The sequence below is a fragment of the Vigna unguiculata genome, chromosome 6 (genome assembly GCF_037176805.1).
Source record: "Vigna unguiculata cultivar grain cowpea cultivar isolate G323 ecotype 2 chromosome 6, ASM3717680v1, whole genome shotgun sequence".
NCBI classification, from domain to species: domain Eukaryota; kingdom Viridiplantae; phylum Streptophyta; class Magnoliopsida; order Fabales; family Fabaceae; genus Vigna; species Vigna unguiculata.
Window position 1 is genome coordinate 9,616,640 of NC_140797.1, and position 72,089 is coordinate 9,688,728.

Below are 72,089 nucleotides of genomic sequence, written 5' to 3' on the forward strand. Positions count from 1 at the left end.
TAATCTATTGCTTGGTGAAGAGTTTGTTACAATTGAAGGAAGCAAAAAAGAGGTATATGATGGAAAAGAAAATAAAGAACAATATGAAATTCAAATAGATCATAATTTTCTTGAATTTTTAGAAGATTTTGATTTATTAAATTTAAGTAATATCTTCATTTGGGACTCCTATTTTGATTCATTCATGTGTAAGGCATGTGCTGATATAGATGAGTACATATCATCTTGTGACTATAATTGGATACAAGTGTTAGTGTTGATGCAAAAGTGTAGCAAATTAAGTTAGATGACTTAATTATAGCATTTACTAGTGCATTATAATTGCTTGATTCACATTTAACATCTATATCATTCTCATCGTAGTCTAAACTAATAGTAGAGTCCACTTTTCCATCAAAATCGTCTTTTCTTTGCAGTATAGTGCAAATCCTCTTCCAACTGTTCGTACTCTTGCTAACACACTTATTGATACTCGAGATGATGGAGTGATAGTTATTGTTGTACCTGTTGACCTGTTGAGGATATTCATGATAAGATTTGTGATGCTCCCTGATAAGTCATGATTATATGAAAAGTTTTGCTTTGTTTTTGCTAGATTTAAGTTGTTAATTCTTAGTTCTTAGCTTAGATTTAAGTTGTCAATTCTTAGTTCTTAGCTTAGATTTTAGCTCATTTTTAGTGCAAGTTATTATTAGATCTAGTTTGTAGAAGTCTAATTGATGACTGATTAGTTTTTCTCCAATTTTAGTATAGGATTATAATAGAAATCATACTTAGATAGATAGATACATCATAGTCGTAAAGTTAAAATACCACAATCTATAGTAGACTAGTGTAGTCTAGTGTAGGATATAGTCTTTATTAATTTCAGCTTCTTAGTTTACAATCATTTTGAGTAGCTGGTAAATTTTAGTTGTTGTTTTCTTTTTAGTTAGTTCTCTAACTCAACAAACATTACTATTTTTGCAATCATATAGTTTTGTTGATTCATAAATTTTATTATAGTAGGTAAAGTTTAGGTGTAGTCTTGGTTTGTAGTTTTAAGTAATTTTAGGTTAGTTAATGACTTAACTTAGTCTAGTTTAGGTAGTTTTGAATACATAATAGTACTAACTTGTGTTTTATGATTCTAGTGCAACAATATAAAGCAAGGTCAGTAAAGAAATGGTGATTAAAATCAGCTTGCACATACAAATCAAAATCATCTTTGGCAATTATGCAGAGTTAACCAACAATTATGCAGAGTTGACCAGAAGTTAACCCCTAGTTGACTTTTTGAATTTGATATCCAATCCTTGATTAAATTGATGGAAGCTTAAAAGAACATAGTTAGTTTAGTGTGTAGATAACGAGGACAGTGGTAGTTGTCTATAATAACCAGTAAATAAGTAAATTTCCTGTGTAAAAGCATGACCACGGAACTTGTTGAACACACCAAAAACACTACACATAGCAAAAACACACGAGAGTTCAGATTTTCGTTTTCCATTTTTTCTTTCTTTGAAGCTGCTCCAAAAGATCAGATTCTACCGAGGAAGCTTGGTGCCTTGGGCATTCTTCGATCCTCATTGTAAATAATGCATTTCTTAGGTTCAATTTTTTTATTTTAATTCTTCTCTTTATCTTTATTCATGATTCATTACTTCTCCATTGATCAATTCTTCTTTCTTTGTTTTTCTCATCTAAATTGACTTTGATTCACTTGATTTGATTGATTATAAAATTTTCTTGCATTCCAACACTGGATTTGATGTGGAAACATGCTAAATTCAGAAGATACACAACTTATCTTCCTAAATTCAAATGTCTTTCGATTAGTAAGAGCAAATTTCAACCATATCAATTTATAGTGTGTTAAAATCTGATTTAGTGAGTTGTTTTCACTATTCAGTTGCGTTTTCCAATTCGTTAATGTTTTAATGCTACTGTTTAAATTATTGGTTTATTTTCTCTGTTTCAGACATCTTAATTTTGGTTCTCCCTGCAATTAGTTAACAACAATTTGATTTGATTAAATTATCTTTGTTCTTGCTTCTCAAATACTAGATTGAGTGTGCAACCGTGCTCAACTCTAGAGAGTGCACAATAACCACCTTAGATCAATACATAGTCAACCAAACCATTATTTCTAGTTTTTGTGAGCTATTAATACTATATTTTATGATTTCTTTTCCCTCACTTGTTTTTTTTATGTTAATATGTGTTGTTTTCGCCTCTCATATGTTTCTTTAACTTACACTTTCAATTTGAGACTTAACCACAAAAATATAAAATTTGAAGTTTGACAGTTAAATTCGTTCATGATAGTTTTTCTTGTTAATTTTAGGTTTTAAATTTTCGATTTCAGAGTTTTACTCAATTCTTTTCTTCATTTCAGCTTCTATACTCAATTTATGTTAATAAAAACTATTTTACATCACCAATTCATTCATTGAGCCATTCCATAGCAAAATACGAAGCATGCCTTGCCTTGCACATTCACACATAACACTTCACTATCAAATACCAATTCTGTGATTTCTTGCTTTATTTTGTGATTTTTGGTTTCAATAACTTTAATTTAGTTTTAAAGGCATATTAGAGTTAGTTTAAATGTCTAGGCCAGGTTTAGAACTTTTGCATTGTAAATTATGTGTGCACAACTCACCTTGATATTTCATCAAGCACTTTCTGCATCTTAGTTTTTCTTGTAGGTAATTCATTAAACAGTTTGCATTTAAGCATTTGCACATTATTTTAGTTAGTTTTGAAGTTCATTACATGTTTCATACCCTTTGTTAGTACAATTCATACCTTAATATTCCATGCCCAGGCATTGTAGATCAGTTTAGCATGATAAATCATAGATTTTACATTCGTATAGCTTATTCTACATATAGATTTAGGATTACCTACATTCAACATATTAGTTGCATTGTTAGTATATTTTTAGTTAGTTTAAAGTTAGTATATTTGATTTCCTCCGCTTAGATCAAATTAGCAAATATGCATTCACTCATATTTCTTATCTCTCCTTGGATTGATACCTTCGTTTGTCCTTATACTATATTGTTGGAAGTCCCACATCGACTAAAGATAAGACCTTACAAGCCGGTTTTGTGAGGTTGAGTTAGGCTTAAAGCCCACCCACATCGATTAGAGATAAGGCCAATTCACAATATATAAGTGGGGTGCAAACCTCACCTTACAAGTCGGTTTTGTAGGGTTGAGTTAGGCTTAAAGCGCACTTCTAACATATATCAAGTTATACCTGAAGCAAGTATTGCAAGAGATAAAGGAGCATCATAGATCAGATGGATGGACCTTGTCTAGCATCCCAGGTATTAATCCATCTTTGTATATGAATAATATTTTATTAGATGAGGGAAAAGCTTGAAAAATAGTCTCAAAACAAGATTAATCGTTGACTACTTTTAATGTTATTCACAAAGAGGAGGAGGTGTTGCAATAGAAGATGAGGTTATTTATAAATACATTTGAAAACATTCTTGAATAAAAACTAAATATTCATGCATGATTAATTTCAGTATTTTTGGAAATAAGAGTAGTTGGATTTTAATAAAAAATTTAAAAATATATCTTTTAATTAACGAAAGCAAAAATATAAAAATCACAAAAGTGTGCAAGGTGGCTTGTATGTTATGAAATTAAAGAAAATAAATTTTGTCAAATGGAAGATTGAGTTAGATGTCATATATTTTTAAGATTCTCCCTAAAATAAATATGTCCATTGTTACATTGAGTACAATGTGTGAAATAAGTGTTGGGAGACATATTGTAGTTTAGGCATTTTAAGTACAGTTTTTAGAGAAATGATACATTGACACCCAAATATGACCACTTTTGTTACCACCTGACGTGGCATCAGCTATTTCATTTAATTTTTTTTTTATAACTGAAAAATGAAATGACAGTGGTGAAGCGTTTGGGGACGCACTCGCGCGTGTAGCCACTTCCGCACTCATCACACACCAGTCCGCTCAAATTATTTTCGTTTTCGAAAACGCCTCTCCTCCACCGCTCCAGATTCTCGAAAGGTGCCCACAAACCCTCCCTTGCCACTCGCCACTCATCACAAAACACTCAACCTCTTCTGCACAGAACCCGTCCCACACACACACACACCTCTGGTCGACCTTTTCTCGCAACCGCCGCCCCACAAAACCCTTCCCGCACACACACACACACCTCTGCTCTACGTGTTCTTGAAAGCGCGCCACAAAACCCTTCCCGCTCACACAAACCTCTGCTCCACCGTCAAATCCCATGACAGAACCCCTTCTGGCCTGATTGTTGAAACCCCAAAACCCCTCTTCGAGAAACCCTAACCCGAATCCCTCTCCCTCTCCACCAATAGTTCCCCGCACCTTTCTTCTTTCATTGCTCAATCCCCGAACCCGTATCAGTTGTCATAAACCCGAACCCGAACCCGAAATCCCTTTTCCCCTCCCCCTGAACAACACTATCTCGTTTTTCGACACAGTCATTGCCAAACCGTCGGACGTGGAGGCGAATGTGAGGTGCAAGAAGAGGGATTTTTGGAACGTACTTGTCGTCCAGATTTTGCAGTCGTTGGTTTCGTTGGTGAGAACGTTCGATGTTTATCTTTTTTGAACTACTTATTTTTGCACTCTTAGTTTGTGTTGATGTCTATTGTTTTGTGCAATTGGTTATTGATTTGTGCAATTGATTTGTCCAATTGATTTGTGCAATTATTTTGTGCAATCGGTGCAATGATTAGAGCAATTTGTTAGGGGCTACATACATAGTACTGTTCTGTGGATTCAGTTAACAGTTGGTCAATATTTGATTACTAGTTTTGTTTGTTATATTTGATAAATGCACTTGAATACATGTGTGCATTTATGTTGTGAAAATGATTTATGAATACATTATGAATGATTTGATTTATATTTATTTTTGTGAACTGAAGATCTGAATTGGGAATCATGACTGATGCTAGTGAAGACGATGGTTGTACAACTGAGACGAAGGTATGAGTTTGGAAATAGTCATATAAGGTTGTTCAATATATCTATTAAATAATGACTTGATGTATTTTTTTTATGGTGGATGCAGATTTATTTTAGACATTCATATCGGACGCAATATCTTGGTTCTCTAAATAAGAACTTAACACAAGAACAAATTATTTGTCTAGAAAAAACATCATTTTCTTGGATGCCGAAGTTGAAAGAGTCTATGAAGATAAGTAGAAATCTTCTGAATTAGTTGGTTAATGTTTGGGTTGAGAGGAGAGGAGGTTTTCGCCTTACTAAAGAAATTGTTAGATTTTCTTTATTAGATGTATGCTTAGGTTTAGGGTTGATGGTTGTTGGAACTAAAATTGATTTGGATGAGGGTTTTGTTCATAGTGAGTGTAGGAAACACTTTGATGATGAAAACGTTGATGTCAAAATGGTTTATGAATTCTTAATGCAACATCATGGAGATTTAAGTGTAGTTGATTTTTGTAGATTGTATGTTTTGATAGGCATATGTGAGTTTCTATTGTCTAGTCGCAGTGATAGAATTTTTCCGATATTGTTCAACATTGTGGATGACTTTGGAAGTCTAGGAAAATATAATTGGGGTAGTCTTGTGTATGAGTACTTGGTTAGGAGTCTATGTACTGCTTCATTGTTGTTGAGCGACGAAGGAAATGCGAAATACTTTCATGTGGATGGTTGTGTTTATTTGTTACAGGTATAATAAATTATTCGTTAATTGGTTGTTTTATTAATTATGATCTCGAATTATTAGTTAAGGCTGTTAAAATTTTGTTAAAATTTTGTTACAGTTATGGGCTTTTGAGCATTTGTTGATTTGGAAGAGAAAGGGAGGAACTCCCACCAGCCAATTTCCACGAATATTGCATTGGATGGATGTTAAAGTTGGGGATTCCGTAGTTAGTCGTAGTTTGAAGAAGAAGGCGGTTAGTTTGATCTTTGTTTATAATTTTTAACTTTATTGTGTTTATTATTGAATCAATTTATTGAATGATTTAGTTTTGCTTGTTGGTTTATGTTCTTCATGAGGGTAGGTTTTGCATGATGTTGCCGTGTCAGAAGAAGAGCTTAAACATTTAGTTGTCCAAAAAGGTTTTCATGAATATAGGTGTGGATTTGGCAAAGTTCAAAGGACAAATGAAGGAGGGTGTTCTTTACAAGAGAAGGAAGACCTTATGCGTGAAATTTTAGAACAAGAAGCGATTATTGAGGAACTTAAGCAATCAATTGATATTCTAAAAACAAAGATGAAGGAGAGAAGGAAACAACCGCCTAAGGAATATGATCCATGTTATGACAAAAATGGTTCTGCTTCTTAGACAAATGATCATAGTTTTGATTTGGGAGGCAAATCTGTTGAGGAAGATGATGAAGTTCATAAAAGCAATGACATGTGTGACGAAATGGAGGAAAGCAATATGTATGCGCGAATGAAGCATCAACCACGCACACATTACAAAAGTCGTTCTATTCGAACTCCGTATGCGAGTTATGGGATAAAGAGGTTGATGAAATAGTTTGAAATTATTATTATGTGTCAAATATTTTGAATTAGAAGTTGTTTATGACCTTATATATGAAGAATGTTCTTTAAAAAATGATATTTTTTGTTATTGGTAATGACAGGTTCGTACTGTATGACAATTTCATTTGTTTGTGTTCATTTCAATATAGATATGTGTGGGACAAATGCTACTCCACTAAAACTATAGAAATCTGTTAGAATGTTTTTGTCCAAAATTTCTTTGATGGGTTACACTTTACATGGTCATGAGTGTCTAGTTCATTTTGAATATTGTCCACCAATCTTTGTTGTCAATTATTTTACATTACATTTTTGAAAACAAAAAAAATATTGTGGAGTCCAACAAGGCCCTTGGATAATAAATTTATTAAATACCTTACAAGTAAATTCTCCAAAAACTATGTCCTGGGTTACATATTACTTGTGTTTGGGTTGCACATTAGTTCTGAAGAAGGTCCACCAATATTTGTTGTCAATTATCAACAACACATTTATTAAAAGAAATGAAATTATTGTGTGTCTTCCTAGGGAGGAACAAACTGGGGTCCACCAAGGCCCTTGGATAATAAGTTTATTAAAATACCTTAGAAGTAATTTGTCCAAAAACTATGTCCTGGGTTACATATTACTTGTGTTTGGGTTGCACGTTAGTTCTGAAGAAGGTCCACCAATATTTGTTGTCAATTATCAACTACACATTTATTAAAAGAAATGAAATATTGTGTGTCTTCCTAGGGAGGAACAAACTGGGGTCCACCAAGGCCCTTGGATAATAAGTTTATTAAAATACCTTACAAGTAATTTGTCCAAAAACTATGTCATGGGTTACATATTACTTGTGTTTGGGTTGCACATTAGTTCTGAAGAAGGTCCACCAATATTTGTTGTCAATTATCAACAACACATTTATTAAAAGAAATGAAATTATTGTGTGTCTTCCTAGAGGGGAACAAACTGGGGTCCACCAAGGCCCTTGGATAATAAATTTATTAAAATACCTTAGAAGTAATTTGTCCAAAAACTATGTCCTGGGTTACATATTACTTGTGTTTGGGTTGCACGTTAGTTCTGAAGAAGGTCCACCAATATTTTTTGCAATTATCAACTACACATTTATTAAAAGAAATGAAATATTGTGTGTCTTCCTAGGGGGGAACAAACTGGGGTCCACCAAGGCCCTTGGATAATAAATTTATTAAAATACCTTACAACCTATTAGTCCAAAAACTATGTCCTGGGTTTCATATTATTTGTGTTTGGATTGCACGTTAGTTCTGAAGAAGGTCCACCAATATTTGTTGTCAATTATCAACTACACATTTATTAAAAAAATGAAATATTGTGTGTCTTCAAAGGAGGGAACAAACTGGGGCCCAGCAATGCCCTGGGATAATTATTTTATTAAAATATGTTATAAGTAATTTGTCCAAAAATTCTATCCTGGGTTACAGCTTACATTTGATTGGATCGCATGATAAATTTCAACAAGGTCCACACATGTTTTTTGTCACTTATAACCTATGCATTTATTAGAACAAATTAAATATTGTCTGTCTTCAAAGGGGGGAGCATAGTGGGATCCAGCAATGCCCTGAGATAATTATTTTATTAACAAATGTTACAACATATTTATCCAAAAACTATATGCTGGATTACAGTTTATATGTGCTTGGGTAGCATGTTAGATGTCAATATGGGTTAGCCAACAATTCTGACAATTAAAATTAATACTTGGTTTGAATAGAAATTAATCTGGTGTGTTTTAATGGTGTCCAAAGCATGGGGTCCAACAATCATTACTAAAATAGTATCCTTCTCCATTGACAAAACACATTCACTCATGGAATGATATCCAATACTACAAACAATTAACAAAAAGTTTTTCCAAAACGTAGAGAAGGTGTTCAGCAGACACATGAACACAATACACCAATAATACTTAATAATGGAGGGATGACAAAATGATTACTGAAATCCATAGCTTAAGCATCAAGGCATTCAACATCAAATATGGTAGCCCCATCGGGATGTGCATCATAAGTTCCATGTAGTGAGTCCGCACCAAGAGAAATAGCAGCATTAGGACATCGACCACATTATGATCCAGCAACAGAAGTGTCTTCATGGTAACCAGTTATAACAACTTTAGGTGGAGGGGCCAACTTCTTCAATATGTCGTCAACATCAAGATATTCTCCTGGGTAGTTTTGCACAACGGGCATAGAAGCTTCAACTTCATGGTCAGTTGGTGGACTAATGTCATTCTTAAATATCTATTAATTATGAATTCAATATGACTTTCTAATTTAAATATAAAAATCATTAAAAAGTATTAATATAAATGTAATATACAATATTAACCTTCACAATGTTGCAAACGGTGATGTTCAGGTAAGGAGGCAACCATGGCTTGTGACCGAAACAAGAAACCTGATGAATCATATTTAAGATTTTAGATTTATATTTCATAACAATTATGAAAACCCAAATTCAGTGCAAACGCATGAGGCAGATAATACATTTTTCAAAATCATGGATGCTCCAACAACAATATGGGAACCAAACTCAGGATCCATGATAGCTTTTCTGTGGACGCTTGCCTTTGCTGTAATTGAAGGGTCCTGATCAAATTAAAGAACAAAATTTAGATGCATTTCAAATTAATTTCACACAACCCTTAATGGCATTTTACCTTAATAACTATGGACATGTCACCCAACCCGTTGGGGTGACATTCTTTGACCATACAGACAACTAAAGGTATCTTTTCCATTGATTTCCTAGAAAAGAGTAAAATCAAATTTTTGATGTCCCCTTCAGCAACTAAACCTGAAAGCATGGATGATTGTTATCTTTAAACATAATGATGTGTTTAACGTAAGCCTATTTTTAGTGGTACACCTGCTTACCATGGCATTCAACAAACCTACAAGCCCATTTCCAAGCATTTGGGTTGAAGTCTTGTGCATCACCTGCAGCAGCAATTTCCCTCATCAATTGTTGCGTATTTTCAGGTTCCTCCGATTCTCTGTTTAGTATAAGTGCTTGTGCATTTCCTGTAGGGCCGGAAATGAATTCTGTGTTGGAATTGCATCTCCGGATGAATGACATGACATCTGACTCATCAATGTCAAGGCCCTCCCATGCATCCATATCTTCAACCTACATATTTGTTGTAGCCGGAAAAAATTTCATTACATTGAAAAAAATGTAAGAGAAAATGAATAAAGTAATCGATAAAAATTTTCAATAACGTCGTAGTCACCAAAAAACAGGACCGGGGATGACCACAATGCACAACGTTAGTAGCGGAACAGAGAGGAAAGTTGATGTCGTTGAGGTAATGGTTTTAAGTAAGGGTGGCAAACGGGCCAGCCCGACCCGTTTTGGCCCGGCCCGTATGTGGCCCATCAAAAAACGGGCCGGGACGGGTTGGCCCGTCAAATAGAAATGGGCCAATAATCACAACCCGTCCCGTATAGGACGGGCTAACGGGCCGGGCCGGGCTGGCCCGTCTAGTTTTTTTTTTAATTTTTTTAATTTTTTTAATTAGTTTTCAAATTTTTTAATTTGTTTTATTTTTTAAATTTGTTTATATATACATATAAATTATTATTAAAGTCATACTTAATCAAATAAAATATTATTTTAACTTTTAATTGATTAGTTAATGTTTTTAATTAGATAAGTTAAAATAATTATTAAATTTACATATTCAATTATTCAATTAACTAATAATTCAAACTTAATTTGTAAGTGTTAATGATTTAAATTACAATACTATTATATATTTCTACATTTAAAATATATAATCTAAAAAATTAATCTTTTTAATTAATTTTATTTTATTTTATTTTTTTAAAACGGGCCAACGGGCCAGGACGGGCCAGCCTGTACTTTGACCCGTCAAGTTGACGGGCTGGACGGGACGGGCCATAACGGGCTGACGGGTTGAAATCTTCAACCCAGCCCGTTCCTTTTAGCACGGGCTGACGGGCTGGCCCGTTGGGCCCAGCCCGTTTTGCCACCCCTAGTTTTAAGCTTCCTATTTAATTTATAATTCAAAAGTGATGGATAATTGTACCAAAATGCCATTGGATAGCTTATTCACTACGTTTCTTCTTAACCATGTAATTAATACCTTGTTATATTGGACAGTCCCGCCTACTTTTTCAACGTCATCTCTTTCTTCACCAACCTACTTTGATTCATTTAATGCATTTGGGAAGGCTCACAAAACCCATTGTCCATGGCCATTGTTTCTTTTTTCTCCACGCACAAAGGCATTGATGGTTACTATTTAGGAATCGGCCTTTGGTTGGTGGGGCCTTGATCAAGTAAGTTCGCTCTTAAATGCTTTCATTCATTATCCATTCTACTTAACTACCGCATTAATGGTTTCCTCCGGCATTTTTTTGGTCGTAGTTTAAGTTTTAGGGTTCCTTTACTTTGCCATAAATTTTCGAAAGTACATTGTCTTGGCTTCTTCTCGTGATTCACACCACATGATTAATTGCACCTTCATTTTGTTAACAAAATAGTTCACGTTCTTTGCCATATAAATGTTTAATACGCATTTTTTACTTTGGTAGAATAGTGTATTGAAAGTAACACTAATGAACTTCATTGATTCTTTATTCAAGAAAATAACATGGAAGAAACACAAACTCTGGGTCTGGACAGCATTAATCTACTGGAAGATGATATCCCTGAAACAATTGTAACAACATTGACTATGTTTCAACCAACAACAACTGTGGTGAAACCCGCTTGGGTTTGCTTCCTAAAGTGGGGATGACTTTCGAAAGTGTGGATGAACTAAAGAAATTTTATAAACAACATCCAATCAGAAGTGGTTTCGATGTCCGAATCAGAACATCAAAGAAAGATGATGACAATGAGCTCTACTACGTCAAACTAGTTTGTTCTCAAGAAGGAACCTATGTTTCCAACATCCCCCCGAAAAAAAAAAAAAAACCATTCCAACACAAAGAAAGGGATGCCCTACACGTGTTACGGCTGTTAAAAAGGAAGGGGAATGGTTGATTACAAGTGTGGTGGAGGAACATAATCACCATTTAAGTCCACACAAATCAAGGCTTGTGCGCGGTAATAGGAAGATAAATATGCAGGCAAAAATAGTAATCGATATCAATGATCAAGCGGGAGTGTGTTTGAACAAAAGTTTTCGGTCCTTGGTATTTAAGGCTGGAGGTTATGAGAACTTGGATTTTGTGGAAAGGGATGTCAGGAACTATATTGGTCAGCAGAGACGAGCGCTGGTTAAGGATGGTGATGGGCAAGCATTGTTTAATCATTTCTCGAGGATGAGGGAATTAAATAAGGATTTCTTCTTTGAAATCGACGTCGATCACGACAACAGAATTACTAATGTGTTTTGGGTGGACGGTAGGAGTCGAACGGCATGTGTCGATTTTGGGGATATTGTGTCATTTGACACCACATACTTGACTAATAAGTATGACATGCCTTTTGCCCCATTTGTAGGTGTAAATCATCACGGTGAATCCATTTTATTAGGTTGTGGGTTGTTATCATCAGAGGACACTAGAACATTTGTATGGTTATTTACATGTTGGTTGCGTAGCATGTCAAATAAGGAACCACTTGAAATTGTGACCGACCAATGCAAGGCCATGAAAAATGCTATTGAAATTGTGTTTCCCAATGCAAGACACAGGTGGTGCCTTTGGCACATCATGAAAAAAGTGCCTGAGAAGTTGCAAGGGTACTCAAGTTACAAGCAAATTAAGCATGACATGAAGCAGTTGGTGTACGAGTCAGTGAGTGTTGATGCTTTTGAGTGTGGTTGGGATAAGTTCATCACAGAAAATGGATTAGATGAAAATGCATGGCTTTTAACACTTTATGAAGATAGACATCATTGGGTGCCATGTTATTTGAAGAATAACTTTTGGGCAGGTATGTTGACTACGTAACGAAGTGAGAGCATGAACGCATTCTTCGATGGTTTCATCAATTCGACAACGACATTGCAACAATTCGTGGTTCAATATGAGAATGCGATTAGGCAAAAGGCCGAGAAGGAGTGTGAGACCGACTTTGCATCCTTGAATACCACAATTCTATGTGGCTCACACTCCATTATTGAGAGACAATTCTAGGCTGAATAAACTCATGCTAAGTTTGCTGAGGTTCAACACGAATTTAGGTGTAAAATGAATTTTATGATTAAAAAAGTTTCAGTGGAAGCGGGAACCTCAAAATACCATGTTCAAGAAGAATTTATGTGGAAAGGTCAATGCGCAGACAAGTATCATGATGTTTTGTTTGATCATCACACGCTTCACATACAATGCACTTGCCTTTTGTTTGAGTTTAGAGGAATACTTTGTAGGCATTACTTAGTCGTGTATGGGCAAGAGGGCGTTAAAAGTGTGCCAGATAAATATGTTTTAAAAAGATGGAGCAAGCTGCAGCGTAGAAGGCACACATACATAAGGGTTGCAAGCAATTCTGATAAGGAAGAAGCGAATGTCAGAAGGTATGATGCACTTTGTAAGCGTTTCTATGAGATTGCGGAGGTGGCATGCGAGTCAGACAACGGAACACGATGTTTGTTTAAGAAATTGGACTCCATTGCATATGATCATGGATTGTCATCTTTTGATAATCCGGATAAGGGGGTTCAATTGGAGACTGGAAATGATTGTCCTATACAAACCGTGTCATCCAACCAATGTGTCCGCAGTCGTATTTCTGTTAAAAGAAAGGGAAGACCCCGATCGACGAGATTGAAATCCATTGTGGAGAAGGTTGGTAAAAGAAGAAAGTCTACGGGTGCAAAAAATAAAGACTGTGGGGCTGAAATGGTATGTGCAATTAATGAAATCCAATTAATCAATCTGAATTGAAGTAATTTTTTTATAATATCATCACATATTTTTTTTTTATTGTTTGGTTATTCTTTATAGGGATGGACTTTGGATACAGATTTAATGCCATGCAGTAACCAATCAGAAGTCCTTACGCATACTCATCCGACACAGGTAATTCAGAGTTAACAACGTCATCTTCTACTAACCATTTAACTTTTTCGTTATTGACATCATTTGGGGTGCAATAATTGAACTTAAATTTCTTTTGCCAGGTTGAAGAAGTCTAATGCAGTGGATTTGTTTCCCTACTGACTTCAATTCAAAATAGCACACATGAAACACTAATTGTGTCATAGGGAACCAATTATTAGGTATATTCAAATACATTATGCATGCGCTTCTTGTTCTAGGTATTAATGGATAATTATGTATCCATATTCATCCAATAGTGATAAAATATTTTTTTGCAGGAATGAAGTTGGTTTGGTATTTTATTTTTGACCACATGGCCACTTGCAAATGAAATGGCATCAACAAACATAGTTACAACAACCATGTATTTGTAAATGACATCTCTGAATTGTCCACAAATATTATTTTTGGTATAATTATTGATTTGGTACCCCAACTTTTTTGTTAAGTTCAATTTGATACCCAAACTTTTGGTTTGTTCAATTTAGTACCCCAATTTTCTAAAGAGATTCAATTTGGTCCTTTTCGTTAAGTTGGAGTTAACATCGTGTCCGTACAGGACAAGTGTCAAGCCATACAATTTTTAATTTTTTTAATTTTTTTTAAAAAAATATTTTCTTTTTCAAAAAAATTTATTTATTTTTTAAAATTTAAAAACTGCCACGTGTCAGTTTATCATCGTGCCACGTGGCAGCTTACAATCATGACACACAGTAGTGTAATAGTTGTTTTCAATTTAGTACCCCAATTTAAATTTTTGGTTCAATTTAGTACCCCAATTTTTTAAAATGATTCAATTTCGTTCTCTCCCATTTGAGACCAAATTAGTAAATAAGCTTAATTACAACATGTTACAATAACTTTTTCTAATATATACATCAAATCATTTCACCTAAATACTTAAATTATTTTATTTTTTACATTTTAACTTTTGTATTTTTTTACACATGAAACTTTTTTACACTTGTAAAAAATAAAATAATTCGAATATTTAGGTGTAGTGATTTGATGTATAAATTCAAAACAATTATTTTAACATGTATATATAAGTTATAATTAAACTTAGTTACTAATTTGGCCTCAAATTGGAAAGGACGAAATTGAATCATTTTAAAAAAATTAGGGTACTAAATTGAACCAAAAATTTAAATTGGGGTACTAAATTGAAAACAACTATTACTACTATCATGTGTCATGATTGTAAGCTGCCACGTGGCATGATGATAAACTGACACGTGGCAGTTTTAAATTTTTTTGAAAAAAAAAATATTTTATTAAAAAAATGAAAAAAAAAATAAAAATTCCATGGCTTGACACATGTCCTGTACGGACACGGTGTTAACTCCAACTTAACGGAGAGGACCAAATTGAATCTCTTTAGAAAATTGGGGTACTAAATTGAACAAACCAAAAGTTTGGGTACCAAATTGAACTTAACGAAAAAGTTGGGGTACCAAATAAGTAATTATACCTAAATTTTTTGGTAATCAATATTGACCACACGTTGATGAAGGATTATCTTGTTTCTTTTTAAGATTATTGAATATGGTGTGAGTTGATTAAGAAAGCTAAGTGAAATCCCCACTGGACATTAAGATAGTAAGCTATCTAGATGTGAAGGTTCCTTTCACAAAGCTCAAGAGAAGAAGATGATGGATTGATTCAAAACAAAAAGGAAATGGAAAACACATAAACCATAGAAAACCAAGAACAATTGAAGGAAGAAGAAAACATAAAATGGAAAGGAAAGAAATGGTAAAAATGTGAGAAGCACGCCACTACAAGGCTAGGCTAGAAGCCATGGCAACCTTGAAGATGAGTGGATGTGTGCCGCCACTTGCTATGTAAGATAAGGCTTAAAAGTATTCACTCCCAAGGGAGGAAACTCTCACAAATGGTTGAGACACAAGAGTGTTTTTACTTCAAAATGTTCAACCCTTTTACATGTCTAGGAGCACCCCTTATATAGAAGAGTTTAGGGGCCTCTAAGCAAATAAAATATACCTAAGGATGTCTCTACAAAAACCTAACCATAGCTTCTAGAAACTAGGTCAAATAAGGTTACAAAAAATGAGAGACAAAAGAGCTAACTATGGTGTGTGCAAGGCTAATTTCGTTCTAGCACAAAAGGAGACAAAGAATGTGTCTCATATGTCTCCAAAATGTGGCCAAAGTGTGCTAAAAACAAAGGAGACCGAAGGTACATAGGTACACTTGCTTTATGCCTTTTTCTTTATGCTTTATGCCTTTGCTTTACTCTCTCCTCCACATCATTTATGCTCCCCAATCACCATGCGCCACCTAGCATTGCTTTTTTACTCCTAATTAACCTACAAAGCAAATAAACATAGATTAGCATGTTGGCTTAAATCAAGTCAACTATAGTCAATAAGTCAAACCTAGTCAAAGGTCAACAAGTCAACTAAAGTTTATTCAACTAAATCAACTTATGGAATCAAAAATAACAAACACAAATGAAAGGGATGAAGGATTAGTGAACTTCCTTTCTAAACATGCTTAGTCTTCTTAAGCATGTGCCTCCATCCTTGGTTGGGGTCAATCCTTCATCACACGTGGCCATGGGTTGTTCCTTCTTTTGGATTTAACATGATTGTAATTTTGGTGGTCTCAGGGGAATGGTGGATTGGACAAGCTGATCATGTAATTAAGGATATCTTTAATTTGTGCTTTGTAGATTGACAATGTGATTATGTATTGAATGCATGATCCACTGGAGGATATCTTTAATTGAATGCATTTGATTAAAAATTTGTCATGATGGATGTCATTGAAAAGGCATCATACCAACATGCGTAGGAACTTCATTGGACGTCGGAAAATGTTGTATATAATCTTTTAACCATTACATTATTTTTGGAATTAAATTGCACACATTTATTAACCTGCATCAATCTTAAAAGTACTATGTAATTGGAAGGGAATTAAGTTGTAACCCACGTATCAGTTAATGCACGACATAACAATTTAAATTTTGCACAAATAATGGACCAATTAACCACCCTTCCATAAAAGGGCAAACGACACATGTGCAGAACAGGGACATCCACATTCCAATTATATTTGACCTTATTTTTGGCCATTCTTGGGAAAACAACCCTGCTAAATTTTTTAAGTGAATTTCCATTTACAAAACAACTAGTATGAAACCCACATATATTCCAATTACCATAAAAAGGTGACAAAATTACTTGTAATTGAGTCTGGCATATAATCTGCAATCTAAGGTTAAAGTTTGTATAGTTTAACTTGTAACCCACAACTGAAATTTTGCGCCAAAATATTGTCCACAACTATCAAAAGTAGCAGAGGATAAGTATTTCCCTCCATCATACATATGTAATCTAAAGTCAAATATTGCAATGAGAACTGTCATATTCCTATCAGAGTATACAATTGATGCCAACAAAAACTATTTACTTTTAAATACATCTAAGATTTGAAGCAAGTAATTGTAGTGAATATTTTCGGGGTCCATAAACCAATCACATATGTAATGTTCTCTGAGTTCTTGAAGTTCCTCCTGCAACATGGAGTACATTAATTAAAAATTATTACCACTAAATACCATGACAGCATAACGAAATCCAATAAATGCCACTTACAGAAGTGTATGCGGGGAAGTTTTTGTCACCAAATTTGGTTTCACCATCCCACAACTCAATATATCTCAACACCAACATGCCACAATCATATCTCGAAATATGTAAACATATATTAAGTCAGATTATCAGTTAACTATACTAATATTCGATCAAATGTAAGACAAAAATTGGTACTTACAAATTTGGTTGTAGGGGAAGATCTTGGGTAAGGACCTCAAATTTAGGTTTATCAGCATCAGAACGATTTAAAAGGAAACCAAATAAAATCTCCATGTTACGGGCCTTAAAAAATCCCAACACAAAATATCAACATACATTTTAGAAATGAATACCTAAATTTTGAAACAGGACCATTTATTTTAAGAAGTGAATTACTATCGCATTGTCTATTCTTTTACGTCCTTGTCGTTTACTCCCAAGAGAGTCAAGTACAAAAAAATGGCGTGTGCGACAGTTGATTGCATAACACCACCAATGTTGCTCATGGATTATAGGAGCAAAGACCTTCCAAGAATAAAACAGAAAAGTCATACAACATCCACAATTTGTACTTAATAAATGAAATTACAAATATTCATACTTACAAAATCTGCTGTCAATATATCGTGTATTGAAACTAGTCCACGTGTAAGGAAATTGCTGTAGTCCCTAAAACCCATTGACGTCTCTTTGCCTTGAGCTTTTACGGTCTTCATTCAAAATATCACAACAACATTTTCATAAACCATCATGAGCAACATACATCAAATTTAAAAACTTAAAAAACAATTACAATTATAATACCATATACAGAGTACCAAACACAACTCTCTTGATCACCCCATTCAATTTTCTTTGTCTATACATGAAGTTGTTGCAAGCAAACAAAATGGCCTGACAACATTTCAAAGCAACAATGTCATTTCATTAGACAAAATAACAAGTTTATAATATTAAATCAACTAAGGGCATTACCATGTTGCAAAGTTTTCCTTGAGGACGAAATCCACAACACTCAATTGTGGTTAATATCTGGTGATTTATGTCAACCACCACTTGCCTGAAAAGGGAAAATTTACAGTTAACTATATAACCGTTGAAATAAAATAATGAAATCTATATCAGCAACAATAACCAACCTGCCATTTTGTGAGACAAGAATGCGATATAATTGACTTAAGTCAACATCCAAAGAAAATTTTGCTGGTTCGACATAGGGAATAATTTTCATTCCATGAGGATTGTATTCAGGAGTACCTTGCTCATGCTGCTCAAAATGACGTGATTGTATGATGAAGGATTATCTTGTTTTCTTTTAGAGTTATGAATATGGTGAAGTTGTTTAAGAAAGCTTTTTGAAAATTTCCACTGGACATTAAGATAGCAAGCTATCTAAATGTGAAGGTTCATTTCTCAAGCTCATGAAAGGAAGAAGAGAGTTGGATTCAAGCTTAAACTCACACGGCATTAACAACACTTAAAGAACTAAAATGAAAGAAGAAACATTAAAAATGGAAAGCATAGAAGATGAAGCATGGAAGAAGCACGCCACTCGTAGGGGGGATCTAAGCCAACCAAGCCCTAGAGATGAGTGATGGTGCCGCCACTTGCAAGCAAGATAAGGCAAAAGTGAGTTCACTTCTAGGAAGGAGAGCTCACGAAAATTTAATGGTTGATACACAATAATTTAGAAACAAAATGATCAACCCTTTTACAAGACAAGGAGCACCCTTTAAATATGAGTTCATAGGGGTCCTTTAGCAAATACAAAAACATGAAAAAGGATTAACTAGCAAACCCTAAACCTAATGTGAGAGTAAGTCTTGGCCAAGTGAAGGGAGATGATTGGTGGAGGCATTCCCATGAGGATTCTATGCCAAAAGAGGAAGGAGACCAAGTGACCTTCTAAGGCATAAACCACAAAGGCAAAAGGAGACAAGGTACATGTCTACTTTTGCTTTTGCTTTATGCTTTTTGCTTTCCTCTCTCTTCCACTTCATCCAAGTGCTCCAATCACCAAGTGCCACCTAGCCATGCTCTATTTTCTCTTAATTACCTATAAAACAAGACAAACAAGGATTAGCATGTTGGTTTAAGTTAATCTAATCTTGGTCAAAGGTCAACTTTGGATCAAAGTCAACAAGTCAACCAAAATAAATCAACTAGAAACCAACTTAGGGAATTCAAACTAAAGTAATGCAAAACAAAGATAAAGGTGATGGAATAGAAGACTCCCCTCTAGACATGCTTCTAGTGATCCTTCTTGAGGGAGCTTCTAAGGAGGTGGTCACGCCTTCATCATCCTCCCCTTCTTGGAGAGAATTCGACCACGAATTCTTAAACCCTACATCAAAAGGAGAAAGGTCACAAACATTAAATTAGTTACTTATGTTGTAGCTTGGGGGTAAGTCTAACTCATAAGCATTGTTGTTAATTCTCCTAATGACTTGAAAGGGGCCATCCCCTCTAGGGAGGAGCTTAGACTTCCTTTGAGTAAGGAATCTCTCCTTTCTCAAGTGAAGCCAAACCCAATCTCCCTCTTGGAAGATGACTTCCTTTCTTTCCTTTCCTTTCCAAGTTCTAGAGTAGTATTCATTGTATGAAGTATTCCTCTTGGCCTCTTGTTTCTTTTTCAATTGACTTTCAACTTTTAAGGCCAAGTGTAAAATTTTGTCAAGAGTGGAATACTCATACAACTCAACTACATCTTGAACTTCTCTTCTAAGACCACTCACAAATCTAGCTACCTTTTCTTCTTTACTTTCAAATTGGAGTCCTACTTTGAGAAGCACGGACTCCATCATTTTAAAATATTCATTCACACACACAGACCCTTGTTGAAGCTTTTGGAGCTTCAAAGGAGTCTCCCTTCTATAGTAGGAAGGAACAAATCTAGCGCGCATCAAAGTTTTAATGTCCATCCAAGAGGCCGCGGATGGCTCTTGGTTAATATTGTCCATACACAATTGATGCCACCATGTCATAGCATAATCTTCAAATTCTAAAACTACTAAATCTACTTGTTCTTGATCACTAACTAAATGAATATTGAAGATTTGGTCCACTTTTTGCTCCCACTCTATGTAGAGGTTTGGATCATTCTCCCCCTTGAACTTTGGAATCTTGATTGGTGGAGGTTGTCTTTGTGGGAGTTGATTGCGCCTTCCACCACTATCATAGCCGTGTCTTCTTCTTCTTCCACCATGGCTAGAGTCCTCGGAAGAGGACCTCTTCCATCTCCTCTCATCTTCCCTAAGCTCAAGTCTTTGGATGTGCTCTTGTAGGAAGATCTCACTTTGCCTCAAAGGGAGAGGGTTCAGGTTCATGAAAGGAAGATGGGTCAGGTTCCTGACCTCTACGAGCGTACTCTTCTTCCATATTGCTCAGCTGATCTTTTAATTGTCGAACAACCCTATAATTTCTTTTCAACTTCCTTTTGCATCATTGCTTAAATTGAGTAAAGGACATGTCATCTATTCCTTTTTTTGGGATGCCATGTTCACCGATATTTAAGGCATCACGAACAACATCAATGTTTTTTTCCTCTTCAGTTAATTCCCAGTCAAGAACAACCTGCATAATGGTGTCCAAACTTTATACCTTATTGCTACACATAATACAACTTAATCAACTAAAATAAAACGAATGCAATACAATACCTTGTTATATTCAAATGCGGATTTGATTCTGTGAGTCCTAATCACCAAGGACGGCCAACTCAAAATTCTCGGGAAAATAACGTCACCTTCATAAGACCCTAACGAAAGTAGTCGACAAACCAAAAGCTGAAAAAATATTCAAGAACTAATTAATCATTAATTTCACAAACACAAGCCAAACAAAATCAAAATTGGCAGACGTGTTTTGATCTTGCCTTAAAGTGTGGTAAGCACGATTGAAACCTTCAACCAAAAAACTATGGACAGACCTTGACCAGTTGTATTGATTCAAGTTGTCAAGGTTATCCAACAATCTAAATGGCATGTTTGTGACAATCCTAGAAGTCCTAGGGAAATACAAAAGAGCAAAACATAGCAACAAGTACAAACGACAAACATTGTCTACATTGTCAATGTCATTGTCATCGTCACTTTGTAAATAAAAGTATATTTTATTAATAATGTCATCTATTGTTATTGGTTCATGTTCAAATAATGACTTCATCACCCCGCACACAATACTATTGAATTCTACATCAACCACAACAGCATTGAGACCCAAACAAACACAAACATCTAAAATAGACAACCGTACCAAATGTTGCCTGATACATATGCTTTCATGTTCAGGGACCCACTGACTAAGTGTATGTTTTAACAAAACTCCATTGATATCCAACGGTTTCACCATGTCAACACACCACCTAAATGGAGTGCCTCCAATTCGAGAGTGATGTCTTGGTCTCAATAATCCATTGACTTTAACAATGTAGTCTGTTTTACAACGGTTGCGAACCACAAGCTAAAAAACAAATGAAATTGTTAAAAAAACATGTCAGAAAACATCAATAAATGAACTTAATCAACTATAATAAAAAAATGGAAAATGAATAGTTCACTACTTCTCCTTACAACTTCTCTTGCCACCGAAGAAAGGTACTAACCTGCAACTTTTTTAAACTTATCTTGCAACCCAAGCACAATTATGATGTAACCCACAAAACAGTTTTTGGATAAAAGAAGTTGACAGATATTGGAAGTGCATAACACACAAATGTCTCCCCTCCTAGAAGGGTGGACCCCAAGTGTGCATACCAATAGTAGAGCCCATTCCACTTCTTGTAAACCTAGTGTGAGTTAATATAAGGAATAACTAGTCTGCAGCATTTTCCAACTTATCTTGCAACCAAAGAACAATTAAGGTATAACCCAAAAAAGAGTTTTTGCACGAACTAAAATTGACAGATTTTGGAAGTGCAAGAGAACACACAATTTTATCCCTTACTAAAAGGGTGGATCCAAGGTATGCAGACAAATACCATACCCCATCCCATTTCTTAAAAACTGGGTGTAAGTTCATTTGGGGAAAACAAACTCTCCAACATTTTATAATTTATCTTGCAACCAAACAATAATTAAGGTGTAACCCACGACACATATTCTGCACATTAAAATTTACAGATTTTGGAATTGCAAAACCAACACAATTCTACCACTTGCAAAAAGGTTAGACCCCAACAATGCACACCAAGAGCATACCCCATCCCACTTCTTCTAAACCAGATCTAAGTTCATTTGGGGAAAGACTAGCCTGCAACAATTTTAAATTTATCTTGCAACCCAAGAGCAATTAAGATGTAACCCACCAAAGAGCTTTTGCTCAAATTATAATTCGCAAATTTTGGAACTACATAACAACACACAATTTTCCCAGTTACTAAAAGGTTGGACCCCAACAGTGCACACCAAGACTAGACCCCATCCCACTTCTTCTAAACCAGGTGTAACTTCATTTGGGGAAAGACTAGCCTGCAACATTTTAAATTTATCTTGCAACCCAAGAGCAATTAAGATGTAACCCACCAAAGAGCTTTTGCACAAATTATAATTCGCAAATTTTGGAACTATATAACAACACACACTTTTCCCACTTACTAAAAGGTTGGACCCCAACTGGGCACACCAAGACCAGACCCCATCCCACTTCTTCTAAACCAGGTGTAAGTTCATTTGGGGAAAGACTACCATGCAACAATTTTAAATTTATCTTGTAACCAAACAACAATTAAGGTGTAACACACCAAAGAGCATTTGCACAAAATACAATTCGCAGATTTTGGAATTACATAACAACAAACAATTTTCCCACTTACTAAAAGGTTGGACCCCAACAGTGCACAACAACACCAGACCCCATCCCACTTCTTGTAAACAAGTTGTAAGTTCATTTTGGGAAAAACTAGCCTACAACAATTTTATATTTATCTTGCAACCCAAGAGCAATTAAGGTGTAACCCACCAAACACCTTTTGCACAAATGATAATTGACAGATTTTGGAATTACATAACAACACACAATTCTACCCCTAACTAAAAGGTTCGACCCCAACAATGCACACAAATACCAGAAAGATTTGGGATTTTCTAGAAAGCCAAATACAATTGGGCTTTTCTCTCCAAAAGATCACCCACTTGCAGAATGGACTTTTTTTATTTCATCTGACACTTATACAGCTTAAAAGTATATGAAAAATTAATATTTAAATGCACAACGTAAATCCACTTTAGGTGGTAAGAAAAGTGTAAAGAAAAATTAGTTAACTAATCATTTTTGTAAATGAATAAACCATAATCACAAACATTTACCTTCCTTGACACACCCTCTTCTTCTTCTGCCATAGGTATCCAAAATCTCCTACTCTGGTAAACAGTTTATATAGGTAAGGAATTCCAATAAAAAAACAACAAACACGACACCCAAAGAATAATTCGCGATTAAACAAAAATACTAAAATTTAAAAGCTATGATAAAAGTTTTATACATGTTAATAACTACACCATACAATAATTTATTACAATTGTGAATAACAATATTATTGGTTAAATATTATTGCAAATTATGAAATCATTAATGAAATTTATTACCTGCAACTTGGTGTGATGAAATACTGTCATTTGCAATCAATTTCAAGTAATATGAGTGTGTTAGATCATTAGATCATTTCCCTTTTTCTTTTTAATCATACTCCATACACAACAATTGCATCTCAAAGTTCCACTCAATCCATACTTAATCAACACTAAGGCTAGCAACATGAACTACATAATGAATCAACAAAGATCATAAAACAGGGGTATCTTTGGCACCTCACAAAACAAGACTCAACAAAACCAGCCAAAGTTAGCACAAACCGAACCACTACCACTGAATAGAAACCAAAATCAGGACCCTAACAGAATACCATTGGCTAACAACACTGTAGTAACACAAAATTATGGTCTAAAATTTGAGCAGCCAACACATATTCACAAAACAGGGCATGATAAACATGGTAACTAAGTCGCAGAAACCAAGACTAATCCTAAAACATAATTTTAACAAAACAAAACAGCACAAATTGCAGCACAGAGACAATAACATGGCATGAAAAAAAATGGTCCCAGCAATATCCACACAACTCATAAAATCCACAAAGCCAAAAGTAAAATGCAGCACATGAACAATTACTTGGATTAATGCAAGAGAGGGTAATGCAAAGGCTCGTGAAGTTGCAAGAAAATGGAGCTTGCTCCTGGAACGTGCTCAGCCCGCGAGAGAGAGAGAGAGAGAGGATGGCTCGAAAAAGCGTGGTTGAGTGTGGTGGTTAGAGAGTAGGGTGGAAGGATGAGGTTCAGTGGTGGACTACGGCTTGAGTGGTTGGCAATGGGCTCCAGTTCGTGTAGTGATTGAAAGTGAGGGAAAGATAGAGGGGAGGTTGAGGTGTTGATGAAGATGAGTGCGTGAGTGAGGGAATACAAAAATGGCAGGTGAGGCTAAGCGGTGGGAGCAGCGGTGGTGAATTGTGAACGTGAATGGAGTGTGCAAGTGAGGCTGAGCAATGGTGAGCGTTGAAATTGGGGCAAAATCTAGGTTAGGTTATGAAATTGGGGAATTGGGAGTGTCGAACAATTTTGGGGTTTCAACATTCACGGGAGAAGGGGGTTCTCTCATGGGATTTCACGGTGTCGCAGAGGTGTGTGTATGTGTGCGGGAACGGTTTTGTGGGGCGGTTTCAGGAAGAGGTGGAGTAGAGGTGTGTGTGTGCGGGAAGGGTTTTGTGGTGCGGTTTCAAGAACACGTAGAGCAGAGGTGTGTGTGTGTGTGTCTGCGGGAAGGGTCTTGTGGGGCGGTTTCGGGAAGAGGAGGAGCAGCGGTGTGTGTGGGGGGGGAAGGGTAGCGGAGGAGGAGACTGGTTTTGAAAGACCAATATCAAAACAGTGAGTGTTCTGTGATGAGTGGCGAGTGGCGAGGGAGGGTTTCTAGGCAGCTTTGGGGAAGCGGTGGAGCGGTGGAGGAGAGGCATTTTCGAAAACGAAAATAATTTGAGCAGACTGGTGTGTGATGAGTGGGGAAGTGGCTACATGCGCGAGTGCGTCCCCAAACGCTTCACCACTGTCATTTCATTTTTCAGTTATAAAAAAAAATTAAATGAAATAGCTAATGTCACGTCAGGTGGTAACAAAAGTGGTCATATTTGGGTGTCAATATATCATTTCTCCAGTTTTTAATAGGAATTTTAATGTTTTGTTGTTTTTAATGTTTTTGTTCTTGTTTTGAGATCATCTTTTAGATCTAAAAAATTAAAACAAATTACAATAAATTTTGACTTTTAGCATATTTTTATTGGGTTTGTAAGATATGTTTTCGTGATTAGGACTGTCAAAGTCCATGAAAATTTGGAATCTTGATTAATGATGCATGAATTATTTCTGTACTGTTAATTTAGATTGGTTACTCAAAATTATTAGGTTGAATATTTTATGATAGAGTTATCCTTTGTGAGATTTTGAGCCAGTTGATGGATGAACCATTATGTATCGTACCTTACTTTTCTAGTATGAATTCGTTCATGTTTTGGTTATACTTTAATAGTTAGCTGGATTATCTATTTTAAAACTTTGTTTACATCTATAAAATTATATGAATTAGACATTTCTTGTTTTTGAGGCATTGGATAATATTTGCCTACAGCGGTGATGATAATCCACTTGTTAGCCCTTTTAAGTCTTTGAATATTTTTTCTTATTTTTAAGCTCATAGCATACCTTAAAAGAGAAAGACCATAATTATCGATGTGAGGCCCAATTATTTGTTTTGTTTCAGCCCTAATGTCAGTGGGCCGCCCTTGTAGTTGGGCCTAAGGCCGGCCCAACATATATGCCCTTAGGTCTGCCCTAAAACCTAGGGTACCCTACATTTTCAGGGATCTTGCCCTTGCCTTGAACCCAGCAGCCGCCACCCCTCTGCTAGGGTTTCGTTTCTTCGTCTCGAACCAGTCCATCCCAAGAGCTCGACTAGTGATTCCTGCTCCACGTAAGTAACTCTAACCTACTGTACTTACCTTATGAGGTTTACATTCGTTTTCCACCGATTAAAGTACGAAATAATCGTGTCCTCCGCTGTTTTTGCCAGTTTTGCAAGTCCGCCTTTCAAGTTGTTGTGCTCCGAGGTCCCGCGTCGAGGTTCTGTTAACCCTTTTCCAGGTACGGGAAGTTAGGGTTTTAGCTTCAAGTCATTATTCTGAACTGTGTTGAGTTATTTGTTGATTTTACGGTTGGATCTGTCATTTGGATGTATAAGAGTGCTTTGCATGTGTGTTTTGGCCGGAAAACATGGCTGTTTCAGCGAAGAACAGTGGTGAGACCTGTTAATCTCGCCCAAGCGAGTCAATCTCGCCTAGGCGAGATGAAACAGGGAGGCCCCTACGCGAAATCTCGCCCAGGCGGCTCGCTCACCTTTTGAGCGAGCAGGCAACTCGCCCAGGCGAGAGGGATCTCGCTTAAGCGAGATCCCGTGATGCCCACACACCTGCCTTTGTGCTCTCGCTTAGGCGAGAGGGAGGCTCGCCTGAGCGAGCACGCCTCGCCTGAGCGAGACCCCTCAGCCTGAGCGAGATGCTGGGCGAGACTGTGCTGTGTTTTGGATATTTGAACTTTCCCGAGTGATCTGTTTTGGTTGAGTATGATCGTGTGATGATTGACATGTATATAATGGAGCATGAGGTATGATTGGCATGATGCATGAGTTGAGTATGACGGGTTGAGTATGATATTGTCATGTGAAATGAATGAATGGGTTGGAACCAAAGGAACACGTGATTAATATGAGATGAGACCCCAGACTCATTGGGGTGGTGATGATCAGAGATGTGATTGATAAGAGGATTAAACTTCAAGAGTTGATAAGGAATTAATAATGTTATATGTATCTGGATGAGTCGAGTCGAGTCGTAGTGTATTGAATGAAGAGTCATAACATGTTTGGTTGCTATGTGGATATGAGATGATGGAAATATGCTTGAATGCATGATTTATGTTGTTGGCTCTAGCTTACCCGTTTTGTTGTATGTTGGTGTTGTATGTGGCCGTTTTTCCTTGCGATGATCATCAACTTGGTTGATGGGAGCAGTTGGGCGAGGTTCTCAGGGTCAACAAGCGAATGGTGATTCCGCTGCTTAGCCATCCGGGCTGGAGTCTTCCTTGTGTTTATTTAGGGCCAAGGCCCATGTATTTCTTTCCGTATTTCTACGCTACATTCTACGTTGTATTCGTATTCAACTATCCTTCTTTTGTTGGCATCGTGGTGTGCCTAGTTTTGTAGGGGTTGTGTTAGGGACCCCAAGACTACTCTGCAGTACTATTATCGCGTGACGTTTCCTTTAATTCCGATTAATAATTAAATGGGACGTTACATTTATGGTATAAGAGCGGTCATTCCTTAGGTCTGTGGACTTGGATATCCGCTTAGCTTTCCCTGTGTCTTCTGAGTATTCTTAGTTAAATTCTTGCCTTTATCGGGTCTAACCAAGTGATTTTTCTGTGTGTCAGTGGATTATGGCACCTCCTCGCCGAGCTTCTCAGTCATCCCAGGGGGACACATCAGATATCGCCAGAGCTATAGAGGCGATGGTAGCAGCTATGACGCAGCAGAGTGCTGCGATGATGCAGCAGCACGAGGCATCTATGCAGCGACAGGTAGCGTCGCTTGAGCAGCAGCAGGCAGTGATGCAGCAGATGGAGGCTGCGAGGGTAGCTGCTGAGGATGCTCATCGGCAGCATATGGAGGCCCTCCGCCAGATGGAGGAGAGCAGGACGGCGACACCTGTGGTTGGTCCTGAGCCACGACCTGCGGTTAGGGAGTGGAGCTTGGAGGACTTTTTGAAGCACCACCCAGCAAAGTTTGATGGGAAGACTAGTCCTGACGCCGCAGACCAATGGCTGAAGGACTTGGAGCGCATCTACGACGCCAAGATGTGCCCTGCAGAGGACAGATTGGCGTTCTCGGTCTATATGCTCACGGGAGAGGCAGAGCATTGGTGGAGCAGCACCAGATCCATCCTAGAGGAGAGGGATGAGCTTGTGACATGGGAAACCTTCAGGGAGAAATTTCTCTCCGAGTACTTCCCAGACAGCATCAGATATGCTAAGGAGGTGGAGTTCCTCCAGTTGACCCAGGGAGGGAAGACTGTTACAGAGTATGCTGAGAGGTTCAAACACCTCAGCCGTTTCTACACACTGCCGCTTGACGAGGAGTGGAGATGCCGTAAGTTTGAGAACGGCCTCAGAGGAGACATTCGCTTGATGGTGGCACCCTTGTCCATCAAGAATTTTGCTGCTCTGGTAGAGAAGGCCAGAGTAATGGAGAAGATGAAGCGCGAGGTGGAAGGCCAGCGCCCACCGCAGTCACAGCCACCCCAGAGGATTGGTGGACCATCTGGGTCCAGGCCCAGACATGAGGAGAGGAGGAGACCGTATGATAGACCACACCATCAGCCTCAGGAGTCCAGGAGCTTTCCTCCGCAGCAGGGTCGAGTTCGGTGTTACTCATGTGGAGGACCCCACCCGAGGTACGCGTGTCCACGTAGAGAGGGTTATCGTCGGTGCAACAACTGTGGCAAGGAAGGCCACTTTGGGAGAGATTGTCCCAACCTTGCCAGGGCAGCGACACGCCCTCCAGTTCAGGCACCCCATCAGCATCAGGGGAGAGACAGAGGCAACAGGCCTCAGGCGACGAGCAGAGTGCACGCCATGTCAGGAGCGGAGGCATCAGGCTCAGGTAACTTGGTTATGGGTAGTTGCATGATAGCCGGCTCTTCTTGCTGTGTGTTATATGATTCTGGAGCGACACACTCTTTTGTGTCTTTTGCTTGTGTGGAACGTTTGGGTCTGCCGGTGCGCGAGCTGCAGTGTGAGCTTGCGGTGTCTTCTCCGGCGTCGGGTTTGGTCAGGACGTCGTCCTTGTGTGCTAGGCTTCCAGTGGAGGTAGAGGGGCGCAGGTACAAGGTGAACTTAATCTGCCTACCTCTACAGGAGTTGGAGATGATCTTAGGGATGGATTGGCTCTCTGCTAATCGCATTCTGATAGATTGTCGGGAGAAGAAGTTGTTGTTTCCCGACTCAGGGGAACATGAGTTGGTTTCCTCTCAGGGAGTTATGAGAGAGCTAAAGGACGGTGCGCAGTGCTACGTGATCTTCACACATATGGAGGTGGAGAGAGGAGAGACGACGTCTGCGATACCAGTCGTCCAGGACTTCGTGGATGTGTTTCCAGAGGAGGTACCAGGGTTGCCTCCCAGTAGAGAGGTGGAGTTCTCTATTGATCTAGTCCCAGGAACAGGCCCGGTCTCGATGGCCCCATATCGCATGGCTCCGACAGAGTTGGTAGAGCTTAAGAAACAGATGGAAGATCTGATGGAGAAACAGTTCATCCGGCCCAGCACTTCACCTTGGGGAGCACCAGTGTTGTTGGTGAAGAAGAAGGACGGGAGTTCACGCCTGTGTGTGGATTACAGGCAGCTGAACAAGATGACGATCAAGAATAAGTACCCGCTCCCGAGGATTGATGACTTGATGGATCAGTTGCATGGGTCATCGGTGTTCTCGAAGATAGATCTGCGATCGGGTTATCACCAGATTTTGGTAAAGGCTGATGATGTACAGAAGACAGCCTTCAGGTCGAGGTATGGCCACTATGAGTATGTGGTTATGCCGTTTGGTGTGACCAACGCCCCAGCAGTGTTCATGGATTACATGAACAGGATCTTCAGACTCTTCTTAGATAGGTTTGTCGTGGTCTTCATAGACGACATCCTTATCTATTCCAGGACCTAGGAGGATCATGCAGAACACCTGAGGTTGGTGCTTGGTTTTTTGAGGGAGAAGCAGTTGTATGCCAAGTTGTCCAAGTGTGAGTTCTGGTTAGACGAAGTGCAGTTTTTGGGGCATGTGATATCCGCCCAGGGGATTGCAGTGGATCCGGCAAAAGTAGAGGCAGTGGTAAAATGGGAAAGCCCTAAATCGGCCACAGAGATTAGGAGCTTTGTGGGATTAGCAGGATACTACAGGAGGTTCATAGAGGGATTCTCCAAGATCGTGGCACCTTTGACTTTGCTTACCCGGAAGGATCAGCCCTTCATCTGGACGGATAAGTGTGAGGAGAGTTTCCAGGAACTGAAGAAGAGACTGACTAGTGCACCGATACTTGTGATCCCGGATGTCGGGAAACCGTTTGAGGTCTACTGTGACGCCTCCCGCCTTGGACTTGGATGTGTTTTGATGCAAGAAAAGAAGGCAGTGGCGTATGCTTCACGACAGCTTAAGGTGCATGAGCGTAATTACCCCACTCATGACCTTGAGTTGGCAGCGATAGTTTTTGCCTTGAAGATCTGGAGGCACTATCTGTATGGTGCTCAGTTTCGGGAGTTCAGCGACCACAAAAGTTTAAAGTACTTGTTTGATCAGAAGGAGCTGAATATGAGGCAAAGGAGGTGGATGGAATTCCTGAAGGACTACGACTTCGAGCTTCTATATCATCCGGGAAAGGCAAATGTAGTGGCAGATGCTTTGAGTAGGAAGACGGTACACGCAGCATATCTCATGATAAAAGAGGCAGAGCTACTAGAGAAGTTCAGAGACATGAAGCTACAGGTGGAGTTGGGGTCCGAGTCCATTAGGTGTAGTACCCTTACTATATCTAGTGACTTCTTGGGCTCGATCAGAGAGAGGCAGTTGTTGGATGCTAGTCTGAACAGAGTTAGAGAACAGCTTGGATCAGATGAGGCTAGAGACTTTGCTGTGAGTGATGATGGCATACTGAGGTTTCGAGGCAGAGTATGTATACCTGATGATGCCGAGGTGAGGAAGTTGATCCTTGAGGAAGGACACAAGAGTCGTCTTAGCTTGCATCCTGGCATGACTAAGATGTACCAGGACCTCAAGGAAACTTTCTGGTGGCAGGGAATGAAGAAAGATGTGGCCCAGTTTGTATCCGCTTGTCTGACGTGTCAGAAGGCGAAGGTGGAGCATCAGAGACCCGGTGGCGTTCTGCAGTCGTTGGAGGTACCAGTGTGGAAATGGGACAGCATCTCCATGGACTTCGTGACTCATCTTCCGCGGACCTTTAGAGGACATGACACCATCTAGGTGATAGTGGATCGGTTGACCAAGAGTGCTCACTTTTTGGCGATGAACTTGAGGATGTCTATGGCACAACTGGCCCAGTTGTACATTAAGGAGATAGTAAGACTTCATGGAGTGCCCTCGAGCATAGTTTCCGACAGAGACCCGCGGTTCACGTCCCGGTTTTGGCAGACGTTACAGAGTGCTATGGGTAGCAAACTCACCATGAGCTCAGCCTATCACCCTCAGACCGATGGCCAGTCTGAGAGGACGATCCAGTCACTAGAGGATCTGTTGAGGACTTGCATATTGGACCATCTGGGTGCTTGGGACGAGGTATTGCCTTTGATAGAGTTCACCTACAACAACAGCTTTCATGCGAGCATTGGCATGGCGCCATACGAGGCTCTTTATGGCAGGAGGTGTAGGACTCCTCTTTGTTGGTATCAGGATGGAGAGGCAGTGTTGGTTGGACCGGAGTTGTTAGCACAGACCACCGAGAAGGTGAGGATGGTGAGGGATAGGATGTTGGCTTCGCAGAGTAGACAGAAGGCCTATGCGGATCGCAGGAGGAGGCCTTTGGAGTTCGCAGCAGGAGATCATGTGTTCTTGGGGGTGACCCGAACCACGGGCGTGGGAAGGGCTCTCCGCTCAAGGAAGCTTTCACCCAAGTTCCTTGGCCCGTATCAGATCACGAGGAGGATAGGGCCAGTAGCTTATGAGATAGCCTTACCCCCGCCGTTGGCGAACCTTCATCCAGTGTTTCATGTGTCACAGCTGAGGAAGTACGTGTTCGACCCAGCTCATGTGTTAGAAGCCGAGGATATACGGATCAGGGAAGACCTCACAGTGGAAGTACCACCCATCGCTCTTGAGGATAGCAAGGTTGAGGAACGTCGTGGAAAGACCGTCAATCTTGTCAAAGTCATCTGGGATCGGAGGACAGGTGACTCGACTTGGGAGTTAGAGGAGGACATGAGAAAATCACATCCACATCTGTTTACCTGGTGAGTCTTTATTTTCGAGGTCGAAAATTTTCTTGTTGGGGAGAATGTGAGGCCCAATTATTTGTTTTGTTTCAGCCCTAATGTCAGTGGGCCGCCCTTGTAGTTGGGCCTAAGGCCGGCCCAACATATATGCCCTTAGGTCTGCCCTAAAACCTAGGGTACCCTACATTTTCAGGGATCTTGCCCTTGCCTTGAACCCAGCAGCCGCCACCCCTCTGCTAGGGTTTCGTTTCTTCGTCTCGAACCAGTCCATCCCAAGAGCTCGACTAGTGATTCCTGCTCCACGTAAGTAACTCTAACCTACTGTACTTACCTTATGAGGTTTACATTCGTTTTCCACCGATTAAAGTACGAAATAATCGTGTCCTCCACTGTTTTTGCCAATTTTGCAAGTCCGCCTTTCAAGTTGTTGTGCTCTGAGGTCCCGCGTCGAGGTTCTGTTAACCCTTTTCCAGGTACGGGAAGTTAGGGTTTTAGCTTCAAGTCATTATTCTGAACTGTGTTGAGTTATTTGTTGATTTTACGGTTGGATCTGTCATTTGGATGTATAAGAGTGCTTTGCATGTGTGTTTTGGCCGGAAAACATGGCTGTTTCAGCGAAGAACAGTGGCGAGACCTGTTAATCTCGCCCAAGCGAGTCAATCTCGCCTAGGCAAGATGAAACAGGGAGGCCCCTACACGAAATCTCGCCCAGGCGGCTCGCTCACCTTTTGAGCGAGCAGGCAACTCGCCCAGGCGAGAGGGATCTCGCTTAAGCGAGATCCCGTGATGCCCACACACCTGCCTTTGTGCTCTCGCCTAGGCGAGAGGGAGGCTCGCCTGAGCGAGCACGCCTCGCCTGAGCGAGACCCCTCAGCCTGAGCGAGATGCTGGGCGAGACTGTGCTGTGTTTTGGATATTTGAACTTTCCCGAGTGATCTGTTTTGGTTGAGTATGATCGTGTGATGATTGACATGTATATAATGGAGCATGAGGTATGATTGGCATGATGCATGAGTTGAGTATGACGGGTTGAGTATGATATTGTCATGTGAAATGAATGAATGGGTTGGAACCAAAGGAACACGTGATTAATATGAGATGAGACCCCAGACTCATTGGGGTGGTGATGATCAGAGATGTGATTGATAAGAGGATTAAACTTCAAGAGTTGATAAGGAATTAATAATGTTATTTAATATTCTTTTATTGCTGATTTATGAATGTTGGTCCGTGTCAGCGTGTAATTCCTTGGGGTCTCTAGGTGAGACCTCCGGGGTCGCGCTTCAGTGGTCGGGACGTAATTCCATGGCCCCTGCTAGTGGGTGTTCATGGTGGTGCCCCATCTGTATAACTAGGTAAGGATTCAAGGTAAGGTTGCATCCTGACGCTCCGAGGAGTCAGTTAGTCTCACTTAGAGCGGACTGACTCTTGTGGTGGGAGTAGCAGGAGGCCTGAAACTCACTAAGGGCTAACCTTGTGGTGGAGGAGATTTTGATTCATCATAACACTTGTATTACAAGGCTCAGGGATCGAGCAGCTCAGCTTGAGCAGAGGTATCCACACAAGTGCAAGCATCCGCTGAATCCGACTGAGTTATATGTATCCGGATGAGTCGAGTCGAGTCGTAGTGTATTGAATGAAGAGTCATAACATGTTTGGTTGCTATGTGGATATGAGATGATGGAAATATGCTTGAATGCATGATTTATGTTGTTGGCTCTAGCTTACCCGTTTTGTTGTATGTTGGTGTTGTATGTGGCCGTTTTTCCTTGCGATGATCATCAACTTGGTTGATGGGAGCAGTTGGGCGAGGTTCTCAGGGTCAACAAGCGAATGGTGATTCCGCTGCTTAGCCATCCGGGCTGGAGTCTTCCTTGTGTTTATTTAGGGCCAAGGCCCATGTATTTCTTTCCGTATTTCTACGCTACATTCTACGTTGTATTCGTATTCAACTATCCTTCTTTTGTTGGCATCGTGGTGTGCCTAGTTTTGTAGGGGTTGTGTTAGGGACCCCAAGACTACTCTGCAGTACTATTATCGCGTGACGTTTCCTTTAATTCCGATTAATAATTAAATGGGACGTTACAATCGAGATATAGTTCTCCATCAAATATAATAATCTAACAAAATAAATACACAAAAATCTATGATAATAAGTTTGTTAATGTTCTCTCAATATACATATATGTTGTTTCAAGTTATCAGATTATACTGTAAGAAAAGTCGAAATTTTCTATATTCAAAATTCATAAAAAGCACTCAAAATCTTTGAATATTTTTTTCCCCACGACTTTCCCCAAATTGAAATTTTTGGGGAATATGCTCATAAGAAATGTTTCCCAAAGATTTTAATATATGAAAGTAATTTCCGTCAAATATTTTTTTTTTTTGAAAAATGTCACAATTCTTAGTAGGTAATTTCTTAAAGTTTTTTTTATTTTCCAAAACGTCAAAGCCTTTCCCAAATATATTTCCTATAGATTTTAAATTCCCATGTCCACTTCCAAAAAAAAAACTTGTGACAAATATACATATTTTAAATTAAATAATCAAATATTAATTTTTCATATGTTATCATGAAATTTGTGAATTAAAAATATTTAATGTACTATACTAGGCGGACATAGTTAATATGAACAAATACCCGGACCTAGTCACCAACCTATAATCCTATTTTGAATAAATTGCTGGTTAACTATATAGGAAAACGAACATGACGGTTAAAGATGCTACTTTAAGCATGTCACATATAAGTAAGGGTTGCTTACTCCAAACTTAGGAAATAATAGCTAAACTCCCAAAATCATGTCATAAGCCATGATCAGGTCCATACGAACCCAAAGGAGGTCGAACAAATCCAATAAAGGCCCAACCCATAAGCTAGGTAATCTATGAATAATATTCTATAAATATATGTGGACCCCAACAATCAAAAGTAAGCAATTCATGAATACACTGAGATTTGACTCTTGAGAGTTCTCGCGAATTTGATCGTTGGAGTCCTTTTCTGCAGGTAAACTCCAACATGTTCAATTCGGCAATAGGACATGGAGACATACCCAGCCCAGCAAAATTGAAGAGTATCCATCCTGGAAAATCGAGGATTGGGTAAGATATGATTTATGCTCCTTGATATTTTACTATTATTTTCGTAGGAACATTTAAATAACGAATTTAATGCAAAATATTTTTTTCTAAAATTCAAATGATGCTGTCAATACTTTTTTATAATTAAAAACATATACATGTAATAAAAAAAATTAAATAAGCCAAAAATTTAAAAAAATATACCATAACAATAATTAGTAATTTTAACTAATAATATATTTCATTATCTAATAGATTTTTTTTAATGCAAACTAGGAAACTTTCTAAAACTGTCCAAAATAATATATAAAAAATATATAAATTTAAATATAAAGTTATTCAATATTTTAAATGTATATATGAAATTATCCTAGAAGTATCCATATCCAACGTCGCAGCCGAGAAAGATAATTTGTTTTTTTTTTTATCAAGAATAGTATGTTAAAAAATAGGACAATCGGTTTGTCCCAACCTTTTTACAATCCATATTTAGAGAAGTTGATATATTGACATTGCTTCCCTAATCTACCTCCAAATCTGGATTACATAAATCTTTGCAAATGGTTTAACATTGATATGTGTGTAACCTTACAATCGATTCAAGAGTACATTGAATCCTATACTTTATAGTCTTTGTTTGTCTTGCATGTGCTTGCAGGGTGCCTTTGGCATATTACTTGTATTGAATCCCTATTCATGCGTAACACCTTCACATAATTTATGCATGTCTTTGGTAAGAACTTGTTGATCCTTTGTTCTCCTTGTTGCCTCCCCTTAACTTTCCTCCTTATTGGACCCATCACTGGTTTCTTCTTGTTTCTATTGTTGTTGTCTAAATTCCGACCTGAATTGATATAGCTTATCATTTTCGTTTTCCTTCACTTAATGATCTTTTTATCCTCCTGTTCCTGCAATTTACACCAAAACACATTCACCAAACAATATTCTAGCATTTTCGAGCTCCTCCAATCCGTTGTTGTTCTATTTGGTAACTAAATTTATGCAAGATAATGGTGTAGGTAGGAAGCTGAATATGAGCAAATAGCATTGGCGTATGAATATTACTCTTTTCTATACCATTTTCTGAAGTAAAAATGCTAAGTGTATGAATTGCTAACCTTTGGCGTCTCTGTTGTGTTTTGGTGTTGTTTGTTAGGTCCCCGCGTTCATTGTGTTTTCGCATCTTGCTAGACTCTCCCTTCTGCACTTTTTCTTTCATTTTGAAGCTTCGTGGATCAACTTCTGCTGTGTTAATCAACATCATATATTCATCTTCACTTTCGATCTCTTCCTTTACCTCCAACCCCTTCCCTTTGTCTTTATTTGTATTCCTCTTTGATTCTTTTTCTTCCCGTTGTTCATCACCTTCGTCGCTTTCCTCGCAACCAGAATGCCCTACGTCAGTTCTCTCTCTGCTTCCTGTATTTTTCTCCTCTGCTGATTGTTTTCGGCTTGCTTTATTTTGGGTCATAATTTCTGTTGGTCCTGGCTCCATTCTATTTGCCACGTTGATCCCACACTTAGTACTGTATTGGGCTTCGCTGCCAACACAAATTTCATCGGATCCATGATAACACTTATAATTAACAGAAGTTACTTCCATGGAACGTCCACAATCCATATTATTGGAAGGTAAATGATCCAATATATCAGTAGGGTAGTTAAAAATCTCACCATGCTCACATTTTTTAGGACTAGTCTTGTCCTTGATGCTCTCGTAGTACTCTTTGAAAGCCACATCGAAGCTCACTTCTTCATGCAACTTCACATGCCACAAGCTCAAGTCCTTGATGGTGCGAGACATGGCTTCACCATGACCAAGGAGCTTTACATTGTATCCCTTACTAAGAATGACCCATCCCTTAGGGTCTTGTTTGAGGAAGAGCAACCTCTTTATCTCTCTTGTTGCAAAGTCTTGCACCCCTTCATCTCCACGCTTCATTATTTGTTGCTTCCTACTTGCAAGCAAGCTATCAATGGCAATCCAAAAGCGTGGCACAATCTTAGGGTCTTCCCTTCCCAGTTGGTATGAGTCTACTGTGATGTCTATTTGCAAGCTTATTGTCTCAACATCTCTCTTCAATTTCTCTATGACAGTCGTGAATTCTTGTATCCACATAGTGTCTGTTCCCCGTAGATGAAGAGATAACCATCCTCCTCAATCTGAATTTTCAACATTATATTATACATGTATTAAAATTATTAACAGCTATGTTCTTTAGTAAGAAAGAATCTCGCAAGGTAAAATTAAAAAATTCTTCCTTCCATTTTCTCTTCACTGGAAGTTTCATCTGTATTCTCTTACGAACCTTTCGTCACACTCTTTATTTAGTAGGGCGCTTGCATTTTATTGACCGAAACTCTTAGAAAAAAATAGTAAAAAATAATGCATATTTTATACTAGTGTGTTGGTATAAAATATTTCAATTTCAATTTCAATTTCTTTCTATCGGTATATGAAGCATTCGGTCTTCCAAGACCGAATTATTGTGTGGTTATACAGCTTGGCACACGGACGGACCGAAATAAAAAAGTTGTGAATTAAAACCAAACAATCTCGGATAGTAACGTAAAAACAGTATAGAAGCTCAACAACCATAAAAAAGAATGAACATAAGGTAATTAACGCAAAACATGGTTAAAGTATGCTTGGATAGAGATTAATACATGAATTGTACCTTACCAGCATGCAATCCTATAAATATAGGTAGTAATGGGAAGAGGTGAGTTCTTGAGAATCCAAAGCATTTATCTAACCATAATTAATACTGACTTGACGTCGGAGAACCTTTACAGGTACCCCACATCCCTCAAGTTGTCAGATCCAAGTCATGGACAACAGGAGTATATTGGACAAATCTTGTTTTTGGAAAAATACTTTGACGCCCATCGTGGATCGTGGGCTGATGACAACTGTATCAGACCACATGGTTGGGACAACGAACATGGTCGAATTGGAAATTTTAGGGTTTTTGAAGATATGAGATATATGAGAGATATATGTGATATGTTATACGGAGAAACATCTTTTTATATTTTATTGATATATCCTATATATAGAGTAAAATATAACAAAATATCAAGTATAAAATATTTAGAATATCTCAATCCTAATCTAAAATAATAACTAATTTCTAAAACTGAAACATATCTCTAAAACTGAAATATTTTCTAAAAACTAATTTAAATAAAAAAAGATATTAAGTAATATTCTCAACATTCCTCCTTGCTTAATATCTGTTTATTTAAATTTGGTTAAATCATTCCATAGGTTCCCATGTTTATAGCGAAATCTTAAATAGGTCCCCATTTTCATTTGACTCAATTGAGTCCTATTTTTGAGAATTCATTGCAATCAGTTCCTTTCCGTTAGTTGTAAAGTGTTAATTATATACCACGTGTCAGCACATGGTTTTTTTGATTTTTTTTTTGATTTTTTTGATTTTCTTTTTAATTTTAAAATTTTTTTATAATTTTTAAAAAAAAAATTTATAATTTTAAAAAAAAAATAAAATTGTCATGTGTCAATTTGACATTGTACCACGTGGCAGAGACGATGTGATGTGACAGTGCCACGTGTCACTATTGGATGTGAAAAGTCTCAATGTAGTCCCTGTATTTGTTATTTTGTCTCAATTTGGTCCTAATTTTTATAAAACCAAATCAATTTCATCTCTATATCAAATTTAATTTTTATATAAATTTTACAATGATATTTTTATTATAGTTGATATTTTTAACAAAATTAAGTTTATTTAAATATATTTTTTGCACTAATATTTATTTAATTTTTTAAAAATGTTTATATATCTATAATTTATAGACAAATGTTAGAATTTATATTTAAAATTTTATATTTGAATTTATAAAGTTTTTATTTTTAAAGCAACTCTAACATTTATCTATAAATTATAGATATATAAATATTTAAAAAAAATTAAATAAATATCAGTGCAAAATATATATTTAAATAAACTCAATTTTGTTAAAAATATCAACTATAATAAAAATATCATTGTAAAATTTATATAAAAATTAAATTTGATACAGGGATGAAATTGATTCAACTTTAAAAAATTTGGAACCAAACTGAGACAAAATAACAAATACAGGGACTACATTGAGACTTTTCACATCCAACAGTGACATGTGGCACTGCCACTGCCACATCACATTGTCTCTTCCACGTGGCACAATGTCAGATTGACACGTGGCAATTTTAATTTTTTTTTAAAATTATAAAAAAAATTAAAAATTAAAAAAAAATCAAAAAAATCAAAAAAACCACATGTGGACACGTGGCACATAATTAACATCATTACTGTATAACTAACGGAAAGGAACTTATTGCAATGAATTTTCAAAAATAGGGACTCAATTGAGTCAAATGAAAATAGGGGGACCTACTTGAGATTTCGCTACAAAAATGGGGACATCTGTAATGATTCTTTAAATTTTATATCTTCAGATTTGATTCTCCATCTTTTGATGCTTGATTTTCTCCTCTTTTTGTGCTTGCAATATTTGTTTTTCCCTTTCTTCCATGGCATCACATCTTTCTTCAGTTTGGCATCATCCTTCATATTTCTTCTTATATCAGCATCATCTTCTTTTTCTTTGTCCGGTGTGGATTTCATTGCACTGGCATTGGACCTTTTATGAATATTAGAATGTGAACCTCCATCTACTTTCTTCACTTGGACATCTACTTTCTTCCAGAGATATTTATCTTCTGATTTTGATCCTTCTTTCATACTCACTTTATTTGTAACAAATTCCTTCTTCATAAAATCCAGTGCAAATCTTTTGTCTTTCATGTGAACTTTGAATACCTCTATGTTTTTAGTATTTTTGATCACACATACTTTATTTTCAAAGGAGACCTTTTAACCTTTCTTTAACAATTGAGCAACACTTAACAAATTATGGGTAATCTCAGGAACATATAAGACATCAAAAATTAATTTGATACCTGAATGAGTTTTAATTGAAAATGTTCCTGAACTTTTCATAGCAAGTTGTTCTCCATTCTCAATTCTTACCTTAGAAATATTTGATTTATTGAGCTCCTTGAAAATTTCTCTATCATGAGTTATGTGGTTTATGCAACCACTATCTATAATCCAATCTTTTGTAGATTCGTTGGTGGTGACTTGTAAGAAGTAGATCCTCCTCTGATTTATCCTCATTTGATTTATTCTCCACAATCTGAACATCTTATTGAGAATCTTTAGATTTGCATACCTTTTCCACATGTCCCAATTGACCGCATTTGTGACATTTGACATCCGGCCTCCACCAACACCAGTTGGGTTGATGACCTTTTCTCTTGCAATGGGGACAAGATGGAAAAACATGTGTTGTTGTATTTTCTCCTTCTATTTTTCTTAACTATGAGAGCATTCTCTTTAGTATAATTTAAATTACCTTCAACTGCCTCATGATCTTGTCTCATCAATCTTTGTTGTTCTTGTGCTTGCAAGGCATGTATCACCTCTGTAAAGGTAATTGTAGACAAATCTTTTGTATTTTCTAAGGAAGCAATAGATGCCTCATATCTTTCCGGCACCGTCACCAGAATTTTCTCAACGAGTCTGGAATCTGGAAACTCCTTTCCCAACAATTTTATCTTGTTGGCAATACCCAACAATTTGTTTGAGTATTCTTTAATCGTTTCCGACTCTTTCATTCTTTGCATCTTGAACTCCCTTATCAAATTCAAAACTTTCATGCCTCGAATCTTCTCGTTCCCTTCATATTCTGCTTTCAAGTATTCCCAAATTTCTTTAGGAGACTTTAGAGTCATGATCCTGGTCATAATCATTTGTGAAACACCTACGAACAAGCATGATTTTGCCTTTGCCTTTCTCGTTTTCTTTTCTTTATGCGCTTTCATTTGAGCCATGGTGGGATTTTCAGACAAGGGAACATCATCTTCCTCCACAATTTCCCATAGATCTAGCCACTCTAGATATGTTTGCATCCTTACCGCCCATAGATCATAGCTTTCACCATCAAAGAGTGGAATAGCGACGTGTGACATATTTCCTTCCACTCTATCGGCAGTAAAAACAATGGCTCTTGATACCAATTGTTGGGATTTTTAGGGCTTTTGAAGATATGAGATATATGAGAGATATATGAGATATATGTGATATGTTATACGGAGAAACATCTTTTTGTATTTTATTGATATACCCTATATATAAAGCAAAATATCAAGTATAAAATATTTAGAATATCTCACTCCTAATCTAAAATAATAACTAATTTCTAAAACTGAAACATATCTCTAAAACTGAAATATTTTCTAAAAACTAATTTAAATAGAAAAAGATATTAAGTAATATTCTCAAAAGGCCGAATCAAAAAGACAAGGGCCACACAAAAAAGGAGCAGGAGAATATGGAGAACAACTAGACATGATCCGAGAGCTAAGAAAGGAATTTGAATCCTTGAAGAGAAAAACACTTATGAAATTTGAATTCTTGCCACGAAGTCCTAAGTGCAACCGCTACATCCCTTTTAATGTAGATCGGGCCCGTATTCTGGAAAAAGCCATAAACGCGAATCTATTCTTGCCAATGAGATGTGTTCCTTCCACCGCAAAATACGGATCAAAGCAGGCATTGTCAATACCACCAATAATTTGGTCACACGATGGAAGAGTGTCAAGCGTTGAAGACTGGTGTAGGCATGACACTTGAGACTGTTTGCTAAGAAAATTCTCGTTAAGGAGGAACCATTAAATGGTTGGGAAAAACTCACGCACACTAAAAGAATATGTAACATAACTTACTGTGGTGTTTTTCATTGATGGAAAATGGACTATTATATAACCACTTACAAACCAAATATTAACAAACCAAACTAAATCTTAATCTAATCTAATATGTCATATTAACAAACTAAATCTTAGATACTCTAATTGACAAAAATAACAACTAACTTAAATCTAATTCATAAAATATAAAATACCTTATCACTTTGTTAAATAAAAATAACTCCATAATCTAAAACGTAATGTAAAGATTATCTAACAAAATTGAAGATTATCTAACAAAATTAAATATTATCCAACAAAACTCCCCTATAAGCTTTAAATTTTTCCTTCTCTCATCCCGAACAATCTTCTAATCTCCATAACCGACTTGCTTTTCTCTTTGACCGACTTCATCTTAACCTTAGTTGACTTACCCTTTGTTGTGTTCTTTATCCTCTGTGGCCGACTTGTCATTAACCAGGTTCTTTTGAATAGGTCGAGCTTTCTTTAAGAGATTGAACAATTTCCATGCCTTCTTCACACTGAATTCATCATCCATTCCAATTCGCCACTTCTCATCTTGGACCTCTAGTACAACTCTCAGATCATTCTCGGCACGCAACTGCTCTTGCAAATTTAACACTTCTTGTTCAAAATTCGAGTTATACACACTCCACGTTGAGCTATCCGACTACCTAGGTTCCCTGCTAAGCTTTTTGACATGTTCATTTGCTCTCCCAAATGATATGGGCACTCCACTTGCACCACCGACTTAATCAATCAATTCAGACTTCTCATCGACCTAACTAAGTTGGCCTCGTGCCCCACCGAGCTTTCCACATGCTCCATGGAGCTACCTGGGTTGGCCTAATGCTCCACGGAGCTCTCTAATTCCCTCTTTGGGCTATCTGAGATCTTCACACTCTCTGCCAAGCTTTCCGAGCTATTTACACGTCTTGATGATCTCTCCATGCTATTGGACTGATTTATGACACTCAACCTTCTTGTCGACTTCTCCACTTGTTTGTGCTCGTCCCCCGAGCTACATCCCATCATCAACAACATTGTTTCTTCTTCAACTTCTTCAGCAAGATTGGTTATATTTTCACTTTCATTTTCAGATCGCACTGCTTTAATTTGCTTACCGGTCTCTTTCTCCACCATACTGTTTTGAACAGATCTTGCACCGCCTTCACTTTCCACATGTTTCAAACACCTTTTTTGCAACATGGTCAACTTCAATTTGTACATCCAATTTTTCTTCATTTCTACCCAGGATGCTAGCTGACCGTGCTTGTCCTTTAAGTACAATACCCGGTTCTTTATCAGAATCGAGTTTCCTTTCTCCACTATCTGACCTATGCTTAAAATATTACTCTTTAGCTCAGGAACATAGTAGACATTCCTGATTTCTCCAACGTCCATCCTTTTGTATGTGCCAGATTGTACCATGCCTTTTTATCACCATCTTGAAATCATCTCCACATGACATTAATCCATCCTCCACCTTGGTGAGTTCGTTGAAGGAACTCTCATCTCCACACATGTGATTGCTCGCTCTAGTATCCAAATACCAGACCGAGTTGTTTAAACATCCCAGACTAACCTTGTCACCTGATCTCCTTTCCCCCACACATCCTGAATGCAACTCGGCATCTAATCTACTACTCCTAAGTTCGACATCCGAGTTTTGCATCATCATTAAAATCTCTATCTCTTCCTCCTCGTCCTCCTCTATGAGAAGATTTTCTCTTTTTTTTTTCAGTTTGACAAAACTTTGCTATATGACCATCCTTGCCACAGTTGTAACAGCTTGCCAATCTGCATTCTCCTGCGTAGTGGTCATACTTGTCACACTTGAACCATTCCACTTATGACTTAGACTGACCTCCTCGGCCTCCTCCTTGACCAGGCCACGCCAATTCTATAGCCTGGTCTGATCTGTGTCGTCTTCAACATCATGTCGGCCACGCCCACCTTGTCCTCTGCCTCCATAACCTCGGCTCTAAGTGTTTCGAGTTCCATCCAAATCAAGTTATGCTTGTAGTGCTTGATCACACGATTCGTGCTTCTTCCCCCTCCTTTGTTCATGAGCCTCTAATGACCCGACAAGTTCTTCCACTAAGAGAACTGACAGGTCCTTTAACTCCTCGATGGCACATACAATGCTTTTGAAATCATTTGTCAATGATCTCAAGATTTTCTCCATAACCCGGCTTCCCGGCATTTGCTCTCTATTCTTTCCGAGTTGGTTGGCCACCTTCTCTACCTGAGTTATGTAGTCGGTTACCTGCTCTTTATGTTCCATCTTCAGGCCTTCAAACTCTCCTCTCGATGCTTGAAGTTGGACTTGTCTGACCCGGTCATTCCCTCTGCATGCAACCTCTAGAATATCCCATGCTTCCTTTGAAGATGCAATGTTTGCAATCTTCTTGAAGCCTGACTCGTCCACAACATTGTACAAAAAATACAAAGCTGACTTGCGTATCACTCATGTCTTCTTCAGCGCAGTAATTTGGACCACCGTCTGATTTGCGTCCTCCATAGGTTCTTGATACTCGGTCTGCACTATATCCCAAATGTCTTGGGATCCTAGAAGGGTCTTCATCTGTATACACTAATTTTCATGATTTGTTTTCTTCAACAATTGTGGCATTGTCATACCATTAAGAACTTTTGTCATCTCTCTATTTTTTTTCAAGGCATTCAAGCGCACACTTATTTTTTTCACCCTGTTTCAATCTCTCTCTCTCTCTCTCTCTCTCTCTCCTTTTTTCACTCAGAGCATAGAGCTCTGATACCACTTTGTTGGAAAAAACTCACGCACACTAAAAGAATATGCAATGTAACTCACTGTAGTGTTTTTCATTGATGGAGAATGGATTATTATATAACCACTTACAAACCAAATATTAACAAATCAAACTAAATCTTAATCTAATCTACTATGCCATATTAACAAACTAAATCTTAGATACTCTAATTGACTAAAATAACAACTAACTTAAATCTAATTCATCAAATATAAAATACCTTATCACTTTGCTAAATAAAAACAACTCTGTAATCTAAAACGTAATCTAAAGATTATCTAACATAAATGACCATGAGCGTTCACAGGAAAGAAAAGACCAAGTGTGGCAGGACTCGAGTCGCCTAGAGCCAAGCCTTGACTAGGACACTCACATCCTATGTAGGGAATGATTAATGTTATCTTTGATGGAGGCTCATCTAGGGCCGCTAGAAAGAAACACATGTGGACTGTCAAGAATTCATATGCAGTCAACACGACGAAGCGGAGGATGCCCGAGATATCATTCACTAACACGGACTTTCATGTCGTTGACACCAGCGAAGACAACCTGATAATCAACATGGTGGAGGTATCTGACTTTGTTGTTAAGAAAACCCTAGTAAATAAGGGAAACTCCATATACATATTGTATTTAAATACTTTTCGATTAATTGGTCTTCCATAACATTCTTTCCATCACCATTTGATTAGATAGAAGACTTTTTGGGAGAAAGGTTGGCCATACATGGGTAAATAGACCGGAACAAGAGGTTTAGAGGATTGCACAATAAGGTATCGAAGGTCAGATTCCCTATAATTGATGCTAGTAGGTCGTACAACATCCTCTTCGAACGATCTTCTTTAACCAATTGGGAGCTATCATATCCATTAGTCATCTTACAATGAAGTTTTGCAATGACAAGGGAGAAGTTGTCATGGTTTGAAGGGACTAGAAAGCAACATGAGATTTCTATGCGGCTCGTAGTTGACACCTGCCTACTGATATATGTATAGGAAAATTGAGAACTAGTGGTGGCCATGACGGACTTCAATCCAAGAACCAATGATGACACCCAGATAGAACCCAAGGAAGAACTCACCACCTTTTAAGATGGGAGATGTGGGTAAGAACATAAATTTGGGAGGGAACCTGAAACTAGACGAGGTGTCAATAATGACTAGCCTATTGAGCTAAAACAAGAACCTTTTTGTGTAGACCGCAACCGACATGTCGGGCATCCACCCTTTAGTTATATCACATAAGTTGGATATGTGTTGAGACGCTTGCCCAATATCCCAGAAGAATAGAAGGTTAGGAGAAGAAAGGAGGAAAGCCACAAAAAAGGAGGTGCAAAATTGTTTAAGGAAAATTTATCCAAGAAGTCAAGTAGAGCACATGATTCACAAACAAAGTGCTAGTTAAAAAGAACAGCAAATAGTGGTGAATCCAAGGTAGTCAATATCGAGATCTTACTCAAGATTAGCAAAGAAAATATAAATTGTAAATCAGAAGATCGTAACACGGATTGGAAGATCCTACAAATTTAACATACTAATTTGGTATTTCAATAAGTTAAACAATATGATCCATAACTGATACATTGTTAAATCCTATAGTCAGTTTGATTTTATCAAAAGGTTTTTATAAACTTGGAAAATAGCATAGTTTTTGAAAAGCAGTCAATTCACCCCCCTTTCTTAGTCTTAAAACTCCTTATTGTTATTATAGTTTGGGCTTACTGATGCATGCCATAGTCCTCTATAGGAGAAACACGATATAACCTAATGTACGACACCAATGTCATGTTATTAGTGGAGGTGGGGGACTCGACCCTTAAGAGTAATATGGAGGATCCAAACATCAATGGATGTTGCATGCGCACCAAATTAGACCTGTCGTCAAATAAACTTAACAAAATTTGGTTAAAATGACAAAATCTAGGCATATCTAAATATGGGTGACTAAATTGGTTCAATGTTTCAAAAGTGGACTAATTCCAATTTTCACTGAAAGTTAAGGGACCAAAACATATTTAACCTTATAATTTATTACCTTTAAGTGAGTGTATTGAATCCTAAGGGAACTATTAAACACAAAAAATGAAGACAGAGTAGAAGACATGTTTTTCCTCTACAGAAAAATCAGGAGCATTTTGAGTTCTTATTTTCAGAGTAAAAAATAGAGAAGCATAATGGGATAAACAATGGTGGAATGCATGAGAGACAAGACTATTTGTAGAAGAAAAGATGGGGGAAGGAGCCCAACGTTACAACCTTTCAACCATTGAATCGCTTTGCATCTAAGAACTAAATGTAAGAGATGCTTCACTTAACCTCTAACAGACACAAATCCCTAGACTTTGTACACTGTATAGACTCTTTACCAATTTTACTTAACTTGAGCTTGGGGAGCTAGTAGACTACATGAGACTAAGAGATCAAAAGAAGTGAAATTTCCTTTAAAAAAAAGTAATGAAAACAAAACAATAAAAACACACACTCACACACACATTTGTTGAACAAGACATTAAAATCTACACACCCCGCTTGAGCTTGGGTGGGTTAGTAAACCATCCGGTCTCATAAGATCGGATTATTGTGTGGTTAGTGAACCTTTTTGCATCTACCCCCCTTTATCCGGGAATTTTCCAGAATCGAGTACAGAGAAGTGGGACAAACAACAAGAGTATATTGTGCAAACTATGATCTTATAGGACTATCTCGACCTTGTAAGAACAATATATAATCTTTATCAAAGATACATTTCATCTTTCAAAATAAATACTACCTACGAAGAAGAAGAAGAGGTGGAAGGTATGAAAAGAACATACATTACAAGAAAACTATTAAATAGTGACCAATTTTATGACCAAAAATTATGTTTAGAGACCAATTTGGAAACCAATTTCCTAATCGAAGACTAATTTAGAAACAAATTCTTTTGGTAGACAAAACCTAGGTAGTTAATCTTAATAACCAATTTACATATCAATTCAAAATAAAAACTATTCTAGTTACCAATTTAGACTAATTATAATTTTTTGAAACTATTTTAGTTACCAATAATTTTTAGTTTATAAATTAGTATCTAAATTTTCACTATAGTGATTAATTATTTTTTGTCACTAAAATTGACTATTAATTAAGGATTTTCTTGTAGTGATATTATTATATTATTGTTGCAATAATATACTTATTTAATATTTTTACTTACTTTATTTATATCTGTAAAAATTTAACATTATTAATTGAATTTTATACCAATTACATTATGAATATATTTGTAAGTATATTTTTTACACATACACTTAGACATGCAATGATATAAGCAGTTAGAACTTACCAAGTCCGTAATTCTTGGGTGAAGCTTGGTCAGACCAAAACCAATTCCATTGTTGAGTGACTTGAGTGTTATCAGAGGTTCTAAATGAGAATTCATCGATGTCCCACATAGATATAATTTGCTTTGTGTCAATGTTTTCCACCTTACCTACAGGACTTATTAATAAGATCACGGGTTTTCCCCTGTAGTTAAACACCTCTTTCATTAGCTTCATCCCTGTTTCAAAATTGAAATGTTTGACCACATACCTTTGTAATTTAGTTTCTAATGTTTTTCTTTGATGCTCATTCCATTCATCCACAATGGGGATCCACAAAATCTTGAAATCCTCCTTTTTATAACCTTCTACTTCTCTTAGTTTCTCCTTCAATTTCTCGTAAATAGTTTTCAGAAGTTGAGTCTCCTCATAAGCCTCGAAATGAATAACAACACATGCTTCTTCTTAAACTCTTCAATTTTAACCTGTCAAAGTAAAACACAATAATTTCATTAGGAGTTTAATTGCAATACTTTTATACTCTCGTCTAAATATAGTTTCACATGTAACCAACTCACTCACTTTACAATACTTTATACACTCATCTAAGTATAGATTCACATGTAACCAACTTACTGACTTTCATATACATTGAAAGCATGTATTGGATCATTTTTATTGGTTAACAAATATTAACTTTCACGTTCATAGTTCGTAAAAGTTAACTCATTAAATAAAACACTAATGCAAATATTACATTTAACTATGTCATATAGACTACAATATTAAGAAAAACATAATTTATAAAAATGTGACAACATTTTACAATTTTTGGTAAGATATGAACTATGATTCAGATAAAATCCTAGCTTTTATATTTATAGACTTTTAATTCATTTTTATTTATATACTGATTTGTGTCGGCTTTGAGTAGAACCACTCTACAATTTATATTTTATTTTGAGTCGTTTTAGATATGAATTGGCCAACAATAATAGAATCCCTTGAGCCAACGCTATTTTTCGGTAGCTAATGTTTAGTTTTCTTGCAATGAAATAAGATTAATTGAAATTGTAATGCTAATGCTTGTGGTTATTACCTGTTTTAAAGTGAGGCCATTAATAACATTTTGTCTATAATCCATGTTGTTATCATTGGAGATGATGTTTCAAGACATTTACAATATCTTTTCCAGTAATATTAATAATATCCTTACGCCTGTAAAAGTCTTCTATTCTCCCTACAATTATCACACATAATTTTAACATCTTATAAGAGAAAATGAACTTCAACTCAACTTCTTAAAGTTTAGAAACTGAATCAGAAAAAGCACGCATAACTAACCTATCTCTGTGCTACACATTTCCAAATTCTTTGTAAAAGTTCTCAGAATGAGGTCAAGCTTGTTCTCACAGTTTTTCGATAATTCATGTTTGTTAACCCTGAATAAAGAAATACCAATCATTATATTCCGCAGAAAAAAAGAATCGATCAAATCTCAGGCAAATTCCAAATTCAGAAATTTGATGCACTACAAGAATTCAAGGGAATAGCGAGTCAAAAGCGGACGACCGAAGGTGAAAGCCAACGCTCATGAAAGTGTAGCGTCGGTCCAACATCGAAAAAGAAACCCGCGAAATAGCTTCAGTAGCGTCGGCTAGATGTGGATATTAGTTTGATTCGCGTATAACGTCAGCTAGCGCACACAAATAGTTAGAATGATAAGGGCAAACGAACCATAAGAAATCCATGCAAATCTGCAAATGAACTTTCAAACTGCTGGGCTGGTGCTATCAGAGGAAGAAGGTACAAGAATTTGCCGTATTCAAGGGCAAACGCTGCTTGAACTATGAACACTTTTGCATCCCAAGAATAATGTTTGAGCTGCTCCAGAATCAACATCGTTGTGCAATGCACTGGATATTCACCACGAGGTGTGCATATCATCTACAACTCCAACATTTTTATTTTGAATATATCACATACTGTTAGTATAAACCTTTTTTATTTGCAAAACTTCATAACTTTCAATTACAAATTGATTAATTGTACCAGATAAATTTTACAAGAATATGAAATCATAATAAGGTGAAATTGCATTTTTTGCTTTTTAAGTATCATAACTGTATAATTTTATAAGAGAGTCAAAATTGAGGATGAACATTTTAAAGGAAAATTCATCGATAAGACACAATACCGGTAAGACAAAGTCTAGCTCATATAAGATTGATAAAATTTCTAAATCAAAATTTTAAAACATTGAATTTAAGTGCCTTTATAATGTGATATTTAGACTCATTTGAATTCTCATAAAGAAAAATCTGATATAGAGGTTCTTATGCCAAGTCAATAACACACTTGGACAACTATTATAATAGCATTAAAATAGTTGTCTGAAAATTGCACAGAAGGCTCTGTTACATTCCTTGTTTTCATGAAAATATAAATACATTTGTAGTTGACACAATAAAGAGAATTAGCAATCACCAGATACACTATTCGCTTCAGTTTGGCAGCAAGTTGTTGGCAAGTTATAGTCGTGTCTTCTCTACACCGATCCATGGGTTGCGCACCCGTTTTACATAGGAAGGTTCCATAAAAAATGTTTTGTATGTTATTTAAAAGTAGCAATAGGAAGAATGCTACTATTAGTACATTTGATACATGCAACACGATGATGCAAAGGGTATAACAAAATTACCTTAGCAATCACCTTCAATGTGATATCCATGGATTGGTTGAGAACATTTGAGGCAACAGTGTGAAGAGATTCTGAATCACACTTTTCAAGACAACGAACATGTGTTCTGTAAACATCCTCCAGGATCTTGTCCTGACTGAATTCAAATGGATTCTGCTTCTGCATCCCTTGCTCCTGCCCATTACCACTATTTGAACCTGACTCAGACATGTAGTGATTCACCTTAGCTTACACTATAATATCCTACAAACAAATCAATATCAAAGTAAATGTAACCTCTTTTGTTTTGTAATGGATTATTTATAGTTTTCAAAATACATAGAGCATGTTTTATAATGCTTAGCGTGGTGAATGATTCGTTTCACCATAGAAGGGACTTCGGCATGGATATTATCACACAAGAAAGCATCTAAGCAAATGATTAATAATGTCAGATTTTCCTCAGTGATCCATATGTTAGGATATTTGAAAATGAATTTGTATGAATTTCTAGTATTGTATCCTACACTTTCGCTTTTCAAGAAAAGAATAGGATCTTAAAACACGTTACACTTTCTAGTGTTGATTTTCAAGAAAAGAATGAGGATAAGAAAAAGTACCAGCGTCTATCATATACCTACAAGAAAAGAACCGTGGTTGAACTACTATTGATACTTGTATTATATTGATAAGACATGCACATGCTCTAGTAAAATGATATGATCCTAAACGTCCCATTAATTATGGGGAACCTCCACTACAACAAAAATTGGTTTTAACTCGGGTTACATTTGGCGTTTTTAGAAATTTTAACCCCCACTAAGTGGGTTACCCGCAGTTTAATTTTTTCGTGGTAGAACTCAGCATCTTAATGGATTACGAGGGGTTTTTGCTAACCCAGGAAATGCAAACGTTATTTGCGGTTTTTTAATTATAAGGCCCGTTTGTTTTTATGCCTTTATTTTAAAGGACTGCCCCAAAAGTGTTGGGCCTAGGGCTGGCCCATAAGAAACCAAGACACTTAAACCAGCTGAAACCCTTTCATTCTTCTCACTTTTCAGAACCAGCCTCCTTCCTCTTAGAACAAGTAACACTTCTCTGCTAGGGTTTGGTCTCCGCTTGTTCGTACTAGCTCAGAAGTGCACCTCGCCTCAAGTAAGTTGGTTCTTATACCGTACTCCTTCCATTTTTGTGTTGGTTTTCGTGGTCTCTGTTAGGGATCACAATAGTAACCCTATCATTCTTTCTTTGCCGCTATTTCAGTTCGTGAATTTGCCCCAGGAGCTACTGGGTGTATTAGCTTAAGGGTCGAAGTCTATATTAGCCCCTTTCCAGGTAAGAGAAGCTAGGGTTCACCCTTTTATCGTGTTTTTCTGCTTAAGACACTGTTATATCATTATAGTATGCCTCGTGTGTTGATATGAACCTGTGAATGGTGTTATTGAACTGTTTGGAACCTGTTGTGTGTTTGTTCACGAGAGAACAGTGGTGAGCACTGGTTTTCTCGCCCAAGCGAGCATGTCTCGCCTAGGCGAGATCAACAGAGGCTCGCCAAAGCTACTTCACGCGAGTAGTCGCTCAGACGATCCACGCTTTTTTTGAGCGAGCGAACGTCTCGCTCAAGCTAGAGGGGTCTCGCCTAAGCGAGATCACGCGAGGTTACGGTTCCCCTTTTCGATCCCTCGCCTAGGCGAAGGGGGATCGCCTGAGAGAGGGTCTCTCGCCTGAGCGAGACCCTTCAGCCTGATCGAGGAGTTGGGCGGCGCAGTGTAGTGTTTGGTTGTTTCTTTGTTCTTGGATGGTTGGCACTTGCTAGGATATAATTGTTATGTTAAAAATATGAGATGAATGATTTTGCATGAGTGATGGGATTCATGGATTGTGAATGATGAACTTAGATAAATCTTGGCATGCGATTTCAATGAAATGGTTGGTTATGTATGTGGTCATGAATTCAGTATGAGCAAGAGTGTTACATTGATGGCATGATATTGGTATGAGGTAAAGTTCTATATCCCTGAATTGGGAAGAATGGGATGGTATGAAATCAACATGGAATATGATTGAGGATGGGTTACAAAGGATGGCTTGAGGTTTTAAATGCATGATCAATGTTAATTGTTTGTTTGGAATATGATTGGTATGTTGTCAGTACGTAAATCCACGAGTCTCTAGATGAGACTTCCTGATCGTGCTTCAGTGGTCGGGACGTAATCCCATGACCTCTGTTAGTGAGAATTCATAGTGGTACCCCATCTATATAGTCTGGTAAGGATTCAAGGTAAGGTTGCATCCTGACACTCTAAGGAGTCAGTTAGTCTCACTTAGAGCGGACTAACTCTTGTGGTGAGAGTAGCAGGAGACCTGAAACTCATTAAGGGCTAACCTTGTGTGTGGGGGATTGAAACATTGTAACACTTGTAATACTTAGCTTGGGGGTGAGCAACTCGGGGGTGAGCAGGGTAATCCACCACAAGTGCAAGCATCCGCTGAATCCAACTAGATTATATATATCCAGATGAGTCGAGTCAGAGTCTAATGTATTGTTTGAGAAGTCATAACATGTTTGGATGATATATATACCGCTTGGATTGTGTAATAGCATGTGACTGCTTGATGAATTGTTTCTACTCTAGTTTACCCTGTTTGCTTGTCTTGTATGTGGTTCTTCTTCTTTTGCGATGATCATCAATTTATTGATGTGAGCAGATGCGAGAGGCACTCGAGGTCAACAGGGAAGGGATGATCCCGCTGCATAGGCTGCCTGAACTAATTCTCCTGCTTTGGGTTTTATTATAGGGCTATGGCCCATGTATTGCTTGGCCTTTACATTTAATTTAGTTTAAATGTTGAACCTTGTATCCTATTATGTTTTGGCATCGTAGTGTGCCTCGAATATTTGTAAGGAGTAAGGTTTAAACTCCTGAACCGCGTTTCTACTTTATTCTAAGTGACGCTTCCTTTAATTAGCTTTATTAATTAAATGGTGTGTTACATTAATCCCTGTTACTTAATGGAGGTATTGAACCCCAGTTAAAGCCCACTACATTTTAGCATTTTCTAAAACTTCTGCCACTTCCCAACAAATTTTTCAGCATTTTTTCTTTAGGTTTCAAATCCCACAACAATGAGGAAAATTAAATCTAATTATATACAAGTTATAGTGTGGTGAAATCGAGATACATTTTCTTCAACCTCCTGAAACAGTAGTAACCTCAATAGAAAAGTTCAATATCCAATTCTGAGAATTAAAAAGTATTCGAGTCCCATACAATTAAAAGTAGGAAAAATAAGTATGGAATATAAGAACTAAATGCGCTCCACGTGATTGATGAAATGCAACAATGATCACCTGAGAATTAGCAACAAAAAAGGTTCAGAGATAAGGAGAGCAGAAAGAATTCAGAGAGAACAAAATTTCAGAAAGAAGGTTCATCTCCAACATTCCCCCATCGAATAATCCTTTAGCTTTATATTCTCTCTCTTCCTTCTATTGCTTTTTCTTATTCCTCCAGCATGCACTTTTTCTCTAATTGCATTAGACGTCACATTTTCCTCACTCCTTACACCTATTACATTGCCCTCCCCATCAAAGACAACCTTGTCCTCAAGGTTGAAGTAAGGATAGGATTCTCTTATCTCTTGTAAATCCTCCCAAGTGGCATCCTTAGCTTCCATGTTTTCCCATTGGATTAATAATTGTGGCATCATAGTTTCTAACCTTTTAACAATATGCTGATCTAACACCTTTACGGGGGACAACATAGGTCCCAATTCATCAGAATTTAATGGAAAAGGAAGATAGGGTCGAGAGTTTGTGCCATGAAATGGTTTCAACAAAGCAACATGGAAGACAGCATGCATCTTGACAGAAGGTGGCAATTCTACCTTATATGCCACTATACCAACCTTTTCAACCACTGGAAAAGGACAAAAATATCGCATGCCTAATTTCTCGTGCTTTCGCAAGGCTATGAAGTTTTGCCTATATGGTTGAAGTTTGACCAACACTAGATCTCCAACCTGAAACTGAAATTCTCTTCTTTTCTTATTAGCTTGCATCTTCATGTATTGTTGATCTTCGAATAATTGCTCCTTTAATTTTAGTAACAGCTGATCATGTTGGTGTAGTAACTCCTTAAGTGAATTCAGATATTTCAGATCAGCTTCATAATGTATTACAGGTGGTGAAGGTCTACCAAAGACAGCTTGAAAAGGTGTCATACCTAAGCTTTGATGAAAAGAAGTGTTATACCAAAATTGAGCCAAGGAAGCATAGCAACCCAACTCTTAGGGTGTTCAAATACAAAGCACCTTAGGTATATCTCAAGGGTCTTGTTTAAATTTTCAATTTGGCCATCTGACTGAGGGTGGTACGAAGAGCTCATAGCCAATGTTGTGCCTTGAGCTTTAAATAAGTGCTGCCAAAAAGAGCTAACAAAAATTTTGTCTCTGTCCAATACTACAGTTTTTGGAAAACCATGAATTTTGACAATGTTAGTAATGAATGCTTCCACTACAACTTTACTAGTACATTCAGACTTCATAGGAATGAAGTATGCAAATTTAGACAATTGATCCACTACCACAAAAATGATGGTAAATCCTTGGGAATAAGGTAATTGCACAATAAAGTCCATTGCTATATCTTCCCATATTTGTTGTGGAATGGGAAGACGTTGTAATAATCCAACTAGCAACACATGAGCAACCTTAGCTTGTTGACAAATTGCACATTCTCTCACAAACTTGCTAATATCATTTCTCATACCATTCCAATAAATTTGGGTAGCAATTTTGGCTATTGTTCTATTAACTCCCGAATGTCAATTTTAGAGCTATGAAATTCTTCGATATAATATGTTGAAGTAATGCAGAATCGTGAGGTAATACAATTTTTCCCTTCAACAAGATGAGGCCATTTTGTATACTATAATCAGAAGAAGAACGTTTGCCCTGCAAACAGTTTTGATAAATTTTGGATAATTGAGGATCACTCTGAGTCAAGTCTATCACCCTATTAATCCAAGAATGTATAGGAGTAGAAGCGACCATCATAAAACTCCTAGACAAGACGTCAACAGGTATATTTTCTTTCCCTAGTGTATATTGAATTGTGAAGTCATATCCCAAAAACTTAGGAAGCCATTGTTGTTGTTCCAGAGTTTGAAGTTTATGTTCTAACAGCTCCTTATTGAATTGTGAAGTCATATCCCAAAAACTTAGGAAGCCATTGTTGTTGTTCCAGAGTTTGAAGTTTATGTTCTAACAGCTCCTTAAGACTTGTCTTATATGTTTTAATTATGAACTTATGACTCAAGAGGTAATGTCTGAATTTCGCCAAAGCCTCGGTGATAGCATAAAACTCTCAAATGTAAGTTGATTGCTACTCCATTCTCAAAGACAACCTTTTGGAAAAATATGCAATCAGATGCTTATTTTGACTAAGAACAACACCCACTCTGTTTCCTAAAGCATCAGTCTCCAAAACAAAAATTCTCCTTCAAATTAGGAATAGCTAATACAGTGGCTGATGTCATCACTGTTTTGAGTTACTGGAAGGCTTTGGGTGCTGCAAAACTCCATTTAAAAGAATCTTTTTTTAACAAATCTGTTATCAGAGCTACAATAGTAGCATATGACTAGACAAACCTTCTATAATATCCTGCGAGTCCTAGAAATCTACGCAATTGCTTTAAGTTATTAGGTTCTGGCCACTGTTGAACTGCTTTTAATTTCCCTGCATCCATAGTTATACCTGAACCTGAGTATGACCCAAGTAGTCAATCTGCTTCACTCCAAAACAACATTAGAAAACTTTGCAAACAATTTATGTTGTTTTAAGATACGTGAGACCACTTCCAGATGTTGTAGATGCTCTTTCCATATAGCACTATATACCAAAATATCATCAAAGACCAAGACAAATCTTGTTAAAAGTCTTCTAAAAATATCATTCATAAGACTCTGGAAGGTGACAAGAGCATTTGTCAAGCCAAATGACAACCAACCACTCATAATGACCATGATCAGTCCTAAAGGTTATCTTATGTATATCCTCCGGATTTAACAAAATTTGATGATACCTGACCTCAAATCCAATTTAGAAAAGAAAGAAGCTCCAAAAAGCTCATCAATTAATTCATTCACCGTTGGAATAAGGTAACTGTCTTTGATAGTAATTGCATTAAGAGCCCTATAATCTGTACACACTCTCCATGAACCATCCTTCTTTTTCACCAAAATGATAGGAGAAGAGAAAGGCCATTTACTAGGCTCTATAATGCCATCTTTAAGCAACGTGGACACCAATTTTTCAATTTCTTCCTTCTGAATACGAGGGTATCTATAAGGTTTAACTTTAACAGGTTGAGAACCTTCCACTAAAGGAATATGGTGCTCATGGGATCTCGGAAGAGGTAAGCTAGTAGGAGTGTCAAACACTTCACTATACATGTGTAGTAATAATGCTAATTCAGGCTCCATGGTAATAAGTAAGTTCAACATAGACTTAGGAGTAACATTTTCTTCTATCAGCTGCATACTATAAATTTCAACAATGGAATTAGTAGTCACCATTCTTCTTATTTGCTATAATTGTGCCTGTTCAGGTAGCAACTCACGATCTCCTTGTAACGTTGTGAATTTACCATTGAACAAAATATTCAATTGTAATGCATCATAACCTGCAATGTGCGGACCAATTAGCTTCGAAAATGAGATCTGCACTATATATAGGAAGCAAAAATACTTGGAATTGGAAAGTATTTCCTTGAGCCTGTACCTTCAATTGTTTAATCAATCCTTCAGCAGACATATAATTACCATTTCCAACCATTACTCTGAATTGAGAAACTGGTTCAACCTGTAATTTTAAAAATTTAGCCACCTGTGGCTGTAAAACGTTATCTGAACTGCCACTATCAATTAAAAATTTATCACACCTTCTTGGGCACCTTGAGTTGCCTTTGTATTAGGGGGATCCTCAATATCATCTTCTTCCATTTGCAACATCAAAAATTGCCTATTAGGACATTTGTGGTTAAAAGAAAACTTCTCGTCACAAAAATAGCAGAGGCCTTTTTCCCTTCTCAATTGCATTTCAGTAGGGGTAATTTCCTTTACACTAGGAGATCGTAGTGGAGGACCAGGTGGAGTAGCTAAAAGTGGAGGCAAACTAGATTTGTTTTGTGCTTTAAGTGGAGTAACCATAGGAACTGGAGTATGTGAAATTTTTAGAGTATTTCGGAATATGAGTTTCTAAATGGTTTAGAAACAGATTATATTTTTCTTCAAAAAGTTTGGCCAGAGCAACAGCACAAAACAATGTTGGAGGGCACATAGCAACCACATCCTGTCTAATATCAGGGTTCAAACCACTAAGAAAACAATTCAGAAAAGCCTCATGGCTTAATCTAAGAGATCTATTAGCTAGAGACAGAAACTTCATAGTAATCGGCCACCGAACCTGTTTGTTGAAGCTTGAAGAGCTCAACCATGTGACAATCGAATGGTGAAGGGCCAAAGTGAGATTCCAAAGCTCTAGTTAATTCCATCCAAGAAGACACCATAGATAATTTCTGCGACATCTGAAACCATGCCACCACATCCTTCTCAAAATGCATTGCCGCAATGTCAACTCTAGCTTCATCTGGAGTATTATGATATGCGAAAAAAAAAAATTCCGCCTTAAAGATCCATTCCATCACTGGTGTTGATCCATCAAAATGTGGGAATCCTAGTGAAATCTCCTTGAGGGAAGAGTTGTTCGAGGCACTTCCATAAGTCTGAGAAATATTCTGTAATAGCTTATACATGGCCAACTGAATCTGCTCCAAATAAGTCTGTATTTGAAACATCTTATCATTTTGCTCTTGATAACGCAAATCCATGGTTTGACTGATACGACGAATGTCTTCTAAATGCATGCGAATATCTCCTTGCAATTCCTTTAATATGGTGTTCTCAGCCATGGAAGCTCAATGGAAGCATCAATGAAACAATATTAACCTCAACAGAAAAGTTCAATATCTAACTCTGAGAATTAAATAGTATTCGAGTCCCATACAATTAAAAGTAGAAAAAAAGTATGGAATATAAGAACTAAATGCGTTCCACGTGATTGATGAAATGCAACAATGAACACTTGAGAATTAGCAACAAAAATGGTTCAGAGATAAGGAGAGCAGAAAGAATTCAAAGAGAACATAATTTCAGAGAGAAGATTCACCTCCAACATGCCCCCACCGATTAATCCTTCAGCCTTATATTATCTCTCTTCCTTGCTTTTTCTTATTCCCCTTTGTTGTGAGTCATTAGCCACATGCCCTTTTTCTCTAACCGCAATAGACGTCACATTTTCCTCACTCCTTACACCTGTTACACCTCCCATCAGTTTCATCAGTTTCAATTCTCATCTTCACCTAATCTTCTCACCTACACAACAAAACAAGGTTCAAAACAGTATATGGTAAAAAGAAATGATACTAAAAAAGAGAAACAGGGAGAAGAGGAAGCATTGCATCCATGATACCAGTGACGTTTTCCAGCTTTAGTCGACGACATCACCATGACAAGTTGCAATCGACAAACTCAAACTGGTGGCACCTGTGGAAGTGGCTAACAGAGGGCTCGTGGCAATGACCTTCGCAGAGGATGGGAGGAGCTGCTTGAAGGAAAAGGGGAGAAGAAGGAGATGCCACCATCGACGCCTCTAGTCATGGAAACGTGTCACAATGCTATGTTGGCGATTTGATCTCCAGCGTGGTCACAACACTCTCACGCCTGGAAAAGGAGAACTATTGGCTCTATTGGACGTAGCAAGGGTTCCTATTTTAAGGATTTGGAAGAAGGGGATCCGCAAAACTTGCATGTTGGAGATCAAGATGAAGATGGAAGGGCGTTGGTGGCATTGGTGTCAGAGATACGTTCCGACGATGAAGGTGGGTGCAGCGAAGTTTCTCTGGTCTTCCATTGTCAAGATCTTGATAGCACAAAGAAGATACCAACCCTTGAATGCCATAAGAAAAGAAAGGAAAGAGAATATGAAAATGAGCTAAGTGGTGAATTTTACTAGGGTTTCTCGAAAAACTATTGACACTTACTAGGCGTTTGTAGAACCTCCATTATGCTTTTTTACTGAGGTTATTATAAACTATGGTAATAAACTCCCGCTAAAACAAATAATTTTGTAATGCTCATTATCAAAAGTGTGTGAATTTTAGAGTGCCATTATTTATATTATTTGATTCTTTTTATTATGCTTAATTATCATTTTGATTCCCTAATTTGTTGGGTTAGTTCATTTTAGTTCTTTTATTATTTTTTTGGTTTAATTTGGTCCTTCAATTTTTTAAAAGGTTCAATTTGATTTCTGTCGTTAAGTCAACTTTAACACCGTTTCCGTACATGCCACGTGTCATTTTGTGGAATTTTCAATTTTTCTTTTTAATTTTTTTTTAATTTTTTTTAATTTTCTTTTAATTTTTTTTATTTTTATTTTAAAAAAATTAAACTGCTACGTGTCACCTTATGGTTGTGACACGTGTCAATTTGAGATTTTTTTATTTAAAAAAATGTAATGTCACATGGCAAGTCACGATTGTGCCACGTGTCAAGCTAACATTGGTTGTTTTCAATTTAGTCCTTTTATTTACAATTTTGATTCAATTTAGTCCACCAATTTTTTAAAATGATTCAATTTTGTCCCCTCCAATTTGAGTCCAAATTAATAATTAAGCTTAATTATAATTTATATATTCATGTTAAAATAATTTTTTACCATTTATACATCAAATCTCTCCCTAAATACTCATGTTATTTTATTTCTTACATTTTTCACTTGTAATTTTTTATTTCTTACACCAATGTTAGCTTGACACGTGGCACAATCATGACCTGCCACGTGGCAGTACATTTTTTTAAATAAAAAAATCTCACATCGACACGTGTCACAACCATAAGGTGACACGTGGCAATTTAATTTTTTTAAAAAAAAAATTTAAAAATTCTAAAAAAAATTTAAAAAAATAAAAAAATTGAAAATTCCACAAAATGACACGTGGCAGGTCAAGGAGACGGTGTTAAAGTTGACTTAACGGCAGGGACCAAATTAAACCTTTTAGAAAATTAGAGGACCAAATTGAACCAAAAAATAATAAGGGGACCAAAATGAACCAACCCAACAAATTAGGGGATCAAAATGATAATTAAGCCTTTTTATTAATATTTACTGTGTTGGTGGGCAGACGATTCATACACCTCTGCCAAACACGTTGGCATAGCATGGAATAGCTTTAGACATACATCCAAGGAGTAGTAATTTAAGTATAATCTATATTTAAAGATTATGGATAATTAATGAGTTTAATAAACCCTAAAATGAGATAAGTCTAGAAATTCTAGGCCCAAGAGGGACAAGGTCTACACAAGTACTATGAATAGTCATTATTCATGAGGCATGTCAATAGATTTTTTTTATTATAACAGTTATTACTTGTGACATATAACTAACTTGAGCGTTAGAGTATCTTTGCATACCCTCCGATCAAGGATCACAATGACTAGTTTGGAAGAGTATTCATAGATGACAAAGACTGAAGACACATTGGATTGTCGAATACGATTGTTGTAGACATGTTCGAAGGGTTCATATACATCTTGGTTGTAAGAACTCGAAAAATTATAATAATGAGAAAAATATAAAAATGTGGTTAAATTTTTTAAGTAAAAGATGAAACGGTTTGTTAGTTATAATTTAAAGGATTTATTTTATTTTAATATTAGATTTTCTTAGATCTAAGATTTGGTGAATAATTATTCAACTAGAAAAAATATTGTTAGATATTAGTTAACATTCTTGGATATTATTATATATTAGATATTGTTACAAATTAAAAGATATCCATAGATATGGTTAGATATTAGAATATTTTCTTGAATATGGTTATATATATTTATGTTAGACAATAATAAGTGAGAATAAAATATTATAATTCCTTGGAAATATTAGGCTTATAAATATATGGGAGAATAAAGTTTAGGGGAGAGTTTTAATAGAAACTTTAGCAAGTAAAGGATGATGCGAGAAAGTTTGAAAGGTCGAGTTTTGAAGGGGAAGAAGGAAGAAGTACACAGTAAGAGGTAAGGGAGCTTACATTCTTGTTTTCTTTCTTGTTTTATTATTTCTATGTGATGTATTACTTTATATGAGTCTAATTATGGAATATCAATTATTTAGTATGATTGTGATGACATGTCAATATGTATTTGTTTGGAAACGTAAATGTATGTGTGTGTGTGTGATGACTTAGTGAAAGGTGGTGAAGTGTAACTCTACATAGTTGTACCAAAGGTGAACTTAGTTGGGGCTCTTGAAGAGAGTGGTGGGAAGTGACACTTGTGTACTTTTGTGGTGAAGCTTTCATGCAGAATAGTGGAAAGTGATGTATGTGTACTTCATCAGGGAAGTTCTCGAGGAGAGTAATGGGAAGTACACTTGCATACTTCACTAGGGAAGCTCTCGATGAGAGTGATGGGAAGTGGACCCTATCTTTTAAGGCTAAGGGTTCTTTATCTATAAGGTTTGAGGGAAGCAGGAAGGGTTCTTTATCTATAAGGATTAAGGAAGCAGGAAGGGTGGTTGCTCTAATGGTGAGTGATTGTTGGTAAGTTGCGTGTAAGAGTTATAAATTAAAAGATGCTAAGATAATTGGTGGTTGTATGAATTGTTGTGATGACATGTTTTAGACATGTGATGATATGTTTGAACTGTTGTTTGAGACAATAGGCTCAAATGATGAAATTGAATTATGTCGCGAGACATTAGAGTTAAGAAAGATTGGGTGAGTTGGAATATTATGATTGATGTGCATTGTAGTTATGTTTTGAAGTTTGTATGTTAACTTACCCTTCTATTTTTTTGTTGTGGTTTCCACTTGTGATGATGGTATTTTGTACGGGAGCATATGATAGTACTTGTGTTGACGAAAATGCATGACACTAGAGAGAATGGTCAATATCTTAGGACAAGTTTAGGATAATCTTTTAGTTATGTTTTTCTTTTTCATAAAGTTGATGTTTGTAAAACAATGTTTTTTTGTTTATTGAGATTTAAAATATGAAAGGAATAAATTTTTAGTTTAATCATGTAATTTGTATCAATTCTTTATTGTAGGAAGAGAAAAATGGAATGTTACATTGCTCTTGTAAGAACATTTTGGCACTCATTCTGGGGCCAAGGTGATTCTCTATAGACACAGATGGGGCCTAGCTGAGTAGTGAGGCCACAGAAGAATGTTGTTGAGGCTAGACGGTAGAAAAAACCTTACAGCCGACTGTAGACATCGTTGTAGAGTTTGCAATGTTTTCAGTGTGGAGGTGCACATCTAAAAAGGGGTTGCCCTAGACTTGATAATAATTCTGGGGGTACTATGGGAGGTTGAAAGTGCTTTGTATGTGATCAGCTAGGGAACTTCGCCAATAGGTGTCCTAATAAGAAGGCGATTGTCGACCTTCGACCATCGATGCCTTCGGTAGAAAGGCCAAAAGCCACAAGAAAGGTATTCTCCATGACCAATACTGAAGCTACCCTGTCAGGTAGTATCATACAATATACTTGTGTACTATTTGGGCATAATGTGTGGGTATTGTTTGATTCAAGAGCTACACACTCCTTCATTTCTATTAAATGTGTGGGAAGACTAGGACTTATGGTATGCGATTTAGGGGTGAGCTAGTAGTCTCGACACCAGCATCTGGGCAAGTTTCAACCAATTCTGTTTGTGTTGGATGCTTAATTGATATGCTAGACCACAGGTTCAAGGTGAACCTTATCTACTTGTTATTGGAGGGTTTGGATGTCATATTGGGAATGGACTGACTGTCTAACACCCATGTGGTTATTGATTGTGGACGACACATAGTAGTGTTCCCATAAACAGATAGGGTAGAGTTAATTTCAACTCAAGAAGTTATGAAAGAGCTTATGGGGGCTACTTGCTTCATGGTGGTAGCTCAAGCAGAAAAGAAGAGCAGTAAAGAGCAAATTAGTAGCATACAAGTGGTAGCAAAATATGTGAATGTGTTTCTAGACAAAGTCACCGGACTACCGCCAAGTGGGGATGTAGAATTCACTAATGATCTCATTCCTAGAGCTGGTCCGTATTGAATGGCACCGGCAAAATTGGCAGAACTCAAGAAACACATTCAGATATGCTAGAAAAGAAGTTCATTAGACCAAGTGCATCACCGTGGGGAGCTTCAGTGTTATTGGTCAGGAAGAAAGAGGATGTGTAGAACACAACATTCAGGTAAGGATACGGGCATTATGAATATGTAGTGATGTCGTTTGAAGTGACTAATGCTCCGATAGTGTTCATGGATTACATGAACCGGATATTTCGACAATGTTTGGATAAGTTTGTCGTCGTGTTTATAGACAACATCCTTATTTATTCCAAGGATCAAGAGTAACAAGTCAGGCACCTGAGGGTTATACTGAAGATACTTAGACAATACCAATTATATGGGAAGATGTCTAAATGTGAGTTTTGGTTGGATGAAGTACAGTTTCTAGGGCATGTAATCTTAGTCCATGTCATTACGGTAGACCCAATGCAGATGAAGGTTATGTTGAAATGGGAACGACCACAAACTGTGATGGAGGTAAGAAGTTTCTTAGGATTGACCAGATATTACTAGATATTTGTAGAGGGATTCTCCAAGATGGTGAGTCTTTTAACACAACTCACTCGAAAGGACCTACCCTTCTCTTGGACAGAACAATGTGAAGCGTGCTTTGAGGAAATGAAGAAGTGGTTGACCACGACTCTAGTGTTGATCATCCTATATACGACCAAGACGTTTGAAGTGTACTGTGATGCATTGTATCAAGGTCTAGGGTGTTTGTTAATGTAAGAGAAGAGGTTAGTAGCATATGCTTCTCGACAGTTGAAGATTCACGAAAAGAATTATCCCACCCACGATCTAGAGTTGGCTGCCGTGGTGTTTGCTCTTAAGACTTGGAGACATTATCTGTATGGCTCTCAATTTCAAATCTTTAGTGATCATAAAAGTCTGAAATACCTATTTGATCAGAAAGAGCTCAACATGAGACAGAAGAGGTGGATGAAGTATATGAAGGATTGCGATTTTGAGCTTCTTTACCATCCGGGAAAGGCTAATGTTATAGTAGATGCTTTAAGTTGGAAGCGGATGCACATGTCCTCGTTGATGGTCATATGAACTTGGGATTGTAACTGGGTCCCAATCATATCAGGTGTAGTACATTGAAGGTCATTAATGCATTTTTAGAGCAGATTCAGGAGGAGTAGGGGAATGATACCGAACTACAGCAAATTGTTGGCTGGTTGGGTACAAAGAAGGGGAAGAAGTCAAGATGGGATCAGATGCCATCATACGGTTCCGAGATTGAGTGTGCATACCTGGGAACCGGGATTTGCAGAGGCAGATTCTCAAGGAAGGGCATAAAAGTCGTCTTAGCATACATATGGGTATGACTAAGATGTATAAGGATCTAAAGGAATCCTTTTGGTGGGTCGGAATGAAAACAAATGTGGCGGACTTCGTAGCATCTTATTTGGTGTGTCAAAAGGCTAAAATTGAACACCAAAGGTCGGGAGGTACGCTACAATCGCTCGACATTCCCTAGTGAAAATGAGATAGTATTTCCATGAATTTTGTGACCCACTTGTCGCGGTCTCTTAAAGGTCATGACTCAATCTGGGTGATTGTAGACAAACTCACTAATTTCTCCCATTTCTTACCAATTAATCAGAAGATGTCCATAGATAAGTTGGCGGAGTTGTATTTTGGGGAGGTAGTCACATTACATGGGATTCTAACAAGCATAGTATTGGATCGTGATCTGATATTCACTTCTCGATTTTGGCAGTCCTTACAAGCAGCGTTGAGTACCCAATAGAGGATGAGTTCAACCTATCATTCTTAAACAGATGGTTAGTCTAAGAGAACCATTCATTCTTTGGAAGACTTTTTTAGGGCATGTGTGTTAAACCATTTCGGTGGTTGGAGTGAGGTACTCCCTTTGGTGGAGCTCACGTACAACAAAATTTACCACTCAAGCATTGGGATGACACCATATGAGGCCTTATATGGGAGAAAGTGTAGAACGTCGCTATGTTGGTACCAGGATGAGGAGTCTGTGACTATTGAACCTGAATTGTTACAACAAACAACGGAGAAGGTCAAATTGATTCAAGATCAGATGCGTTCGACGTAGAGCAGATAAAATTCGTATGTAGACAAAAGGAGAAGGTCATTGGAGTTCGAGGTCGGGGATCACGTGTTCCTTAAGGTTACCCCAACTACGAGCATTGGGAGAGTGATCAAATCTAGAAAGTTGACATCAAAGTTCATAGGGTCGTATCAGATTAACAAAAGGATCAGTCTGGTGGCATATGAGATTGCATTGCCACCTTATCTAGCAAACTTGCACAATGTGTTTCACGTCTCTCAATTACGGAAATACATTGCCAGCTCCATTCACGTGCTAGAGGCAGATGATGTCCAGTTTAGGGAGGATCTGACTTTGGACGTGAATTCGGTAAGGACACTAGACTCTCAGGTCAAGAAGCTAAGAGGGAAGAAGATCCAAACAATATAGGTCCTTTGGGACAAAGCTACGCAAGAGGCGACATGGGAAATAAGTATCTCATGAGGAAATCATACCCACACTTGTTTCCTAGTAAGTGAAATTTTCGAGAACAGAAATTCTTTTAAGATGCGGAGAATGTAAGACCCTAGAAATTTAAATAAATAATGAGTGATAAACTACAAATAATTATGTGTAGGAAGTACCTCTAAGAGAATTACTTGGGTTTAAGAAGACTTGGGTTTGAGAGCTGTAAATGTCGTTAGTGTGATATTTTAATTGTGTTTTATTTTACATATATGTTTTGAATGCGGAAACATGATTTATCATTATATGTGTGCATGAATTGACATGAAGCATTTATTGGCTTGTTGGTTGTGCATATGCTTGAGGGGTTGGAGGAATGTAAGTTCGAACCTTGGCTAGAATGAGTAAACCCTCTCTACGTTTTAGTATTTTTGCTAAGAGGTGGAAAACTTAGAAACTTTAGAAATTCTCGGAGAAACTAGAAGAGTAGAGTAGTGGTAGTTGTGGTGCAGTAAAAACACAACTAAATAGCCATTAACTCTTAATTCATTATTTTAGTTTTATGAATATTATTTTTTGATGAATTGAGGGTTATACGTACATGATCGCCTAACGGTACATGTGTGCCGCCAGGCTGTAGAACGTTGGCCAACAACCTCCATTAGTTGATTGAGCAAGAAGATAAAATTGGGGTCATTGGGGACATTTCCTACTCGAAAATTAGCACAATGTTATGACGTACAAGTGGCCACATGGGTGTGTTTGATGTATGAGTTAGAGACATAGTTTAATATGAAACTTGAATTGGTTTGAGTCATGGAAAGGAAAGGAGTAGAATGAGTATTGTTGATATTAGTAAATTGCTTGCATGTTTTAAAAGTTTAGAAGGTGGTTGTTTAGAAGTGTTTCACTTACATGTATGATGTAATAACCTAATCAAATAACTATTAAGATGCACTTATGTATGAATTTGTTATCATGCGGCTATATAAATCTTGGAATGGGATGTGATGCATTAGGATGTAAGTGTATCATAGGTATTGTGACGTTGGTATGACTGTACATATGATTGAATTGTTGGTTCCTAATTTCACATGTTCCATGTATATGCTTCACTATAGTTAAATGATGTCAAATTTCCACGTTTGAATGCATCCACTATTTATGCTTGATTAATGGGTAGGACTGTAAGGATGCAATTTGAGGTATGTTGAGTTGTGATAATGTGTAAGTGGTATTTCTGATATGAAATTGTGATGCTTGATGTGTGAGAAACCATCCTGCATTGTTTAAACCAGTAGAATTCACTCTACTGGTGTATCGCTTGGCGGTAGGGATGACCCTGCCAAGTGATAGCTACAAACATAGAGGTCCCTAGGGCGCTTGGCGCCTAGCGGTAAAAGGGTACCATCGGGCAATCTAGAGCACAATTTCGCCTGGTGGCACTTAGGTATGTTAGGCGATAGTGCAGGGGCAAGGGCTCTTTGTGGAGGATTTGCATGGGTTGTTGTGATGGTATAGTTTGGGATATGCTTAATTAAATTACGAGTAGGGAGGTTTGTAATGCAATTGGACATGTGTGATTAATGCGGGCAGAGAGGTCCGTATTGGTTTTACTCTTGCGTGGGGATACGAACGAGGAAGTTCGTATGTTTCGTGCCCACACTTGAGGTTGTTATGAGCAAGGAGGTTCATAACATGTGTTCATGCATGTTGGACTACGAGCAGGGAGGTTCGTAGAGTTGGACTACATGTGAGAAGGTTCGTAGACTTGGATTACGAGCGAGGAGGCTCGTAGAGTTGGACCACGAGCGGATAGGTTCGTGGAAGCATGATAATCCCTAAGACCAAGATTGGGTGCACATTGCTCTCATATAGGTTATGAGATCGGGATGACATGGTAAAGGAGTATATGTGAATGAGTAAATAGTTAAATTAAATTTGGGGTAGGTGTAATTAACATTATTTATGCATGATTGTTTATTTCAGCTCACCCTTTTTGTTTGTGTTTGGCACACGGGAGTATATGTGAATCCAGGTGAGGACGTTGATATATAGTGGTGGAGCTGGGCTAGCTATGGGGATTGCTTTATGAATTATTTTCAAACATTTTGTAATTTTCCTTTATTTGGCGTTGAATTATGGATTGTAATAAAGCCTTTAAAGTAAATTTCTATTTCACACGATATAAGTTTTGAATTTAACCCTCACTTGGGAGCTTTACTCACTATTCAAATTCTATATTTTATATAAAATTTTGTCGCAACTGGAATCGCGACGGGAAGGCGAACCGAAAAAGAAAATGGGTTTAAAAAAGAGATTTGGAGTCGCCACCATAGTTATTCTGGAAAACTATGGAAAACCATAAAGATAAGACAAGTCTGCGAAAAACCAGATTTTTGGATCCGGGAGTCGGTTACGCGTAGGGAAGGTATTAGCACCCTACAGCGCCCGCCTAAGGGCGGTACCTTTAATTAAAAATGCAAAGTCAATGTGGTTTTCAAAATGTTATTTTCTCCCCAAAAATAATAAGACAAAAAATGCTAAAAAGAAACAAAAATATTTTTTTAATTTTTTAGGCCCGACAAGGATTGACCTTGGTCCTACGTATTCTCATTAAAAATGAGAAATCAGGGTTACGTAGTTCTTTAAAAGATATTTGAAAAACAATTGAGAAAAAGATTTAATTTTTTAGAGGTGAATCTGACAAGGACTGGCCTTGCCCCTACGTATCTCACAGTGGAGAATCAAGGATCACGTAGATCTTAATAGACATTTTTGTTTGAAAATATTGATATTTATATATTTTAAAAATTTTGTATTTTTTTGGTGTTTTTTTTGAATTACTTGAAAATATGTGTTATACGACGCGAGCGGTCGGAAAGACAATAAAAGAGAAAGAAAACTATTTTGGTATTTTTCAAAATGAGTGTCACGCGGTGCGGGCGACCGGACAGACACAATAAAGCAAAAAGAACATTTTTCATTTTTTAAGATTTTTCTATTTTTTTTTAATTTTCATGATTTTTAAATGTTAAAAAATAAATAAATAAATGTGTACGAAAATGGAGACAAAAATAAAATGATGGTAAAAATTGAAAAAAAGGAGTAACAAATAGAAAAACATGGAGGGTGTAAGCACAAAACAAAGTAGGGTGCAATAAGTAAAAATCTGAAAATAAGTGAAAATAAATAGAGGGTGTGAACTGAGAAAAATAGGTGTAATTAGTAAAGGCATGAAGGGTGTAAACATAAACAATGGGGGTGTGATGAGTAAAAACTGAAAATGGAAGAAAAATGCAGGGGAGGTGTAAACAGTGAAAACTAGGGTGCAGTCAGCAAATAAAAACCAAAAACACAAAACAATTCAAATCTGCAAACAGGGGAGGTGCAAATATTAAAGATGGGGTGCGCAGAGATAAAAAGGGGTGTGCAGATATTAAAGACGGGGTGGACGAAGTAAAGAGGAGTCTGCCAGCCCAAACCCAACTTCTTATTTTTTAAAAAAACAGAAACCCTAAAAGGGTTTATTTCTCTCCCTCTCACACGCTTACACACTGCCTTCTTCCTTGCACGGTCCGCAGCCGCACCACCACGCCATGCCACCACGCCGCGATGCCACGTCGTCAACACCAGCCACCACCGGAGGCGTTGCCGGCGAGAACCCGACCCCCCAAAGCTCCTCCCTTCTTGTTTCTTCTATCACGCGGAGCCAGGGTCTTCTCCTTCACTCTCATCCATGGCAGCCCTTTCCCTTTGCGTGACCAGCGCCACCGCTCCTCCTCTTGGCTGGCTAAGAGTCTCGTCGGCGACATCACCAACGTCCTTTCTTTCTTCTTTTTGCACGAGCCATCAGGTCCTGGAATTCACACCATCGTGCTTCACTGTGGCGCCCTCAACTGTGATCGGAGCTGACGTCACTCAGCCACTCGAAGTTCGATTCGTCGACGACATTGTCATCGGTAATCTTGTTTCTTCTCTGTTTTGATAGAATGTGTGTGTTTGGGGAAGATGAAACGTGACTGTTTGGTGTTATTATGAGTTTAACAGAAAATGAAGAATGGTGGAGAAGGTCGTGGATGCCCCGCGACCCGTTCGGATTTGAGGGAGTTAGCCTCAAGTTTGTGATTTGGTCTCTGTTTTTATTTTGCGCAGGTGGAGGATGATAGTGAAGATGATGGTGAAAGGAATGGAGGATGAAGGATGATGGTATGAATTTGTTATGTTGGTTTTGTGCAGATTCAAAATGAAAGTGATAATGGAGGGATTGGGAGGAGGTGAATCTGTTGAGTTAATCAAGGTGCAACCATGGGTTATGGTGTTTTAGTAGGAATCCTGAGGATGAAGGTGTGGTTTTTTTGTTTTGCAGAGAACACCATAAGAAAAAGCTCCCTGCGAAGAAGATGAATTCCTGAATAAAGAGACTCAGATGATATTTGTTCCTTTCCCACCTCGAGACGTGGGATAAGGCTGGAAGCGGATGTTGCTTCCTGCTCCTTCCTTCTTCAGCTATCATGACCATGGCCAGCTAGCTACCACCCACAACTATCAGAGACCTTACGTTAACCTCTTGGTCTTCTCTCTTTTTTTTTGCATTTCATTTTTTTTCTTAAATAATAATAAGTAAAAAAGGAAAATAAAGAAAATTGTAAATAAAATAAAAATAAAATAAAATAAGATTAAAACGAAAAAAAATAAAATAAGATAAAATAAAACAAAATAAAAATATAAAAAAAAATAAAAATAACATAAAAATAGAATAATAATAAAAATAAAAAATAAAAAATAACATAAAAGTAAAATAAGATGAAAAGAGAAAAAAAAATAAAATAAAAGTAAAATAAGATTATGAGAAAAAAGGTAAAATACATTATAACCCGGATAAAATTGGGTATTGACAAATTTGGATCATCAAGTAATATACGTCTAGGGTGTTATAGTGTGTGACCACTGTTCCACTCACTTGTGATTTTCGTTTTCGATTAATTCACGATTCTTATGTTCGATTCTCGTTTGCATTTTCGTCGTGATTTCACATGCATTGTTTCTACATCATTTACGCATCCAATTCATCATTCATTGCATCCATTTTTCACATTCACACATATGTTTGTTAATTCTGTTATTTAGGGTTCATGATTTGGGAATTCACGTTCCACTTGATCGTTTTGAGTAATTTCGATTCGTATACTCAATAGAGATTGTTTCTAACAATTTTGCATTCGTACATCTACATTTCATGCATTAAGAAGTGATTTCGAAGGTTATCGTGCACATTTGTGTATGAGCTTTTCTCCAAAAATTTTCCAGGCTTTTGAATTGTGCATAACTGTATATCTAGTAAGGAATTCGAGTTTGATTGAATCTCTAGGCGACAAGAGGTTTATCAGTATACCATTCACATATTTCCTACACACCCATTTTAACTATCCTTCTGCTAGCGTGGCTATTCACATGATTTATACCTTCCAACTATCATCTATTGAACCACAACCTCCCTCAAGTCAAGCC

General features: G+C 37.3%; 2 protein-coding genes and 2 pseudogenes across 7 annotated transcripts; 1 reads left to right on the plus strand and 3 right to left on the minus strand.

The window, feature by feature from the left end:
* Positions 1-8,630: 8,630 nt before the first annotated feature.
* Positions 8,631-9,687, minus strand: LOC114188347 (uncharacterized). The gene is made up of 5 exons (XM_028076942.2): positions 9,444-9,687; positions 9,227-9,363; positions 9,054-9,155; positions 8,896-8,964; positions 8,631-8,807 (listed from the first exon to the last, which is right to left on the minus strand). The coding sequence occupies exons 1-5, from the start codon at positions 9,685-9,687 to the stop codon at positions 8,631-8,633; spliced, it is 729 nt and encodes a 242-aa protein (XP_027932743.2).
* A 130-nt stretch (positions 9,688-9,817) lies between these two features.
* Positions 9,818-13,681, plus strand: LOC114173619 (protein FAR1-RELATED SEQUENCE 5-like; annotated as a pseudogene).
* A 22,081-nt stretch (positions 13,682-35,762) lies between these two features.
* LOC114188011 (protein SIEVE ELEMENT OCCLUSION B-like) lies at positions 35,763-49,988 on the minus strand (annotated as a pseudogene). The gene is made up of 7 exons (XR_014995890.1): positions 49,943-49,988; positions 49,773-49,827; positions 49,582-49,679; positions 49,337-49,477; positions 48,261-48,722; positions 36,479-37,523; positions 35,763-36,268 (listed from the first exon to the last, which is right to left on the minus strand). The product of XR_014995890.1 is annotated as a protein SIEVE ELEMENT OCCLUSION B-like (transcript).
* Positions 49,989-50,044: 56 nt separating this feature from the next.
* LOC146885498 (uncharacterized) lies at positions 50,045-59,987 on the minus strand. Of its 5 annotated transcripts, XR_014995884.1 has the most exons (7): positions 59,451-59,987; positions 58,386-59,353; positions 57,862-57,912; positions 57,702-57,782; positions 57,494-57,603; positions 50,939-51,135; positions 50,056-50,190 (listed from the first exon to the last, which is right to left on the minus strand). XR_014995884.1 is itself a non-coding variant. In XM_085674894.1 (4 exons), exons 2-4 carry the CDS (start codon positions 58,888-58,890, stop codon positions 50,185-50,187), a joined length of 708 nt encoding a protein of 235 aa, XP_085531020.1. In that variant the 5' UTR covers positions 58,891-59,353; positions 59,451-59,987; the 3' UTR covers positions 50,056-50,184. The 5 variants fall into 5 exon arrangements, 2 of the variants coding, with proteins under 2 accessions (XP_085531020.1, XP_085531019.1); XR_014995883.1 differs by lacking the exons at positions 57,494-57,603; positions 57,702-57,782; positions 57,862-57,912 and having other exon boundaries at positions 50,045-50,184; positions 50,725-51,135; positions 59,451-59,986; XM_085674894.1 differs by lacking the exons at positions 57,494-57,603; positions 57,702-57,782; positions 57,862-57,912.
* Between the last annotated feature and the right edge of the window lie 12,102 nt (positions 59,988-72,089).

Bases quoted from the DNA above. Each gene is read 5' to 3' on its own strand.
- LOC114188347 (XM_028076942.2), bottom strand. From the start codon at position 9,687: ATGGATGCATGGGAGGGCCTTGACATTGATGAGTCAGATGTCATGTCA. The intron at 9,156-9,226 runs GTAAAATGCCAT...TAATTTGATCAG, and splicing joins ACATGTCCATAGTTATTAAG to GACCCTTCAATTACAGCAAA. The intron at 8,965-9,053 runs GTATTATCTGCC...ATGATTCATCAG, and splicing joins CATCCATGATTTTGAAAAAT to GTTTCTTGTTTCGGTCACAA.
- LOC146885498 (XM_085674893.1), bottom strand. From the start codon at position 58,890: ATGGCTGAGAACACCATATTAAAGGAATTGCAAGGAGATATTCGCATG. The intron at 51,136-58,385 runs GTTCGGTGGCCG...TGTCTGAGTCAG, and splicing joins CTTCAAGCTTCAACAAACAG to GTTCAAATAGTGGTAATGGG.